The sequence below is a fragment of the Pseudochaenichthys georgianus genome, chromosome 1 (genome assembly GCF_902827115.2).
Source record: "Pseudochaenichthys georgianus chromosome 1, fPseGeo1.2, whole genome shotgun sequence".
Lineage (NCBI taxonomy): Eukaryota > Metazoa > Chordata > Actinopteri > Perciformes > Channichthyidae > Pseudochaenichthys > Pseudochaenichthys georgianus.
The window spans coordinates 49,474,545-49,546,633 of record NC_047503.1 but is presented as its reverse complement, the minus strand read 5'-3'; the positions used below and the strand labels follow the sequence as shown (position 1 = coordinate 49,546,633).

At 43.0% G+C, this 72,089-nt stretch overlaps 1 protein-coding gene across 1 annotated transcript; it reads left to right on the top strand.

The window, feature by feature from the left end:
• Positions 1 to 24,135: 24,135 nt before the first annotated feature.
• Positions 24,136 to 52,873, top strand: LOC117453388 (alpha-tectorin-like). Its single transcript, XM_071204194.1, has 17 exons — positions 24,136 to 24,490; positions 30,898 to 31,035; positions 35,978 to 36,099; positions 40,282 to 40,456; positions 42,673 to 42,802; positions 44,627 to 44,867; positions 45,371 to 45,515; positions 45,601 to 45,697; positions 45,776 to 45,838; positions 45,943 to 46,145; positions 46,432 to 46,554; positions 49,384 to 49,571; positions 49,943 to 50,097; positions 50,381 to 50,626; positions 50,728 to 50,890; positions 51,420 to 51,522; positions 52,823 to 52,873. Exons 1-16 carry the CDS (start codon positions 24,136 to 24,138, stop codon positions 51,507 to 51,509), a joined length of 2,634 nt encoding a protein of 877 aa, XP_071060295.1. The 3' UTR covers positions 51,510 to 51,522; positions 52,823 to 52,873.
• Positions 52,874 to 72,089: the final 19,216 nt, after the last annotated feature.

The following is a 72,089-nucleotide window of genomic DNA, read 5'->3' as shown; positions in this document are numbered from 1 at the left end:
CCAGCCGGGTTCGGTACAAAAGCCTGCGCTATTTAATCTATCGATTAATAAGCGGCGGAGCACAATAATTACACCAACTGCCTCCAATCTGATGATTAGTAGGCGGCATGGTTCGCGACAGATTTCTGATGGTTATGACTCTTCGGTTATTAAACCACAGACCTCGCGGCATTCTTCTGTCCGAGATACGCCACCTATACACGGTCATAATAAGCCCATGAGAGCAGTGGTAACGCCTCATGTGGATATTACTGCACACACCTCCATCCATCCTATCCATCCTCTGAGCGTGTACACGTCTCATGATGCGAGGCGGAGTGATACGCAGTCATGACAAGTGGCTCGTCGTCATGACAACCACAACACATCTCGAATAGGCGCGCCCACTGTCAGAGTGTTTCTCGGCGTGGCAGCGCCTGTGTTTGATGGACGGAGGGATGCACAGGCTGATCAGCAGAGGGTACACCCTGCAGTTCGCCTCCACCCCCCCACAGTTCAAAGGGATACAGGTGACATGCCTAACATCCCGAGAACAGTGTCTTGCGCTCCATGCAGAGCTACGGGAACTCCTGTTGAAAGAGGCTATTTCCAGGGTTCCCCATGGAGGAAGAAAATCAGGGGTTTTACTCCCGCTATTTCTTATCCCGAAAAAGACAGGGGGAATGAGACCCACTTACTTCCATGTGCCATCATTCCGAAACACAGGAAATTCCTGAGGTTTTCATTCCAGGGAATAGGCCGTCTGCCGTTCGGCTATTCCCTGGCTCCTCGTACTTTTTCAAAGTGTGTAGAGACGGCGCTGCAGCCGCTACACAGAGGAGGAATGAGAGTACTTTTTACCTGGACGACCTGCTGCTGCTGGCTCGCTCCAGGGAGGAAGCGGCTTTACAGACGGTATACTCGCATCTGTCAAAGCGGGGTTTCATGATCAACTGGGAAAAGAGCTGTCCTGGTCCAGCCCAGAGTATTGTTTACCTGGGGGTGGAATTGAACTCAGCCCGCATGAGAGCACGACTCTCACGGCAGAGAGTGGAAACGCTGACAGCTCTCCTTCAACGTGTCATACCACGCAGCGTGGTGACGCTGGAAAAGTCCCCACGTCCTGTCAGAGGGGGTTCCCCTGGGCAGAGTTACGTCACACACCTCGGTGTTCACAGACGCATCTCTCTCAGGGTGGGGAGGAACGTGCATGTCACATGTTTTTCCACATAAATGTGCTGGAATTGATCTCCGTACGGAGAGTAATTCAGCACTTTGCCCCGTTGCTGCGGAATCAGCATGTGTTGATTCGCACAGACAACGAAGCCGCGGCGGCCTACAGGGCAGGACACACCGCCACTCATCCCCTGAGCGTGTACACGCCTCATGATGACAGCCGGAGTGAAACGCAGCGTGTGGAGGCTTCTTCGCAGCCCTTTCGCCTCACGGGAGGCTGAGTGCCCCAGCGGCAGCGCCCGCAGCGCCACGGCGTCAGGGCTCGCTGCAGAATTCTGCTAGTTTGAACCTATCGGTTAATAAACTGCAGAGCTCGCAGCATTCCTCTGTCCGAGATACGCCTCGTACACACGGCCTTAATAAACACATGAATGCCGTTATAACGCCTCGGGTGGACAGCATACACATACCTCTCATCCTCTGGGCATGTACATGATGCGCATGATGAGAGACGGAGTGAAATGCAGCGTGTGGAAACTCCCTCGCAGCCCTTTGCCTAAAAGTGTGAGGCGGTGTCGCAGGCGTATGTCTCGGTAGAGCCCCGGAGAACATGCGCACTCCACCAGAGGAATTCCTCCTCCGCGGCTTTGCACGGAGGAATGTCAGTGGAAGATATTTGCACGGCTGCATCTTGGTCTTCCCCCTGTTCATTTATTCAATTATATTTGAGGGATGTTTCCCTTTCCTCGGACGCACCTTGTACTGGGTGTCCTGTCAGAGTGAGTGACGTCAGGGAGCCAGCTGAGCGCCTCTCTCCTGCCTCTCGGCACACAGAGAGCGGCCTTTTCCCCTCGTAGGAGAGGGATGTTCCCCTTCCTCTAATACACTTCGTACGAAGTGTCTGATTAGAGTGAGTAACGTCAGGGATCCAGCTGAGCGCTCTCCTACCTGGCTGGCACGGAGAGAGCGGCTGTTCCCCCTCTATGATCGCAGGATAAGGTGGGACCTTCGTCTCTACTTCTCACGGCGGTCGGTATGTATTGTCCCAGCCTTCACCCCGTCAGGAAAACAGGTATGTTTGCTATGTTCCAGGGACGGTGATGCGCCATTACGCATGGCACAACAGGCAGGGATGTGTTATTGAGGGTGTGTCTGTGCTTCTAGTGCTGGACGGACCCAGTGGGGCGCAGACTACATCATGCTTCGCCCTTAACCCAATAGCGATAGCCTTAGAGGGCGAAGCCATATACGAAATAGAACTGGGGTTACCTACTGTAACCCAGCTTCTATGAGTAATGGCGCAGCCCTCTAAGCGCCGGGCCCCACTGGCTCTACGAATAGCTGAAGAAAAGTTATATTGTATGGGAGCAGATTGCCGGGCCACCTTCCTATTTATACCGGAAGGAGGCCCGAGGGTGGGGCCCACCTAGCGGGTGGGCGTGGACTACAAGTGTTTCAGTGCTGCGCGGGGGCGCAGAGGGATAACCCAATAGCGATAGCCTTAGAGGGCTGCGCCATTACTCATAGAAGCTGGGTTACAGTAGGTAACCCCAGTTGTGTGGATAGAGCGCTCCTCTGTTTTCATTTAAACAGCTCCTTATATCCGTTAGCGCAGCTAGCTAGCACCCGATTCTAACAACAACAACAATGCACGTAAGGTCTCTCTCTCGCTCGGTCGGGCCACACATACACACACCCTCCCGGTCCTCCCGATGGCCAGTTGGTGCCTGCCGGTGAGCGTGGAAGTGTGGTCTGCTGCAAGCAGGCGGCAGGAGCGGGGCTGTCAGCAGCATCAATTTGTAGATGGTATTTTAAACTCGATGCGCTCTGAAACTACGGGGCGGCTGAGGGAAAAAAATACACATGCGTTTATCGCGTTAAAATAATTAGTGGCGTTAATTTTTTTTTGCGTTAACGCGTTATTAACGTTATTATCCTAAGACTTTGGTAACCAAATCTAAAACACCAAAACAATTCGATCACATGAGTACATTTGTGTTTTCACAAGAGTTTTGAAGATTTTCCGAAAATCGGATGTAACATTTTAAGCTACTTATCTCATCAAACAGTGCTCTAAGGTGAGTAATTTGCATATATAGCAATACCAGAGATTGTCCTTTTGATTGAACATTTTGATATTTAACACATGGGGTGCCATGTTAGAAGAAATACATTTAAAAGGGGATTTAGGAAAACATAAAAAATTCGAGAAAATACCCTTAGACTCCAGAGGGTTAAAAAGTGAATAAAGAAGCACATTAAAACTAAAGTATCAATGTATGTCACATTTAACCAACCAGTGCCCACATGTATGGGTAATATTTAAATCAGTACATTAAATGGCATATTATTCAATCCATGTATTTTTAGAAATATATTTATTTTTGGTAGGTTTGCTCTGTCGTAATACATTTGAATTATTATAATAAAGTACATGTGTCTAATAATACTTACATACTTTTACTTAAATAAGATAAACTTAAAGATATGAAATGCTTTAACTTGTAATGGAGGATTTTCACAGTGTGGTGTTTGCACTTTTACTTACCTGCAGCAAGTGCTGATAAAGGGTCTAAAGTGTTATTAATGTGATAATAAAGTGTTACTGAAGAGTGTAAAGTGTTAATTAAGGGTAAAGGGAACAGACCTGCTCTGTGTATCCGAAGCTGAGGCTGTAAAACAGCGTCCAGTAGTTTCTGGAGTCTCTTGTTCTCCTCTTTGGAAAGAGACAGCTCCTCCTCGAGCTCTGCTATCGTTTTTTCCAACAGAGCAAATATCTCTTCAGCAGTGAGTCGCTGCTTCTTCAACGACAGCAGCATTTGTACTTTACTCATGTTTCCTATATCACCTTTTCCTGCAGACTCCGTTAAACACACCGTTTCTCTCTCCATCAAACTCTCAATCTGACTAGCGTTGCTAACGTGTTTCCAGCTAGCATGCTAAGCTAGCTCCTATAGTCCGAGGTAAACGCTCCAGATAAAAGAGCACAGAGTCCATTCAGAGGTTTATCCAAACACAGAGATGATGGATCAGAAGAGCTGGAGCTCACACACACTTTCTCAGGAACACACAGAGAGAACCGTAGCGACGAGACGCTGTCACTACCCGATCCGTCCCCCTCATGGATGTATAATAAGAACTGGATACAGCGTGGGAGGCGGGGCCTCATTCATTCCTATGAGAGTTGCTCATCAGCGCATGATAATAAAATGGCCCAACTTTTGAGAGAGTGAAACGTCACAGATTACCCGGCATGCCTGAGAAGTACCCGTATGTGTGCTCATAGCGCATGCGCAACTTTAACCAACATGCTCGTTCACATCAAGCACGTCAATTTGCGTACACGAGCATGGTAATGGATTGTTATTATGCAGTTAGCAGCTAGCGGCTAGCTAGTAATTATGCTAATGTACACATCAATCGTTATGTACTTCTATTATGCTGTAACAGGATCTAGTGATATCCAACAGAGCTTCATTTAGCATGAAATAAGTATTGCACTGTATATAAGAAGCTACAGGAACGTTAATCTACGTCGGTAATATTAACTTTATTTAATACAACATTTACAGTACAAGATTTACATCATACAGCCCATGTAGTATAATATTTTACAAATGATGAATTACAGCAAACATGTGCAATATATCCATTATTACAGCTCCGTGGGCTGGCAGTAAGGCGATATGGGTCCGTTGTTACTACATTGCTGGTAACATGAACGTGCCGGGCAGCGTGGTCCCGTGGGTTAGATGCGCGTTCATAATGCTGAGGGAAATAACTCTCAGAATAACGTTATTAGCACATTTTTACAACTTGAGGAACGAATGTTTTTAATAAGGGCTATACAAGTGTTCATACTGGGTTGTTTATTTAGTTTAAAAAAAATTATCCAACGGGTTACAGACCATTCTTTGCCCATGTAAGTCAATGGGAAAAAGTGTTTCCGGGCCTGGCAACCAAACGGATGTGCAGTACCGCCGTTTGGCCAGCACGAATATTTCCATCTGAGTCCGGCGCACTTCCTGGGGGCTTGGTCCCCCTGCCCGATCGGTACTGCGCATCTTCTTCTCTTGCTTTTGGCGGATTGCAAACAACTTAAAAGTTGCATACCGCCACCTACTGTACATGAGTATGAATCATCACATCATTCCAACTCTTTAACTGATGCTCTAATCAAAATAAAATAAATCAATAAAACCATGAAATAAATTTAAAAAAAAAAAAATCTATGTTCTTTCCTGACCTAATGTTAAATTATTTTTCCTGCCCCAGTTTCACTCAATAATTTAAACAGTGCCTTTCTGGTAGCTCTTACTCCCTCTCCTTTTGTTCCCAAAACACCAACCACACTCCTTTCCCTCTCTGCCTCTAAGACTTTAGCCTTTAGTTGTTATCTTTCCGCTTTATAGATGTCACAATGTAACAATATATGTTCTACATCTTCTTTTACTGCACAGTTCGCACACTTGTCACTGTCACTTTTCCCCATGATATACAGCGTACTATTCAAAGCCGAGTGATTTATTCTGAGTCTAGCCATCATGATTTCCTCCCTTCTGTTTTTTTGTTTATGAATATTAATTGTAATTGTCTTTTGTACTTTATGAGACTTTTTGCCTTTCTGGTCTTCCTCCCACCTCTTCTGCCAGATCTCCATCCCTTTTTTCTTAATGATCGCTTTTCCTTCTCCTTCTCCAAGTTGAACTGGTAATGCTATTTGCTTTTGAAGTGCATTTTTTGCTAATTTATCAGCGCACTTGTTCCCTTTCACCCCCTCATGCGCAGGCACCCAGCAGAACTGTAGATCTATGCCGCTTCTGTGCAGTCTTAACAGGCTATGATTCAGTTCTATAAGAATGTCTTCTCTGGTAGATGTTGTAGATTGTATGCAATGCAAATGTTGCAAAAAAGGGGCAAATCGTGTTGGTGAACACGAATCAATAGATTAAAAATCGTGTTGGTGAACACGAAATGCCGTGAGACTGGGTTGGATTAAGAATAAAACTATTCTTACCTCTCGTCTCACCTCCCTGCTTTATGTTACAGCCTAGGAGCCGGGTTGTAACATATGGGGGCTCGTGGTTGAACCTGGTCATTTTGGAGGTCTTTTTCGAAAATGGAGTTTGTTCTGTTGTGAAAGGAGAGGAACCCGTTAAGCCCCAAGGACCCCCTCGACGGGTCCTTTTTTTCACAACACTGTGTCTCAGGGGATCTTAATATTTAAGAACCTATTAATGTGTTATACCAGATTAACGGGAATAATCTCAGCTAACTGACGATACAAACCATATGTACCAAAACAAAACACAAGTCTCATAAGAAGCATCTAAATGACCCCTGAGCGAAAAATGCTAACCTATTACTGCCCTGATAATCACTCCTAGCTCCCTTATTACTTATCCTAGGTGCACATCAAACACATCGTTTATGATTGCAAGGAGACACAGAATTTAATGGTGCCCACCTCAACACTGAAAGATACAAACTCGCGACGTTATCAACAAAAACGTACATCAAAACAAGTGGCGCTAGGTAGCCCACAACGCTAACATGGCTTACCTTCGTCTTTGTCTGGTCTAAACTGGTCTTCAATGGCATTAAAACGATCAAAACGATGCTGTAGTTAATTCATAGGTTAAGCCAATGTGTCTGTGTCACTTTGAATGATTTCTGATAATCCATGAGCAATACATCTGATTTTCGTTTTTAAGATGTCAGACCTAGAGACAGCTTCACTCTGGAGCAAAACTGAGTGCGCGAAGCCCCCACCTTTTCGTTTTGCCATGTGTGTGTGTGGGGAGATTCCCCTTCGATTATATTGTCTCTAACGGTCAGAAAGAGATGTCACATGTCAAAATCAAAGAAGGGGGGCCAGAGATATGGAAAATCCACCCAATGGCCCAACCCAGAAAGAGTATTTTTGCTAAATCTGTCTAAAAATGTCAAATATCACTTGTTTTGCATCAATCTTGATACAGGGTACTTATTATATGTTTCCTTTGGATTCCTAAAGCTTTTAGTCTACTAACACATCATCCAAGGTTAGTTTTCACTATAAGTACAACATATATTTTAGACGGACACTATAATTTACAGTTTTTTACCATGTTCAATCTGAATTTTCTTTAAAATAAAAAACATCTATATTGATTCGGACTTTTCTACATCCGGGCTATCAGGAGAGTGAGAGAGAGAGGAAAAGAGATGCCTCGTTTATTTCCCCAGTGTTATTATCAGAAGTTACTTTAAATCTTTGAATAATGTAGTTCATCTACTTTTAGTAGTTTGTTTAAATGTTTTAATTATGTTGTTTTTGTTTGTAGAAGTGCATCATTCTTTGATTTATTGTAAAATGAATCTGAACTTTTTGATCTGTTATGATGAAAAACTGAAGCAATTTCAAAATGAACCCAATTAAGTGAGTTTAAATTGTCTTACTTAGTTTATAAGGAAATTATGAAGAGGAACAAATTAAATGATTTGAAAATGATATCTATGTAGGTGCTGACGCTGTTGGCGGTTCTAGTGTTAACACACATTTAAATTAAATATGTGTAATGGCAAAGGCCATATATGATTTTCTTACCTGGAATTATGCCCTACATTGTCTGCAGTTATAGGGTTAATATTAATCTAATATGATTGTCATTGGTCTAAATTAGATTTCAAATGATTAACTGTGTATGTAATTGTTACGTCCCCACTTGGGATGAGGAAATGCAACACACACCAGTTGGAATTGGTAATAATTACAAATAGTTTTAATGTATAACGGGTAGGAAAAATGGCAGGGAAGCAGCCTGAAACAAACAAAATAACAAACAAAAGTGGCCAAAAGGGCGAAAGTTTAAATGGGCAACCAAACAAAGGGAGGACTCTAATAAATGAGCCTACTTAAATACAAAGGTATTTAACTAAACAAAAATAACCCTCACTATTGCAGTGGAACAAACTAACGAAAAGGAGGCTGTAAGAAAACAAAGCTGAGGTCACTATCACACAATACTAACCACGCAATACTAACCACACAAGTTAACCACTGTTAACACATTTGCACACAAACAAGAGCAACTAGCGAGAGGCATCCGCTCACACAGCCGAGCCTCCAGAGTGATCGTCAGTCACAGACTTTGAAGTCATCTCCAGCAGGTGCGCGCCGGCTGTGTGTTGCGATTGGAGTGCGTCGGGCCCGGCGTGCTCCAATCACAATCTTCGGGAGGCGGACCAGGAGATTGCAGCCAATGACGTCAGGGCACCCGCACAGCTCATTTACGTATAAGACAGAAGACGACCTGAAAGGCAGCAGCCGTAACACTCCTCCCATAAGACACAAACCCACAGGTTTTGTGAACCTAAGCACACTAACGAAACTCCTAATACCTAATAACACATTAACATCACAAAACAAACCTACCTAATAACACACACTAACAACACAAAACTCAAACCTGGACAAAGCATTGGTCAAAACATTCTCTGAGCCTTTAATGACGGTGTGTCTAATGTTGTAGTCCCGCACAATCAGAGCCCATTGCATGAGACGCTGATTGTGCTGGACACGCTAGAGCAGAATATGAAGGGATCGTAACAGGTAAACACCACAATTGGCCAAGGCTGGGGTCCAACATACATTTTAAAATGTTGTAGAGCTAACACAAACACTAGGATCCGATAAACTAACTGACGCTCTCGGGTTACCGGGAGAGTCGAAAAGTCGAGAGGCTTGTCTGGCCTGCGTGTTGCGCTGGTCTCGCGGAATCCTCACGAGGAGGGGAAGCCACAATTTCTGGCTTCTCCTCGGACACAGCTTTATCTGGAAGCACCGGCACAAACACAGGCTCAGACAATGAGACATCAGAGTCACTTTTACTTGCCTGTGCGTGTGTGTGTAATGTTAGAAATGTGTAGGGACAACTGGTCCGCTTTCCAAATCTCTGCGCGTCCCTAACAAGCTGGTTATCATACAGGAAGGAATCCAGAGCATACAAGTATCCGTTTAAAACAATAATCTATTTTAATGGTATATAACAATGCAATACAATCAATACATTACCATACAAAACCATATCATATCATATGCGTAATGTCAGGAGTAGGCCTACTCCTGGCCCTGTTCACGGGCCGCCACGACCTTCCGGTCCGGCGGGCGTCAGAAGAGAGAGGCAGAACAGAAAGCTGAATAGGCTTTCATACCAATAGATACAGGAAGGGGTGGAGTTTTACTCAACCTCCACACACACACACACACACCACACACACACACACACACACACACACCACACACACACACACACACCACACACACACACACACACACACACACACACACACACACACACCACACACACACACACCACACACACCCACATTCCAGAGACCTCAGATGTGTCTTAAAGGATATTTCTTTGCTTCCAAAGATAACACAAAATATTTCACCTCTCATATCTCTAAATTCTGGTTACACAAAATACAAAGTAATTAAACCCACCACATATACTATTAAGAGATGTAGACTTCCCTGAAAAACATGACATGCTAGCGATCTTCCCCCACCTAGCCCCATGTCCTGCATAACACCTCCCCCGCAGAGCAATAAAACCCTTTTACTGCAACTAGCCCTTGTTCATAGCCATTTAGTCCTCACATTTATGAAAGGATAAAACTGAGAAATCAATATAAAACACAAACACAAGTATTGTTTGAACAGTATTCACTAACTGCTACTATTGATAATTACCAGAGAAAATTCAAAGGACCTCTTTTAATATCTGGAAATTGCAACAAGACTTTCTGCCATTTCAAATGTAACACACTTCTTAAATATCAGATGCTGCAGTAACCAGGCCAATGCCTTGAGGCAGGGACATATTTTCTGCCGCTGTGCTTTACGCTTCAGAGCTGCCACAGTTGGTGATGACATGTCCAGATTGGTGACAGTAAAAGCACTCTCTCTCCTATCTTGTTACATCATACACAATTTGATGGCTGAGTAAATGGTGCAGCTGACACACGTGACCTCTCCATAGAAACAGGGAAAAACACAGAATTTATGCGATAACACAATATTCCTCAGCTAACACAGCAGCAGCAGAGAGGGAATTACTTTTTGTTCATTTAAGTAAACAACAATGCGATCAGGTAACATTTCTTAACTCCTCCAACGTGATCAACTCCCTCAGAGCATAATAATCCTCCGCTTTACATGACGTAACCCATTTAGCAAAAAACCTTCCCTTTTCTCTGGCAAACTCAAAATGCGTTTGATCCGGACCCTTCCTATGATTTCTAAACGTATGCCGATAAGCTTCAGGAACTAACTCATACACTCTGAGAATGGCAACCTTCACTGAGTCATACTGTAGGCTGTCCCCTAACGTGAGATCCGCAACTGCTTCCTGAGCTTTTCCATATCATTTACACGTTACCATCAGAGCCCAAACTTCAGCCGGGCAACGCTGTAGCAAGGCGCTCGAAGGCACCAAAATACGCATGGCAACTAAAAAGTTGCCATGCTCAGGTGAACTGCTAACAAACCTTACCAAATAGTTTTTAGCTATACAAACCACCTATAACCCCGGGAAAGTAGTTAAGATCCCAGACGATCCCCCATGTATGTCACATCCCCACTAGGGATGAGGAAATGCAACACACACCAGTTGGAATTGGTAATAATTATGAATAGTTTTAATGTATAACAGGTAGGCAAAATGGCAGCCAACGTAAGAGCCGCAACTGCTCCCTGAGCTTTTCCAAATAATTCGCACGTTACCATCAAAGCCCAAACTTCAGCCGGCCACCCCAACGCTGTAGGAATGCACTCAAATGCGCTCAAATAGGCATCCACCTCAGTCTCAGTGAAGGTTGGCACTAGCGAAATGTTTTTACTCACGTCAAAGGCAGGTGAATGAGGTGGAAATGGCAAGTGTTCTTCCGGCAGGATCAAAAGCAACGGATGCGCGCAGTGAAATCACGTTGCCTAAAAGCATGGAGACGTACATTCAGACATACAGGCGTCATTGTGAGGGTGTCGCACCGACAGTAAAACTGAAAGAAAATTGTCTGTCCAAGGTCTGCCGGATAAAGAACTTCCTCGTTTTCATGGCCCATGGTGTTAACCGGCTGTCAGATTGGCTGTTCCTAAAAGACACGAAGAGGGTCCATGGCTGGAGCGAGTATATTTCAAAGTCGGGCCGGGCAGTCACAACATCGCTGTTGTTGCTGCAGAATGTGAACCATTTCCTGAGGTACTTGTTTGAGTCAAAGCTGGGGGTGCAGGCTCACCCAGTCTGATATGACCCACATCATCAGAGAGGTGACAGCCAACATCAACGACTTGAAAAAGTCTGTCACTGTCCACCAGTTTAAGGTGAAGAGGAACAATCTGGATCGTCTGCCGAGCCAGGCGGAGCTTCTCGCCACCATGGCGGCCGCTGATAAGTGCATCTCTGATCTCCTTGACCTGATGGCTAGCAACCCGACCTCAATCACCCAGTACCTGCTATATGGCTATCTAACCCTCCATTGGAGCCTCCTGTATGGCCACCGTCCGGGTGTGTAGGCAAACGGCGGCGGACAGAAGGGGCACTGCTGAGGGCTACATCATCCACGTGCAGGATCACAAGACTACCAAGACATTTGGCGAAGCACAGCTGGTGCTTACAGTAAAGGAGTTTAGCTGGGTCATGCGGTGGATGTGGATAAAGAAGGCTTGTCAAACAAACAATAAACCTTAAAGATTGAAACTTCGAACAACAACAAGAACAGCTGATATATTTACTGATCATTTTTAAGAGGTTACTCCAGATCAGATGTCACTTACAGGAATTATGTTGGTTGGCATGGCCAGAAAGGACTACACCTTTTCTTTTGTAATTATTTGTCAAACAAACAAGGGTGTTTTAATTAAGAGCGCAATGATGACTTCTGGCAACAAAACATTAATGTGATGCCAAGTCAATCAAAAACACGGATCTTCTTCATGTCTTCAGTTCCTGTTGGAAAACATTCTGCCAGAGCCATCCAAGTTTCAAATGGCTCTCTTGACAGATTAATGGGACCAGTGGCGAACAAGTTGTGTTCTTAATCAGCAGATAAAAGCACTACAAATAAATATAACATATCATACAGTCCTGGCCTCCCCAAATCAACATGTTCCACTGTTGTGTAGATGAACAGCAGTCCTTGTTATTATGTATATATGATAACAAGTTATTATGTATATATAATACAAGTTATTATGTATATAACAATATGATTTGGGGAGGCCAGGACTATATGATATGTTATATTTATTTGTAGTGCTTTTATCCAGCTTAAATCGTATTCATAACTAATGTGCTTTTCATAGTTTATTTCGTTTTTTTTTCACACACACACTAACAGAGAAACAGGTCAAAACGGTGTGTGTTCCAAGATGGCAGCGCGTTGATTTGTTTCTGTCTCTGTTAGTGTTTGTCTCATTCTCATTCTTCTTGTGCATACTGACATTTTATCATTTATAATTAGCATTTTAGACCCGTTTTTAAATTGGTCTGCTGTGTGAATAAACTGCAACTCTGTATCAACAACACAGTTGTGTAACTTTAGTTAAATACTTGTATGTGTGTAGATTAGAAAGAGGTAATATAAAGCATCTGCAGTATTTTATGAAGTATTAATCGTACAAAGGTCAGTTTTATACAAGTAGAAGTGTGTATTTACCTGGCAGTAGGCTGTCAGTAATGGCTACGCCTCTCTATTTGGACTGGTAGATCTCGGCAGACTGGCAACTTTAAAAGTAGCTCTCGGTTCAAAAAAGGTTGGGCACCCCTGGACTAGACCGTCATGTAACTCATGGCCACCCTGAGTTCTCCCGAGATGAGGCACATCAGGTCCTGGCAAGGCTGAAGCATAGTGTGGCCCTGCAGTTGCTCCATGACCTCCGACAGACTAATCCCATCATAGGAATGGCTACATCATTGGATATAGACAATGAGGAGGAATACCCGGTGCACCCTTCACCCTTCTCCCTACATACCGAGTGTGACGAAGAGGACTACAGGCAGGTGACGCTGGAAAATGTATCATTGAGGGCTCAGAAGGATGCTGGAAAATGTGGCATTGAGGGCTCAGAAGGATGCTGGAAAATGTGGCATTGAGGGCTCAGAAGGATGCTGTAAAATGTATCATTGAGGGCTCAGAAGGATGCTGGAAAATGTGGCATTGAGGGCTCAGAAGGATGCTGGAAAATGTGGCATTGAGGGCTCAGAAGGATGCTGGAAAAGGTGGCATTGAGGGCTCAGAAGGATGCCACCTTGATAAGGTGAAGACCCTGCGCTCCAGGCTGAAAAAGGACCTAAAACCCAGGCAGCAGAGTGCCACTGCTGCTGTGCTTGAGGAAGAAGAAGAATGTATAAGATTTAAGGGCCTGGCAATCTCAAGTACCTCCGGCATAAACACAGTAGCCTCCAGCAGCAATACCCCTCTCAAGACCCTGGTCAAGACTGTCATGCCGTCCCCAGAAGCCTCCGGTAGTGAGACCCCTCTCAAGACCCGGTCAAGACTGTCATGCGGTCCCCAGAAACCTCCGGTAGTGAGACCCCTCTCAAGACCCGGTCAAGACTGTCATGCGGTCCCCAGAAGCCTCCGGTAGTGAGACACCTGTATGCCAGAAGACCCGTGCGTCTGTCTACAATAAGCTGAAAGCTAATTTGGCTAAGGACCTCTCCTCACTGGTCCACTGGGAAGGGACGAGGGAATACCATGCGTGAAATCACGTTGCCTAAAAGCATGGAGACGTACATTCAGACATACAAGCATCATTGTGAGGGTGTTGCTCCGACAGTAAAACGGATAGAAAATTGTCTGCCCAAGGTCTGCCGGATAAAGAACTTCCTCGTATTCATGGCCCATGGTGTTAACCGGCTGTCAGATTGGCTGTTCCTAAAATACATGAAGAGGGTCCATGGCTGGAGCGAGTATATTTCAAAGTCGGGCCGGGCAGTCACAACATCGCTGCTGTTCCTGCAGAATGTGAACCATTTCCTGAGGTACTTGTTTGAGTCAAAGCTGGGGGTGGAGGCTCACCCAGTCTGATATGACCCACATCATCAAAGAGGTGACAGCCAACATCAACGACTTGAAAAAGTCTGTCACTGTCCACCAGTTTAAGGTGAAGAGGAACAAGCTGGATCGTCTGCCGAGCCAGGCGGAGCTTCTCGCCGCCATGGTGGCCGCTGAGAAGCGCATCCCTGATCTCCTTGACCTGATGGCTTGCAACCCGACCTCAATCACCCAGTACCTGGGGGGTATACTGCGAAGCAGGATTTTCGCTTAGCCGGCTAAATTCAGGGGAAAACTCCGGCTTTCCGGTCCTACGAAGCTGGTTCTCTTTTTAGCAAGCTAGATCTCCATGGTAATATATGCTAAGCAGCTAACCTGGTCGGGACCAGGTTAGGTTGCAGGCTAAGAGCTCAACTCAGTGAAAGCACCGCCTGCTGACCAATCAGAGCTCAGTGTGCGGAGTTTAAAGCGATCAAGTCATATTACAGGAGAAAGGAAATACAGAAAAACTGCCGTCGCAGGAAAGACGGCCGGCAAAAATCACCGACTGTGTGAACGTGAACATTAATAGAATATCACCTCCATCTTCAGAGCAATCTGACTATTATAACATTAGCGTTAAGAAAGCTTACTTAAATATCGGCCACAACATAAGTAACCGGATCAGAGTACATTAAGTACAGTCCGCGGCATATCACTTCATAATGTATCATATCTCTCCTTATCTGAGTCAGCTGAGCCGTATCTGGCCGTGCAACACTCACAGCGTCACATACTGTATGCAGAAGTATTATTTTAAGCAACACATAAGTTGACGAAACACTCGAGACAAATGTAATTGAAGTCAGATCGTGTTTTAGACGGGGCAGTGATATCATAAACCTGTTAATGTACGCATTCAAACACTTGTTCTGTTACCAGCTGTATTCACCTTGCAGGTGCAGCTATGTGGCTTTTATCCTGGATAAAGTGTTTAAGTCATGGATGTTTAAAGTTTAACTTCTTCATTTTTGACTAGTATTAAAGTTCACTTTTCATTCAGGAAGTATGACGCTGCGCTGTCAGTGCGCTTCTCCATGTTTGTGATTGGTCGAATGCTCCAAATACCACCCCTTTCATGTGAACGCGCACCTAACTAGATAGGACACGGCTGGCTTGAGCGATCCACTTGATAACCAGCGTCGTAGTACAGTTTAGCGAGAGCGCGTATGTTTTGGATTAAGCCAACCGGCTAACTCAAACATATCCAGGTTAGGTTGAACCAGGTTCGCAGTATAGGCCCCTGCTATATGGCTATCTAACCCTCCATTGGAGCCTCCTGTATGGGCACCGTCCAGGTGTGTACGCAAACATGACCAACACTGAGGTCTTTGAGGCTGACAGAAGGGGCACTGCTGAGGGCCACATCATCCACGTGCAGGATCACAAGACTGCCAAGACATTTGGCGAAGCACAGCTGGTGCTTACAGTAAAGGAGTTTAGCTGGGTCATGCGGTGGATGGAGATAAAAGAGGGCTTGTCAAACAAACAATAAACCCTAAAGATTCAAACTTAGAACAACAACAAGAACAGCTGATATATTTACTTCAACAAACAATAAACGCTAAAGATTCAAACTTAGAACAACAACAAGAACAGCTGATATATTTAGTTCAACAAACAATAAACCCTAAAGATTCAAACTCAGGACAACAACAAGAACAGCTGATATATTTACTGATAATTAGTGCGAATGCTGTATACAGCATTCCACTATAGTGCTTCAAAAAAACTTTATTCTTCCTCTTATTATTATTTCAGCCAATACTTTGGCTCTCCATAACTTCAGCTTATTTTCAGCTACAGAAACCATTCAAATATTAAACTATTCAGCCTGTTCAGGAATCGATGGGAAACCTTCAACTTTTTCAAAATATTTTATACTTTTTGAAATATTCAGCTTTTTAAACTCTTTTTTTAACATTGAAGTCAATGGGAAGAGCCTTCAAATCAGCCAATACTTTAGCACTCCATAACTTCAGCTTACTTTCAGCTACAGAAACCATTCAAATATTAAACTATTCAGCCTTTTCAGCAATTGATAAGAAACATTCAACTTTTTCAAAAATATTTCATACTTTTTGAAATATTCAGCTTTTTAAACTATTTTTGTAACATTGAAGTCAATGGGAGATGCCTTCAAATCCACTTTTCCTACACTTTGCGCCAAATGCATCTCCTTCCACATAATTTCAGCCAGACACTTCATTCCAACTTTCAAATGATCACAATACCTTCAGCTATAAAACTTGTATAAAATAATTTTGATATCTTTTCAACTTTTTCAGATATTGGAATTAGTTTGGAGCTTAGCAGAGAGGCTTTTTCCAGATCTTAACATTGGAGTGGATGGAGCAGCTCATTAACTCTAGAGTGCTTTGATCTCAAAACAGAGTGCAGCGGTGCCTGAAATTCTCCCCCAAAAATGTTTTAAACTTGCCATAATTCCCAAACCCTACACTCCTCAGACATATTTTTTCATGGAAAACGTAGGAAAACCTCTCCTAGCTTGGAAAATAAGAAAACATTAAGAAAACATATTAAACAAAATGCCTCTTGAGGGCATTAAGTGAAAAAAACGTTCAACATTCCTCCATTGAAGCCCATTGTAATTTCAGGCAGATATTTCCTCACGGTAGCAGCCGCACACCTTTAGTTAAACTGCCAAAAAGGCCACATTATTAACCCAAAACTACACAAAAATTACACTTCAGATACTGAACTTCCTTGACATGCTTCACGTTTTGAAATTTCACAGATATCTGTTACGGTTCTTCCACAAAACGTTCACATGTAAGGGGTTCATCTCTCATTCAGAACAATGGAAACCTGTGATCTCTACAGAGCTCGTTAGCTCAAATAGAAACACCTGTGTCATGGAACACAATGATGTCATCACTCCAACTGACATGCAGCAGACTTCAACAGTCCAGCTGTGAAGACATCTCAGAGACACACACTCTCTCTCTCACACACTCACACACACACACACACACACACACACACACACACACACACACACACACACACACACACACACACACACACACACACACACACACTCTCTCTCTCTCACACACAGACTCTCACACACACAAACACACACACAGACAGACAAACTCTTTCAAACACAGACACACACACAGACAGACACACACACTCTCAAACACAGACACACACACACCACACACACACACACACACACACACACACACACACACACACACACACTTTCTCTCTCTCAAACACAGAGACACACACACACACACACACACACACACACACACACACACACACTCACTCTCTCAAACACAGACACGCACACAGACAGACACACACACTCTCACACACACACACACACACACACACACACACACACACACACACACACACACACACACACACACACACACACACACACACACACACACTCTCTCTCTCTCTCTCTCTCTCTCTCAAACACAGGCACACACTAGGCTTGGAATTTCGTCATTTTAGGGGCAAGGCAACTCTTTCAAACACAGACAGACAGACAGACAGACACACACACACACACACACACACACACACACACACACACACACACACACACTCTCAAACACAGACACACACTCAAACACACACACACACACACAAACAAACACAGACAGACACACACACACACACACACACACACACTCAAACACACACACACACACACACACACAAACACAGACAGACAGACACACACACACACACACACACACACACTTCCAAACACAGACACACACTCTAGCACACACACACACACACACACACACACACACACACACACACACACACACACACACACACACACACACACACACACACACTCACTCACTCACTCACTCACTCTCTCACATACAGACACACACACACTCACCACACACACACACACACACACACACACACACACACACACACACACACACACACACTCTCTCTCTCTCTCTCTCTCTACCACACACACTGAACAGCTATCTACCACACACACTGAATTTCTCTCTCTCTCTCTGCATTTGGTAAATGGTCTTAAGTCGTCATCATGTTAAACTTTGATCTCTGGGTTTACACACACAGGTGTTTGTAAACATTCATTCACTACTACTTACAGCTAATATCTAACTCCTTCAGCCTCATTTCAGCTATAAACCATTCAACTATTACATTATTCAGCTATTTCAGGACATTGGGGCTATAAGTAGTTGTTTACACCTTTTTTTAAACCTTTTCTTTTAAATATTAAGCTTTATCTGCATTTTTTTAGCTAAAAGCAGCTACTATTCAGCTAATAACATATTCAGCTTTTTCTGCATTTTCAGCTAAATTCAGCCATAAATGTTCACAGTTTCCAGCATTCGCACGCATTTTCTGCAAGAAATGCATTTTCTAGTTTTTAAGAGGTTACTCCAGATCAGATGTCACTTACAGGAATTATGTTGGTTGGCATGGCCAGAAAGGACTACACCTTTTCTTTTGTAATTATTTGTCAAACAAACAAGGGTGTTTTAATTAAGAGCGCACTGACGACTTCTGGCACCAAAACATTAATGTGATGCCAAGTCAATCAAAAACACGGATCTTCTTCATGTCTTCAGTTCCTGTTGGAAAACATTCTGCCAGAGCCATCCATGTTTCAAATGGCTCTATTGACAGATGAATAGGACCAGTGGCGAACAAGTTGTGTTCTTAATCAGCAGATAAAAGCACTACAAATAAATATAACATATCATACAGTCCTGGCCTCCCCAAATCAACATGTTCCACTGTTGTGTAGATGAACAGCAGTCCTTGTTATTATGTATATATGATAGCAAGTTATTATGTATATATAATAACAATATGTTTGGGGGAGGCCAGGACTATATGATATGTTATATTTATTTGTAGTGCTTTTATCCAGCTTAAATTGTATTCATAACTAATGTGCTTTTCATAGTTTATTTCGTTTTTTTTTCACACACACACTAACAGACAAACAGGTCAAAACGGTGTGTGTTCCAAGATGGCAGCACGTTGATTTGTTTCTGTCTCTGTTAGTGTTTGTCTCATTCTCGTTCTTCTTGTGCATACTGACATTTTATCATTTTTAATTAGCTTTTTAGACCCGTTTTTGAATTGGTCTGCTGCGCTTAAAAACGTTTTAAAAGCTTAAGTGTTTGGGCTGTTTTGTGCCGGTGCCTCGCTGTGACTGGATTGTTTGCTCTCTGCCTGAGCTGTCACTCTTTCGGATTCTGGAAAAAAAACTTGTTGAGAGCAAAAACTAGTCTTTGCTGCTGCCTCAAAGAGGAGCAGGACGGAGAGGGGGGAGACGGGTGAGGCTGGTTCAGGAGCCCAGACACACTCACTACTATAAATGAACCAAAAACAAATAAATAAACAAGTTTCAATGTTTTTTCATATTGGATATTGTATGTTATTGGTTATGGCCATGTTCTTATGATCTTATGATTTGTTATGATTATTTAAATGTATACAGTTCTGTTTCATATGGGTGTAGTCTCTTTATTTCCCCCCCAAAGTGCACCAGATTGATGAGTTTAAGTCCAACATTTAAAAAAAAAATCTTACCGGGGGAGCATGCCCCCGGACCCCCCTAGAGGATTTGAGGTCCACCTCCACTTAACATATGTTCACATACATCAGTTCCTAAATAGATTTGCAAAAAAAATTAAATAGTAACCAATGTCCATACGTTTATTCTGGGGTAGTAGATTTAAAGTTTAGGGCTATCACTATGGGCAGCAACGCTGTAAATATTGACAAATACATCCAGGAAAATGGCACAAAAGAAAACTGATAGTGGCCTAGCTGAGTGTATAATTCCCGGCCTGACTTATTGTCCAAGTCCGGCCCTGACCAGGGACATGAGGTTCTGTAGGGTGTGATCATCTGGGTTTAGTCCGTGGGGAAGTGCTTAAGTCCGGGGGCCCGGGGTCTCACGGTGTGCGAGGTTATGGAAGTATGCATGTTAGGGAGACATGCTGGAGCTGCTTAGTCCGTCCTTTGGGGCTCTGTGAGGGGCTACAAATACGTGTGCCATGTGCATCACCCTGGATCTCTGCCTGTGTGACTGTAAGTGTGAGACCCTGCTCACAGCATTGACTCTGCTGTACTTATCTTCTTGTACATTTCATGAGTCAAATGTGGACGAAATGGACAGATTCCTGTCCATATGACCGGCTGTTTATGCAGTCAAATGCGCATTTGAATTAAACCAGTTTAAGGCACTTTTAACACTGACATACCCACGTTTCAAGCTGCTTTCCTGGGTTACATAGTGCTGTGAAACAGCCTGTCCTCTGGGTGCGCTCTGTGGCTCTCACAGGCCGCTAACTCTCTGGCTGCTCTCTCCCTCTGTTCACATCACTTTTACCCAGCTTTCACACACTTATTCCTGGGTAAGAAAGCCATGTGCATCACCCTGGATCTCTGCCTGTGTGCCTGTGAGTGTGAGGCCCTGCTTACAGCAGTGAACCTGCTGCCAGCATTACAAACACTTTTTTCCATGAAAATTATTTGTATTCACTACCATGGGGTTATATAAATCAAATTCCGGGTAATTAGGAGCACAATTGTACCTTTTACTATTTAAATGTATTTGTATTATATATTTTTGGGCTATTAAAGTGACATTTCTGGGTGACTTTGTCAGTTTATGGAGCTTAGCCCACAATTCCCGGAGGTTACAGGCCGAATTTTGGAGCTCCTAGGCGGCCTGCCATGCGCCCCCACCCGTGGAAAGCAGAAAAAAGTAAAGAAAACGGTCAATTATATCTTAAAATAATCAAAAATGAACGGCTGTTTCACATCATGGAGGAATGTGTCCGCTACATGGGGGCTTTGGCTCGGATACAATTGTTGCCTGGAGACCCCCAATCATGGTTCTTACCAAACTTTACATTTTTGAACTGGCCTCTGGAGGAATGCAAGGGGAGTTTGATGGGACTCTACCTGCATTATGATGCACTATTTTCGGATACATTTGGCCCGGTTTCATGATTCTCCCAAAAGTTAACAGAGTTTTCCTGACTCTGGAGGAATGCAAGGGGAGTTGACAGGAGACTCTTGCGGGCTCATGATGCTCTATTTTCAGATACTTTTTTTCATTTTCAGCCCTTTTCCATGGATGAATTGAAACTTATTTGTTTTACATTTTGCTCAATTTGACCCAATTCTGGTACCGTATTGCCTGGAGGATAGGGCCAAGAGATGACAGACTCTCTGGCCGCCTCACAAGTCACTATTGTCTGACACTTTCTTTGCTTTACCCCGGTTCTATCACTCTTTCCTCCTTTGACCATAAAACATGTTTCCTGCTGGGGTACTGCCTGGTTCCGGGGCACCCCAAACCCTCTCATGGTCGGGGCACCATGAATTGATGCATCGGACCCAATGTTGCCATAACCAGCCCCGCGTTGGTGCGGAGGTGGGACCATTTAACCCGGTGGTAATCCAAGTCCCCCCTTGGTCCGTGTACCAGGCATTGAAGCATCAGACCCATTGTTGCAATCACCGGTAACGCTAACGCATATAAACAGAGAAACATAAAATAATTTAAATACAATTGACTGTCTGTTTCAGTAAGGATGTCGTCCGAATACCCGGTGTGCAGACTCTTCTATCTGGCTTTGAACAAGCACCTTAAGCACAAACATGCAGTGCGGAACTTGGAGGAAAGAGACATCATTCTTAAAATGGCCAGTGGCAGAATGAATGTTCCGAACAAACCCTGTTGTTAAGATTGGGTGAAGCAGGTAGGACTCAAATGCAGAATAACGAAAAGCGAGCTTTATTAAATAATATAAAGCTGTGGCAAAAAAGGCAGTATCCAAGATATCCAAAACCAACGAGCAGCACAAGGAACACAGACCGTGGAATAACATGGAGGAGAAACAATGAACTGACATGGAGCACAGGGGAAGACTAGACTAAATACACAGAAGGGTAATCACAGAACAAGACACAGCTGGGCAGGGGAGGAGAAACACAAGGACAACAGGTGAACACAATCAGGTAATCAGGGAGGGAAACAGACAGAAAGCAGACAGGCAGGAAACGGGGGTGAACACTTTACACAATAAGACAGGAAACCCGAAGACAAGAAAAACACCAACACAGACAAAACTACAAACGTGACATAACATGAGAATCGTGACACCTGTCCCATCACAGGGTGTTCGTATGCTGGGAAGAGACTAGACCAGGGGTGCCCAACCAGTTGATCTGGGAGGATTCCCAGTCGATCGCAAGATGTGTCTAAAAATAGAACAACAATATTCTGTTTTATCGTTAATGTCCTATAACATAATCTTCCCGTGCCAGAATAATGCACTTGAACGCACCAAAGCTTTGTGATTGGCCGTGTGTGGGTGCGTGGCTGGTGGGCAGTGGGCACTATTTAGCTGACGTTGTCCTTGTCAACAGGAGTGACAGTCCGCACACACACAAGACCGCAATTATGACAGAAGCAAAAAAGCCCAAAATATAGAATTTTCACTCCGAGTGGGAGGATGATTATTTTTGCATCTATTCCAATTCAAAGTCCATCTGTCTCATCTGCAATGCGAGCATGGCTTTATCGAAGAAGGGTAATTTAGGAGCGGCATTTCAAAACAGTGCACAAACGCTACGATACAGAATTCCCTCCTAATTCTGCCCTACGCTCCAAAAGGGGAGGGGCCTGAAGGGACAGCAGTCCATTTTCACCAGGCCCAAAAACAAGAGCAAGGCTGCTACCAGAGCATCTCATCGTGTCAGTCACGTTCTTGAGAAACACGTGAAGTCTTTCAAAGACGGCGAAGTTGTGTAAGAAGCATTCCTGGAGGCTGCCGACGTGCTTTTGGGGGACAGTAAAAATAACAGTAGCATTTCAACAGGTTTTTGATATAGTAAAAACTCAAGTTAGATACCGTTATTAATCAGCTGTACGTTTTAGTTTGTTTGAACTTATTCATTATAATTATTGTACAAAATGGTATAAGAATGCAAACTTAAATTGATTATAGTCTATCATCAATTCAGGTTAAGAAACTAGTTTTGCTTGTATCCTATTTTAAAAGGCATTTATTTTTATATTCTACTAAAATGCAACAAAAAAAGGGTTTGATTCTATTAATGTTGTCTTTTTTATTGCACTTTGGCAGCAGATTCCTGAGTAGCTTCAGATCTGAGTTGTCTTATTAGTAAGCCTAATTTTAATGGCAAGTAAAGGAATCAGTCTTTTCTTTTTGTCCTGTGTCATATGTGGCAGCACTGTTCAATGTTTCTTGAAAACATTACCCACTGTATGTGACGTGTGAATAAACTCCAACTCTGTATCAACAACACTGTTGTGTAACTTTAGTTAAATACTTGTATGTGTGTAGATTAGAAAAAGATAAGATAAAGCATCTGCAGTATTTTATGAAGTATTAATCGTACAAAGGTCAGTTTTATACGAAGTAGAAGTGTGTATTTACCTGGCAGTAGGCTGTCAGTAATGGCTACGCCTCTCTATTTGGACTGGTAGATCTCGGCAGACTGGCAACTTTAAAAGTAGCTCTCGGTTCAAAAAAAGTTGGGCACCCCTGGACTAGACCGTCATGTAACTCATGACCACCCTGAGTTCTCCCGAGATGAGGCACATTAGGTCATGGCAAGGCTGAAGCATAGTGTGGCCCTGCAGTTGCTCCATGACCTCCGAGAGACTAATCCCATCATTGGAATGGCTACATCATTGGATATAGACAATGAGGAGGAATACCCGGTGCACCCTCCACCCTTCTCCCTACATACCGAGTGTGAAGAAGAGGACTAAAGGCAGGTGATGCTGGAAAATGTGGCATTGAGGGCTCAGAAGGATGCTGGAAAAGGTGGCTTTGAGGGCTCAGAAGGATGCTGGAAAATGTGGCATTGAGGGCTCAGAAGGATGCTGGAAAATGTATCATTGAGGGCTCAGAAGGATGCCACCTTGATAAGGTGAAGACCCTGCGCTCCAGGCTGAAAAAGGGGCTAAGACCCAGGAAGCAGAGTGCCACTGCTGCTGTGCTTGAGGAAGAGGAAGAATGTATACGATTTAAGGGCCTGGCAATCTCAAGTACCTCCGGCATAAACACAGAAGACTCCAGCAGCAATACCCCTCTCAAGACCCCAGTCAAGACTGTCATGCCGTCCCCAGAAGCCTCCGGTAGTGAGACCCCTCTCAAGACCCCGATCAAGACTGTCATGCGGTCCCCAGAAGCCTCCGGTAGTGAGACACCTGTATGCCAGAAGACCCGTGCGTCTGTCTACAATAAGCTGAAAGCTAATTTGGCTAAGGACCTCTCCTCACTGGTCCACTGGGAAGGGACGGGGGAATACCATGCGTGAAATCACGTTGCCTCAAAGCATGGAGACGTACATTCAGACATACAGGCATCATTGTGAGGGTGTCGCTCCGACAGTAAAACGGAAAGAAAATTGTCTGTCCAAGGTCTGCCGGATAAAGAACTTCCTCGTTTTCATGGCCCATGGTGTTAAACCGGCTGTCAGACCGGCTGTTCCGAAAAGACACGAAGAGGGTCATGGCTGGAGCGAGTATATTTTCAAAGTCGGGCGGGCAGTCACAACATCGCTGTGTTCCTGCAGAATGTGAACCATTTTCCTGCGGTACTTGTCTGAGTCAAAGCTCCGGGAGTGCAGGCTCACCCAGTCTGATATGACCCACATCATCAGAGAGGTGACAGCCAACATGAACGACTTGAAAAAGTCTGTCACTGGTCCACCAGTTTAAGGTGAAGAGGAACAAGCTGGATCGTCTGCGAGCCAGGCGGAGCTTCTCGCCGCCATGGCGGCCGCTGATAAGCGCATCCCTGATCTCCTTGACCTGATGGCTGCAACCAACCTCAATCACCCAGTTACCTGCTATATGGCTATCTAACCCTCCATTGGAGCCTCCTGTATGGCCACCGTCCGGGTGTGTATGCAAACGGAGGCAGACAGAAGGGGCACTGCTGAGGGCCACATCATCCACGTGCAGGATCACAAGACTGCCAAGACATTTGGCGAAGCACAGCTGGTGCTTACAGTGAAGGAGTTTAGCTGGGTCATGCGGTGGATGGAGATAAAAGAGGGCTTGTCAAACAAACAATAAACCCTAAAGATTGAAACTTAGAACAACAACAAGAACAGCTGATATATTTACTTCAACAAACAATAAACCCTAAAGATTGAAACTTAGAACAACAACAAGAACAGCTGATATATTTACTTCAACAAACAATAAACCCTAAAGATTCAAACTCAGGACAACAACAAGAACAGCTGATATATTTACTGATAATTTTTAAGAGGTTACTCCAGATCAGATGTTCCTTACAGGAATTATGTTGGTTGGCATGGCCAGAAAGGACTACACCTTTTCTTTTTGTATTATTTGTCAAACAAACAAGGGTGTTTTAATTAAGAGCGCACTGATGACTTCTGCACCAAAACATTAATGTGATGCCAAGTCAATCAAAAACACGGATCTTCTTCATGTCTTCAGTTCCTGTTGGAAACATTCTGCCAGAGCCATCCAAGTTTCAAATGGCTCTATTGACAGATGAATGGGACCAGTGGCTAGCAAGTTTGTGTTCTTAATCAGCAGATAAAAGCACTACAAATAAATATAACATATCATACAGTCCTGGCCTCCCCAAATCAACATGTTCCACTGTTGTGTAGATGAACAGCAGTCCTTGTTATTATGTATATATGATAACAAGTTATTATGTATATATAATACAAGTTATTATGTATATACACAATATGATGGGGGAGGCCAGGACTATATGATATGTTATAATTTATTTGTAGTGCTTTTATTCCAGCTTAAATTGTATTCATAACTAATGTGCTTTTCATAGTTTATTTCGTTTTTTTTTTCACACACACACTAACAGACAAACAGGTCAAAACGGTGTGTGTTCCAAGATGGCAGCACGTTGATTTGTGTCTGTCTCTGTTAGTGTTTGTCTCATTCTCGTTCTTCTTGTGCATACTGACATTTTATAATTTTTAATTAGCATTTTAAACGCGTTTTTAAATTGGTCTGCTGCGCTTTAAAAACGTTTTAAAAGGCTTAAGTGGTTTGGGCTGTTTTGTGCCGGATGGCATCGCTGTGACTGGATTGTTTGCTCTTCTGACCTGAGCTGTCGTCTTTCGGACTCTGGATTGCTGTCTGTCCTGCCGCGCTGTCGGGGGCTGGTGACCTGAGCTGCTGATCCACCTGAGCTGCTGATCCTGAATTGGGCGTGTCAAGGCACAATGTCGCCTAAAGCTTCCCTTGTGTTCGCTCTTCTCCTGGGATTAACTGTCAGCCCGCATGTCGGCAAAACTGACAGATTGCCTCCCAGCAATATCTCTGACATTCGGATGGTGGAACCTCTGGAGTGCTGACTCCATCGGATAGTTTTTACACAAAGCTGACGTTTCATGCACGAATGCGCTCTCCCGCCCTTTTTACTCTGGAGGATCGGAGCAGCCCCGCCCCCCTGAGTGAGCGACACGTCCAGAGCCCATGTGAAAAATCATCTTTCAGACTGTTAATATTGTTACTGACTTTTACTCTCTGCGTAACTTGTAACATGAACCCTGGTCCTGAGTGTTTCTCTGCTTCCCTGCATCATTTGCGATGGATATAATGTATTCAGAGCAAGATCGTAAGGGCAGAGCGGGTGGTGTTGCAATATACACTGCTGAGAAACTACAGTGCTCAGTCCTTCGGTTCAATTTCAATTCCAAGGCACTTTGAATTTCTAGCCAGTCCAACTAACTATAGCAAAAGCTCCTCTCACTGTTATTGGCTGTTATAGGCCTCCATCGGCCATCATGGATGCAACTACTAGCCTTATTGAATTGTTGTCTACGTTTTCTTCTGAAATCATATTATTGGTGATTTAAATTGGGGACTGGTTGAGTGATACATCTTCACAGTTTAAGCAGGTTTGTGATTCTTTGAACTTAACTCAGCTTATTGATAGTCCCACTAGAATAAACTCTGCCAAACCCCAATAACGATACCCTTATAGATGCCATTCTAACAGATGCAGCTCATAAGTATGTGTCTGTTGGTGTTTTTCCTAATGATATCAGCGACCATTACATTATTGCTTGCGTTAGGAGCACTAAGTTGCCCAAAGCCAAGGGCCTTATTGTGCTCAGGCGCTGCTCCAAACACTTCTCTGAGCAGGCTTTCCTACACGATCTGGAGGAGGTTAAATGGCACTTCATAGAGTTAATTCCATCTGTCAATGTTGCCGTCCAATTTGTTATTGATCACTTTTTATCAATTTTTAATAGACATGCCCCCCTTAGAAAATTCAGAGTTAAGAATAGGAACACTCCATGGTTTACTAGAGAACTATCGGATCTAATTCATGATCGAAATAAGCAATGGTCCTTAGCTAGAAAGTCTAACACTAGTGATGACTGGCTTCTTTTTCGTGTCCTCAGAAATAAATGTTCAGCCCTTATTCAAAAAGCTAAAGCTGATTACTATCGGAGCTTAACCACTGATTGTTTTAATGACCATTCTAAGTTCTGGAAAACAATTAAATCACTTCAGAACAAGAAGGTTTCTAGTTTCCCAAAAAAACTGAAGGTCAGTGATTCTTTTATTTCAGATTCAGATGGTACGGCTAATGCTTTCAATGCTCACTTCAAAAAGGCTGGTCACATTTTTGATGAGCAAAGTCATGACTCTCTAAATCAGGGGTGTCAAACTCAATTTCATCATGGGCCACATCAGCATTATGGTTGCACTCAAAGGGCCGGTTGTAACTTTAAGACTATATAAAATACGTATACAAATATATAATATATATAAAGTAATGTATTACATTATTGCCTCTGAATTGGATTATTATCGGATAGGGTAATAACTTCATAATTAACTACGTCTGAAAGCAGAAGTCTAGGGCAAATAATTGCAAGTCTCTTCAGTAAGAATGTCACAAAATGATTTAAAAAGAAAAGCCAAATTGAGACATTTTGAAAAAAAAATCTAATTCTGAGAAAAAGGCAAATTCGAAGAAAAAATGCATATTTTGAAGAAAAAAAGGCAAATTCTGTAAAAAAAGTCAAATTTCAAATGCATTTGAGATGCATAAACATGTAGTTTATTGGCAACGTGCTTCTGTAAAGTAGCATGTAACCGTATAATAAAGTAGCATGTAATCGTATAATAAAGTAGCATGTAACCGTATAATAAACATATTATATTCTTTGCAAGCTCTTGTGGGGCCACATAAAATGAAGTCGCGGGCCGGATTTGGCCCCCGGGCCTTGAGTTTGATACCCCTGCTCTAAATGGTCGTACTCACAGCCCTAGTCAAGAGATGAACTCCCCTGTTTTTGATTTAGCTTATTTCTCAGTCTCTGAAGTCTTACAGGGTTTGCACTCTATTGATCCTAAAAAGTCTGCCGGGCCTGACGGCCTGGACCCGTTCTTTTAAAAAATTGCAGCTCAGATTATAGCACAACCAGTAACTGACATTTTTAATCTCTCCCTGTCCACTCACACACTGCCAGCTGTGTGGAAGCAAGCTCTGGTCTCGCCCCTCTTGAAAGCTGGTGATCCCACGGAGTTAAATAACTATCGTCCTATCTCAAATCTTTCTGCGTTATCAAAGATTCTTGAGTCCCTAGTTTCTACTCAGCTAAAACTTTTTTTAAATTCACACAACATCCTTAAACCTATGCAATCTGGATTCAGATCAAAGCACAGTACTGTGACTGCCGGTCTGAAAGTCTTAGACGATATTAAGGCTGCTTTGGATAACAAATCTGTTTGTGTTGCATTGTTTATTGACCTAGCCAAAGCATTTGACTCTGTAGATCACCACATCATGTCTAATGTTATGTTGGTGTCTCGTTTCGGTCATAATGCCATTTGCTGGTTTCAGAGTTATCTAACCGACCGTACTCAATGCGTCAGGTTGGGTAGTACTGTCTCTGCCCCTGTCACCTTGAAGAAGGGAGTTCCACAGGGCTCTATTTTGGGGCCTTTGCTCTTTTTATTATATGTAAACAATATTTGTAATCAGATGCCATTTTCTACCTATCATATGTGCTGATGACACTATTGTATACTCATATGCTCCTTCTCTGGATATGGCCGTTTCCAATTTAAAATCTGATTTTATCACGCTGCAGCATGCACTTCTTGATTCCAAACTGCTTTTGAACAGTAAGAAAAACCAAAGCAATGCTTTTTGCTCCCAAGTCAGCGTCCTCTTGCCTCTCCATTGACACCCTTGATGGCGTCTCTGTTGAGTTGTGTCGATACCTACAAATATCTGGGCTTTTGGTTGGACAGTAATCTCAACTTCAAACACCATATTGAAGTTCTATCAAAGAAATTGAAATTCACTCTTTGGCTTCCTTTACATACTTAAATGTTGTTTATCAACCTCATCCCGTAAAAGGTTGGGTCTCTGGCTTATTCCTGTCCCAGCTGGACTACGGTGATATCATTTATAGATTTGCCTGTTCCCACTGTTTTGGCCAAACTTGACCCACTCTACCCTGCTGCACTGCGTTATAATATCAAATGCACCCTATAGGACTCATCATTGCAAACTGTATAGCCTAAATGGATGGTCCACACTTACTATGTGTAGGATCCAGCATTGGTTTTTATTAATGTATAAAGCCATTTTAGGTAAGCTTCCACTGTACATATGTGCCAGATTTGCTCCAGTTTGTGACTCTTACAACCTCAGATCCAGTGCCTGGATACAGGTCCAGGTTCATGCTGTGTGGACTGAGGCTGGGAAAGGAGTCTTTTTTATTATAGTCCTTGGTCTTGGAATGACCTCCAATCACGCCTCAAACTGACGGCACTTGTCTCAATAGCATGTTTTAAATTGAAGTTGTCTGAAGTCCTTACCACCAGATGCTCTTGCAGTAATAAGTAGTGCACCTTTCTTACTGTCCTAATGTGCACAATGTAGTGACTGCTTTTTTGTCTTTTGTTTTCTTAGTTATGTTCTCTGTATTGTATATGTTTGTGTTATGTGTTATGTGTAACATTGCTGCCATCTTGGCCAGGTCAGCATTGCAAATTAGATTCTATCTCAATGCTTTTATCTGGTTAAATAAAGGTTAAATAAAATAAAAATAAAGACACTTTCTCACAGACACTCACAGACACACACACACTCAACACACACACACACTCACACAGACTCTCACACACACACACTCTCACACACACTCACAGATGCACACTGACAAACACACACCAGCTCTCTCACACACACAAACACACAATAACAGACACACACACACACACACACACTTTCTCATAGACACACACACTCTCTCACACTCATAGACAGACAGACACAAGCACACAAACACACACACACTCACACCACACACACACACACCCACACACACACACACACACACACACACACACACACACAGAGAGACTCTCTCACAAACACACACGCACACACAAACTCACAAACACACGACGATATTAAACGGTTGAGTTTGATACCTGTGCTTTAGAGATTTGGTAGAAACCTGTTTACGAGGGCCACACAGCAAAGTATTTGATCTGGGCGTTCTGAAATTTTAATTACACGTATAACCAGACTGAGAAGTTTTCAGGATTGTTTGCATTAGTCTTTGGCTGGAAGAGCAGCAACAGTATAAAAACAGACGGAGCGAGACACAGCGCCACATCTAAGCTGCACCTGAAGGACCAAGACTTCCAGGACCAGGACCTCAAGAGAAGCATCAGCTGCCCCAGACCTCCAGACGGTGAGTCTCCACTTATTTCTCCTCACGGTCCTGCAGCTCCGAGAGACACAGAGAATCCTGAAGAGAGGACCGTGTGAATGCTGAATGCTGAGCTTTCTGAGTAAGGTACGAGGAGCAGTTAACAGCTGAAGTCTTAACAGTTTCTCCATTGACTTCTGTTTTGAAATGTGGATGAATTTAGTGAATATTATTCATAGCATTCCTAACTGAGATTAACGTTTTGATGTTTGAACCGAGTTTGTGGGTTGAAGATGTGGAAGTAGTTAAAGTACAGAAAAGTGCAGAGAATACTAATAGAGGTAAATACTTTTTGTTGTAGAAGAGCGTACCTTGTAAAGCTTAATAATTTGTGGTAACTTTAAAAAAAATACGCAAACTCATTGCCTCACAATCACTAAGTTAAGTTAGTATGGTGAGTAGGAACAACTTGTTTATTAAGTACAACTAACACAACACTTTTAAGTTGTAAAAAAACATTCATTGCATTAACTTAGTTAACGCAGTTCCGGTACGTTTTGAAGCTACTGACCCAGAATCAGCTCTTTAGTCGCAGGCCTGACATAGAGGGGGCTGAGGCTGCAATGATCTGTTTGGGCTTTGGAGCAAAGCACTTCAAAGACATGTTTGTTATATCTCTGAAAGCTATAATATATGCCTAAGAATAGTATAACAGGAGACCTTTAACATATCCCAAACAGTTGGCTCTGTTGCTCGGTTCATCTCAATAAATGAACAACATGCACTTTAAACATTTCATGCGGGAGTAAGACAGTGATTGAAGTACCTCCATGTGAGTATTGTGAATACGTGATTAAAGGGCTTAGCCTGTCTGAAACATGATGTCACTCATCACTTGTGTATTGTTATATTTGATAAATCTAAAAGTGTTCATTTATCTGAAGCACTTTGAGAGCATTATCAATAGGATATCCATGTCGTGTGCTCTCGTAACAAGTGTGTGCATTTGTAAAGCATTGAAAGAGAGACACACTGAGTGTTTAACTATTAACGCTAACGACACAGAAAGAAAGTTCCCTCGACACCTCACGGTGGAGTTGGCATTCCTCCTGAAGTTACTCGTGCACAGAGTCGGGCCTTCTCTACACAACGTGAGAACGTGTGTTCATTGGATGACAAAGCTGAGGAAAATGATTTCCAGATATGAGTTTCAGTTAAAAACTACCGGTCCGTCTTCTCACCTCAATGTCTCAGTTCTGCTCACAGCCTCTTTGCGTCACTAAACCGGTGGCATCAGGGAACCAGTCAGGGAGCCTTTGACGGGTTTAGAGAACTTTCAGGAAGTGTATGAACCACCTCCTGCCGAGGACCCCTTCATTGTGTACGCTGTTATTGTGTGTTATCGTGCGTTAACGGGTTGTGTGTGCCTCTTCCTCTGCAGAGTCATGAAGCTGCTCCTCCTGCTGGCAGGTAAGCAGCATCGCAGGCTTCACTGTGACAAACAACATGTGTTTGAAAGGCATTATGAATGTGTTTCAAAGTCAAGTCCTCTGTGCAGAGTCACTGCGAGTGTGTAATAGCCCCGCACTACTCTACTGTCTTCTTGTGCAAGTAAAAAAAGATAAGGCTTGAATGATAGACTTTTAAACACGAGCTCATCCATGAAATCAATATAAATGTGAAGGGGTAGCTCTTATTCAACATGTTGATGGCTTCAGTTAATGCAACCGAGTCTCACGGCATTTCGTGTTCACCAACATGATTTTTAATCTATTGATTCGTGTTCACCATCACGATTTGCCCCTTTTTTTCGTGTTGCACAGCACGATTATAAAAGCAATGTATTTCTACTGGTAACGTGTTTCGTGCCTGCAGGCTGCAGCACGTCTTTTTCTCCGGTCGGGTCGTGGGAGACCGGAAGCTGTGTGGTTCATAAAAACATGTTCTTACTCAATATCAAGCCACAATTATTGCTTTTATTTTAAATCGTATAATTTCTGACTTTTGTTGCCGTCTGTGAGGACAATAAATGGGGAGCCTCAGGATACTGAAATCTGTATTTTTTTTAATCTTTTTCTCCTTCTAATTTGTTATTCTTTTCAAAATAACACACTGTTATTTACTCACCAATAACACACAATTATCCTTGCTTTTATGTATTGGTTTAATTCCATAATCTCGGGCTTTTTTGGTGTCCGTCAGGAACTGAATTTCAAAATAAAAATAACCTGAAACAGACGTAGGCCTATAAGGGAAATTTCGAGCATCATTGCGATTGACAACCTTTCTGAGTTTAGGATGGCCGAAGACACTACACTACCCATAATCCCCAGCTATCGTTTAGGACTACAGTCCCCGTAAGGTTACGCAGAGCGTCAAACAGCTGTGTGAAAGGGAACGAAACCATGCCAGACTATCCAAAACTGGAATCGAACACCCCTCCAGAACTACACATGCTGGCTATTGTGTTTCGCAAAATGTTCTATGGGACGTCTCTACTGAACGTTTTCGTTTTTCCCACAATTAGAAGTTGCCAGTATTAAACACATTGGTGTTATCAAATGTAAAACATATAATTAATAAATGGGTGAAAATCACTTGTGTCCATAATGTGCAGCATTAATATATACCCACATGACAGCTCATTGATACTTTGTAATTCTACTCCACGACAATTCAGAGGTTAACCTGGTATTTTTACTCCACTGCATTTATTTGAGTTACTTTGCAGATTCTGATTAATTATGTGAAATATAAACAACCCTTAAATCAGACTTTAGTTACACCTGAGTCAAATTCAGGTAAGGTGATTGTCAAGTGCCAACAATCAGGAGAGATATTTGATAGTTGGTGCTTGAGAAGACTAAACATGTATCTGCAATTGACATGAATGGAAACGAGTAATAAAGTATATTCATTACTCATTATTCTCTACTAATGGTTAATTAAAGACTGTATATTATGGCTATTTTGCACATCCCTTTCAAGATTTCAAGATTTCAAAGGTTTATTGACATATCATACACAACCACGGTGTAGTTATGCAATGAATGAAACACTTGGGTCACAGGTTCCTCAACAGTGCATTACAAGACATCTATCAATATGTGTGTACCTCCAGCATTAAACTGTCATATTCTGCACATTTCTTATCCTATCTACATAAAAGTATAATTAATGTGTATAATATCAGTTAAAATAAGTGCTTCAACATAGTTAACATTGCAGGAAAGCGATATATTAGACGTTAAGTACTTTGTCAGGCTTAATATTTATCTGTAGATAGATACCCCCAAAGTTTTTTTCTTATTTAAAAGAAGACCTTAATCTGTTATAAAGGTTAATTCGTTTTTCTGTTTTGCACCTCCTCCTATTAATATCTGTGTACATCCTGCACTAAACTGTTTTATTGTAGAGATCACTTATAGTATCTTCTTGATTTTTTATATTCTATATTTCTATCACAGACCTTCTACTTTCCCCCTATGAAAGTATGTACTCTTCATATTTGTATTAAAATATTAAAATAATATTTAATGAAAAAAATATTAAAAGTACATTATTGTTTTTATGTGTTATATTATAACACATAAAAACAATAATTCAATAACGTGCTTTAACCACTAGGCGGTGCACACAAGGTACACACAGCCATAATCACTTTGTATTATTAGTGCAGGACACGTTTTATTCATACTTTCACATAATTTTACAGCATATTGCTAAACTATTTCAGACTCAGTATTTACATTCTTACATTCAAAGAAAATCAGTAATATCTTTAAAAACTACAGTCCTTTTCTATCAGCTGTGCACCGTTATGGTGTAAATATAACCTGTGAATTAGATCAAATGTAAAAGTCAGCCGAATTAGTGTTGATACTGCAAGGAGACGTATTGTGTGAAAAGAAATTGAAGATGTTGTTTAATTGTTGAATATATTTATGATCCACGTCAAGTATTCAGTTTCGGCGGCATTTTCTCAGTTTTTCCAAAGGTCTTCTCATCAGGGCTCTCTAAATAAAGAACTACGGCAGATCTGTAATATGTAATGCAGCCGAACCGTTTATTACAATGCCGTTATGTGATGACTTTCAAAGAGAAAAGCAAGAACACTCGGAATTAAGTATTATTTTATTCTTTTAAAATGTTTTCCGGATTTCATATCATATAAACACCAAATCCCAGCATGCATTGCGGCTAAAACATCCAATAAGCGAGCTTAAAACCATAGCTGAGGATCTCGGGTAATCGCTCGAAATGCCTACGTCTGTTTCCGGTTATTTTTATTTTGAAATTCAGTTCCTGAAGGACACCAAAAAAGCCCAAGATTATGGAATTAAACCAATAAATAAAAGCAAGGATAATTGAGTGTTATTGGTGAGTAAATAACAGTGTGTTATTTTGAAAAGAATAACAAATTAGAAGGAAAAAAATATTTAAAAAATACAGATTTCAGTATCCTGAGGCTCTGAGCCCCATTTATTTTCCTCACAGACGGCAACAAAAGTCCGAAATTATACGATTTAAAATAAAAGCAATAACTGTGGCTTGATATTGAGTAAAAACATGTTTTTATGAACCACACAGCTTCCTCGACCCGACCGGAGAAAAAGACGTGCTGCAGGCAGTAGAAATACATTGCTTTTAAAATGGTGCTGTGCAACACGAAAAAAAGGGGCAAATCGTGATGGTGAACACGAATCAATAGATTAAAAATCGTGTTGGTGAACACGAAATGCCGTGAGACTGGGTTGGTCAATGAGGGGGTTAGCCTTCAACCACTTGTATTTATGAATGGCACAGAACCCAGATACCCTGTATACATTCACCCTGAAGGAGCACATGTTTACAGAACAAATAAGGATATCATTATTCACTCATTGCACTGATGCGTGTCACTTCAAGTCAGAGGAGAGGCTTCAGGGAGCGGTGAGTGTTCAGGTTGTTCCTGATGGATGTGTTTCTCCTGGAACTCCTGCAGTCGCTGCCAGCCAGATGAAGCTCTCTGCCTCTCAGACTGGTACTCTGAATGCTCCTGGTGGACACATCGACATCAGCGCCGTTCCCATCACTTTCTATGGAAAAACCTACACATGGTTACACGTGAGTACACTGAACCCCTGCCTGACTGCGTGGCCTCTAAAACGGCCCGTCGTATCCCTATTTTAGGCACTCCAGCTTCGGATGTCCGACCGCTAGGAGAGCAACACGGAGTGTGTAGTGCAGTAGATGTTGGTGGGCTGGGAGAACCCCAGAGCAGTATCTGCCCCTGCAGGAGAATCAATCAATCAATCAATCAATCAATGTTTATTTATATAGCCCAATATCACAAATGTTACATTTGTCTCAGTGGTCTTCACAGTGTGTACAGAATATCAGTATGACAATACGACACCCTCTGTCCTTAGACCCTCACATCGTACAAGGAAAAACTTCCAAAGAAAACCCAGTTTAAAGGGAAAAATGGGAGAAACCTCAGGGACAGCAACAGAGGAGGGATCCCTCTCCCAGGACGGACAGACGTGCAATAGATGCCGTGTGTAAATTGAAAAGATAATACATTTGCAACATAGGTAGTCCAAATGTTTGGAAATGCATGTGTGTATAATAGGAAGATGAATCCACGAGGATATCCATCCAGGACCTATGATCCAGGACCACAGCCACGACTCAAGATCCAGCGCTCGCGATCCAGGACACAGGACCGCAGGATCATCCATGACTCCGGATCCCAGCGTATATAGACACCAAAAAGAAAGACATTTGGGGAAGCTGGGTTAATCGGAACATGAGTGTACACGGGTATAGACAGAGAGAAGGAAGAAGTAAGATGTCCCCCGACAAACTAAGCCTATATCAGCAAAACTAGGGGCTGAATCTAATCAGCCCTAACTATAAGCTTTATCAAAAAGGAAGGTCTTAAGCGCACTCTTAAAAACGGATAGGGTGTCTGCCGCCCGAACACAAACTGGAAGCTGATTCCACAAATGTGGAGCTTGATAAGAAAAGGCTCTGGCTCCCATTGTACTTTTAAAGATTCTAGGAACAACCAACAACCCTGCATTCTTGGAACGCAATGCCCTAGTAGGACAGTAGGGTATAATGAGTTCTTTAAGGTAAGATGGCGCCTGCCCATTAAGGGCTTTGTAGCGAGAAGAAGAATTTTAAATTCTATCCTGTGTTCTATAGGGAGCCAGTGTAAGGCAGCCAGAACAGGAGTAATGTGGTCTCTTTTCCTAACTCTGGTTAGTACACGAGCCGCAGCATTTTGAATCAGCTGAAGCGACTTGATTGACTTCTTGGTACTCCCTGATAATAAAGAGTTACAATAATCCAGCCTAGAAGTAACAAATGCATGGACTAGTTTCTCTGCATCGTTTTGAGGCAAGATATGCCTGATTTTTGCAATGTTACGTAGATGGAAGTAGGCGGTCCTTGAAATTGATTTTATGTGGGCGTTAAAGGATAAATCCTGATCAAATATAACACCAAGATTCCTTACAGTCTCACTGGAGGCCAAATTAATGCCATCCATAGTTAGTATGTCTTTAGATAATTTGTTTCGTAGATTCTTCGGGCCAAGTACAATAACTTCAGTTTTGGTCGTGTTTAACATCAAAAAGTTTAAAGTCATCCACGTTTTTAAGTCCTTAAGGCAGTCTTGAATTTTATTTAGATGATTAATTTCATCAGGCTTGATTGATAAATATAGTTGAGTATCATCCGCATAACAATGAAAGTTTACAGAATGATTCCTTATAATATTGCCTAACGGAAGCATATATAATGTGAACAAAATAGGTCCGAGCACTGAGCCCTGTGGCACTCCATGGCTAACTTTGGTTTGCGTGGAAGATTCATCGTTAACACGTACAAACTGAGAGCGTTCAGATAGATAGGACCTAAACCAGCCTAAAGCAGTTCCCTGTATGCCAACTAAGTGCTCTAGTCTTTGCAATAGGATATCATGGTCGATAGTATCAAATGCAGCACTAAGATCCAGCAAAACAAGAATAGAGACAAGTCCCTTGTCTGAGGCTATTAGAATATCATTTGTGACTTTAACCAGAGCTGTCTCTGTGCTATGATGTGTTCTAAAGCCAGACTGAAAATCTTCAAATAAATCATTGTTTTTTAAGTAATCACACAACTGTTTTGCGACCGCTTTCTCAAGAATTTTTGAGAGGAACGGAAGATTAGAAATAGGTCTATAGTTGGCTAAAACCTCTGGATCGAGGTTGTGCTTTTTAAGAAGCGGTTTTATCACTGCTACTTTGAATGATTGTGGAACATAGCCTGATAATAAAGACATATTCATAATATTTAATAAAGAAGTGCTAATTAATGGAAAAACTTCCTTCAACAGCTTAGTTGGAATTGGGTCTATCCCTCTGTCCTTGGGAGACCCCTTGGTAATTAGGGCAGCTTCAGGACCCACCATCCCTCACCCCCAATGTTGATCCCCTTATACCAATTAAAACAATGCAAATGTAATATCAAACACTGCCAGAGTCAAACATTAACATCACAGCAGTGACATCACTACGTCAACAGAGCTCATATCATATCTCAGCATCAATCCACACCACATCAACCACAGTGACCAATGCCAAACTATGGTTGAACTTAAGCAGGGTTTCTATTCGATACTAATGTCTGCCTTTTCCAAGGAAGGGAGTTCTTACCTCACTCCAAGACCAAGCCGATACCTTCAGAAACCACGAGAGAGACCAGGAGTCGGGTCGAAGGTTACAAAGTACAATCCGGTTTTATTAAGGTTTTAACAAAAATAGAGCATTACAAGAATCCTAAACAATAACAAAGATACCAAGTCAAAATACAAATGCAACAGGCTCACAAGTCAAATGTTCTCAAGCCGTCTCATTCCTTCTCCTCCATCTTCTCTACTGCTTCTTCCTCCTCCCTCTCTGCGTCAGGTGGTCTCCCCCTCCTCTCTCTGAGTCAGAAGGAGGTCACAACGGTTTGAATTATTGAACATTAAAACATGTAAGGTTTAAAAATGAAACAAATAAAGACTTATAGTAATGCCATGTCATTTTAAAGAGAGGGAATATGAAACAAAGTTACGAAAGCAGAACACTTTGTCAATGTCATGTTTAGAATCAGGTGTTTTTCTTTAAACGTTTCAATTTGAAATATACAAACGTTATACTTGAATTAATTAACAGATGCAAAGTTCCGAATGCTCTATCTAGTTTCACATGTTTGGTTTCACATGTCTGAACAGACATGATGGAAACTACGTCCTTTCTATTTACAGCCCATTTAGCATCTTGTTATCAATGGTGAGCTTAATAGAGGTCGTGAGGTGAAGGTCAGTCACGGCCACTTACACAGCAGAACTGTCAACGCTGCACATAATAAAGCTATTATAGATATGACACATAACTCACTGTTTAATATGCTATCACTCACAGTCCTCAGAATCAGTCCCTAGTGTTTTTGTCTTGATCGTATTTATATATAGATGTAAGCGGTTCGTTACCTCTCAGCGTGTCAGCCTGTAAATATGGGAGCACATGAATAATGACATGTTGCTAGAGGCGGAGAATCAATTGAGTTCTACACACAAAGTTTAAAGTGTGCTTTTTGTGCCAGCTGTTATTTTGGGTATTATAAAAGTTCCCCCTCATATTATTCAATATCAGACGCTCTGAGACAGGCTTGGTCCCACAATGCATCACTGTGAGTCTGGTCCTGAGCTGGAAAGTGAGCGTAACATTCCCCTCTGGGGTCTATGGGGTCGGGCACTGATCAGATCAGATCAATGGAGTGGGGACAGATCATTACTAGAGCCAACAGGAAGTGGTTTGGAGCAGCTGGACGCGTCTCTTTGATTCCTCATGTGTCTCTGTATGAAAGGACACATAAAGACTTGTTGGACAGTGGCTTGTAGAAAGGTTTTTTCCAAAGTGAGAGAAATGTTTTGATCTCATCATTGATCCTATCTTTTTTCTCCGTAGCTAAAAGCACACCTTGCAGCTCAAGCATTTGAGGAGAGGAAACGATGCTGTTTTGGAGCGAAAGCCTTGATTTGATATACTTTATTAATCCCCGTGGGGAAATTGTTTCTCTGCATTTGACCCATCCTAGTGTTAGGAGCAGTGTGCTGCCATTTTGTAGGGAACGGTGCATTGCTCAGGGACACCTCGGTAGCACTTGGTCTTGCCGGGACTTGAACTGGTGACCTTCCAGTTGGAAAGCCAAGTCCCTATCGACTTCGCTGCCCCCTTCATATTGTTGTTCCCTTTTTTGTTTTTGCAGGCGAAGCTCGGCGAAGATCAGGTTCAACTTTGTTTCAAAAAGGACCCATCTGAGGACGACATTGACTGTGTGGTGACCAACTACGGGGTGGCTTTAGAAAAACTGACGTACTTTGTGACTGCTACGTCATTTCAGCCTGGACATGGTCTTGTTAACATCAATACCCAGCTACTGGGTATCGTTTCTCTCAAGTTCTTCATTAGTGCTACAGCTGAAGACAATGATGTGAGTCCTGATCCGATCCCTGTTACACACCGACTGGCTGTCCAGCTGTTTGTACAAAATGAACATTTCAAAGACATTGTGTGGCAAAGACAACTTCAATGTTGGAAGCATTTCCTAATATTTCTCTTCTGTTCCTGCTTTCAGATGAAGTTCACATTCTACAATTATGGTTTACAAGCTGCTTGCGATACATATCCTCTTGCTGGCCGTCCGTTTTCTGCTAGTTTAGTAAGTATGACATGAGGCTCTTACCTAACCCTCACCCTTCAGCCTCACCGATGTTGAGAGTTACACTGTGTCAGGTCCCGATACCAATGCAATGTGTTCCTGTTTGTTTCTGTGTGCCAGGGAAACTCATATCCTAAATCCTCTATGTTAGAAAGCTGCTGTCTTCCAGCCTTCCTCACACGCACTCTGAAAGAGAACTGATCCCTGAGAAGACTTCTGTGCCCTAACCACCCTGAGAGATGAGAACTGATCCCTGAGAAGACTTCTGTGCCCTAACCACCCTGAGAGATGAGAACTGATCCCTGAGAAGACTTCTGTGCCCTAACCACCCTGAGAGATGAGAACTGATCCCTGAGAAGACTTCTGTACCCTAACCACCCTGAGAGATGAGAACTGATCCCTGAGAAGACTTCTGTGCCCTAACCACCCTGAGAGATGAGAACTGATCCCTGAGAAGACTTCTGTACCCTAACCACCCTGAGAGATGAGAACTGAGGCTGTGTGTGATCCATTATTCCTTTGTATCACCATCAGACATCATTCATATGAATACAGAACAAGCTTTCCGTTCAGCATGGATAGGTGAATGGAGAAGACAACGTGCAGCAGTCTGTTTGCTCCTCGAAGCCTCTCCTTTTAAAACCCTCTTCTTATGTTCACTTCTAAACAGAGATAGGTGTCAGACATAATGTCATACTCAGCCTTAGAGTTTCAGGAAGCAGAAGTCACTCAGCGTCACGTGTTAGCATGAAGACAAAGAGAGTTAGTATCAGTGACACCACATGTAGCTGCTAGCATGCAGAGCTAACGGGTGTGTTAGCATGAAGACACAGAGAGTTAGTATCAGTGACACCACATGTAGCTGCTAGCATGCAGAGCTAACAGGTGTGTTAGCATGAAGACACAGAGAGTTAGTATCAGTGACACCACATGTAGCTGCTAGCATGCAGAGCTAACGGGTGTGTTAGCATGAAGACAAAGGGAGTTAGTATCAGTGACACCACATGTAGCTGCTAGCATGCAGAGCTAACGGGTGTGTTAGCATGAAGACACAGAGAGTTAGTATCAGTGACACCACATGTAGCTGCTAGCATGCAGAGCTAACGGGTGTGTTAGCATGAAGACACAGAGAGTTAGTATCAGTGACACCACATGTAGCTGCTAGCATGCAGAGCTAACGGGTGTGTTAGCATGAAGACACAGAGAGTTAGTATCAGTGACACCACATGTAGCTGCTAGCATGTAGAGCTAACGGGTGTGTTAGCATGAAGACACAGAGAGTTAGCATCAGTGACACCACATGTAGCTGCTAGCATGCAGAGCTAACGGGGCAGGCTGCACTCACAGCACCAGGGGCTGGTGGTTCTGCTCCTTGCTGCCCTCAAGTGGACAAAGGAGTGCATTAGAAACATCAATCTGGAATAATGAAGGCGCTCCCCACTGCTCTCACTGTCACTGCATGCCCTAACATCGGAGGAGATATATCACAAGTGGCCTCGAGAGAACACTTTCATTCATGTTCACAGTTTGAGGTTACCTTTGTTTTTAATGATTGTGTTTACTAGTTATTTTAAACGTGTTTTTAAGGTTCAAACATCTGTCCAGGGACTACAGACGTAACTCTGGCACATTTACAGAAATGGTTCTTAGTGTGCAATGTCCCAGTTAAATAAATAATATACATACAAATATATTCTGTTTAATCCTTTACTAGGAACTGTCTGCAAAAGTCGGTGACAGAGTGATGGATACCTGGATGCCTCCTGCAGGTTATTATTCCTTTCGAGACCTGAGTGGATGCAGAGGCTCAGGTAAGCTGGTCTGGGGGTTCCCAGAGAAAGGGATCCTCTAAGTGAAATGTGATATTAAAACATGTCTATCTTAATATCTGCCTGTAGTCACTGAAGTGTAATAGCATTACCTCAATTCTCCTCCAAGGTGGCGTTGTAAAGCCGGGTACAGAGATGCCCAACGCAGAGCCCTGCTCTGTTGAACTGTGTTCTCTGTCTGCAGTCCTCGCTAATGTCACAGCATGTGGGCCCCAGGAGTTTTGCCAAGCGGACAACACGTAAATATGTGCTCTTTCTATCAGGAGTAAAGGTCTGACTGATTTGAATAAAGTGTCCCATGTGATCGAACCCTCCATGAGAGAGTGAGGATATTATCCACCTGAGGATTATTGCAGTTATTGATGAATCTGTTCATATTTCTATCACCCCTTTCCACCAAAGCAGTTCAGGGTCAGTTCAGAGCTAGTGCCCGATAGCTCTCCAGTCCTTTCATGGTTTCCATGAGCAGAACTGGTTCGTATTAGGAACCAGAGCACTGCTGGACTGGAACCAAGAACCAGGTCTGTGTGGAGGCTGGGTCAGATCACTCGAGCCGAGCAAAGTGACCAAAACGAGACTCACACTTTGGTTTATGTCCCGCCACTTTCCCCGGGCAAACGTGGAGATACGCTCGCTCTCATGGCCCGCTTTGAGGAGCAGCACGACCCGTTCTCCTGTTGTTTTTCAACCAGCTTTCAGGCGTGATCACTTCATACCGTAGGCTACACAAGTTGTCATATCAGATCACAAGTGAATCCTATTGAAAGAACGCCGGTAGAAAGGCCAAATGACACAGTGATAGCAACATGTGCATTCATGGAGAATAATTAAAACGCCGTAACCATCGAATGTTCATCATGTGTTATATTTTAAATACGTTTAATTTAGTTTGATGGCTCTAATCTGGTTGCTGCTTCATCGGACTGGCTATGCTAACATCATCCATATGATACAGGGAAACGTTTGCAGGTAACGCCAAACATTGCACATTAAAACTGAACAAAATATGAATCACTGGGGAGATCTGCATCTGTTGCTTTGGAGACAGTCAGCAGTGAATCACTGACTGTCTCTAAAGCAACGGTGAATGCCTCTGAATCCTAGTGGGAACAGTTCAACCTGGATCTGAAGAAGAGCAACGAGAGCACAGCTCCAATGCAGCCCGCCATTGCTGTAGTTTTTGCCTGAGCTGGCTTTGCTGGAAAATGCAGGGACGTAAACCGTGCTGTCGAATGAACAGGTAGCTGGTCCAACACGGAGAACCAACCGTCCCAACTAACACGCTCTCCTTTCCGTGGAAAGGGGTTTCAAGTCCGTCCATTACTGTTTCTGATCAGCTGGGGAACGGTTCAGTCTATACATCCTAAAAACCTTCTCCACTTATCTCCCATTGCCCTTCTTTGCCAAGGTGGGCCTCGTGAGGGACACTTTATGAAAAGAGATCCCGATGGAGGCACAGCGTCTCGGTGTATGTGCAGTGTTCCTATAACGTGATCCTTTGACCTCTCCTCCGTGCTTTACACATGTTTCAATCCTCCGAGGCCAGCTCCATCAGTGTTGTAGTGCTGCGTCCGTAAATCAGACCGCAGATATCCGGGTTGTCCCAAGTAGAGTTGAGCATTACCCATAATGCAACACAATATCACTGTATGGCCTGTTGTATAAAATACTTCAAGATGTTTAGTATTCCACACGTATTTAGGAGAGAGATATTATTATATTTGTACGTGTTTCACAGGCTGAATGTAACTCTCCTGACCTTTATGCGTCATATTGTGAACTTTGAGAAGGGTTCATTTCCTTTGAGTTTAGGATGAGTGTAAAGTATGTCTGTCTTAAAAAGACCCAGACTGCGATTCCTCTCCATGTCTTCTTTTACATATCATATTCTATTCACACGTATATAGACTTTTTGCACTACTTTTTATGTTTGTATTTTATTATATATGTTGCATCGTTGCAGGAGCTCAGGTCAGAAGCATGTCATTGCCATCTCTACACTGCAGCTCTGTGCATATGACAATGCAACCTTTGAATTGAATGTTGAATGGAATGTCCATCAGGTGCGCTATTCTTCCGGTGGTGTGCACGGTGACGGGCTCCACGGTGATTGGTTTCCACGGAGCAGTGCACTCTGTCCAGGATCGCTGTGCCTACAGTCTGATGCAGCCTGAAGGCAGCGCCAGCTTCAACCTCACGGCTGCCTTCAGGGAGCGCCGGCGTACAGATGTTCCTCTTCTGGACCACCTGATCCTGTCGCTGCCAGGCGTGACCATGTATCTGGAGCGAGGAGGAAGAGTTCGGGTACGTCAGCACGTTGTAGTTATGGGTGCTCAAGCAACGCTGATCATTTCCTGCTAGGAGTTACTTTGTGGTGGTGTATCACAAACCCTCTGTGTGTGTGTGTGTGTGTGTGTGTGTGTGTGTGTGTGTGTGTGTGTGTGTGTGTGTGTGTGTGTGTGTGTGCTCCTTGTGTCCTTCTTGTGTGTGTGTGTGTGTGTGTGTGTGTGTGTGTGTGTGTGTGTGTGTGTGTGTGTGTGTGTGTGTGTGTGTGTGTGTGTGTGTGTGTGTGTGTGTGTGTGTGTGTGTGTGTGTGTGTGTGTGTGTGTGTGTGTGTGTGTGTGGGTGGGTGTGTGGGTGTGTGTGTGAGTGTGTTGATGTGCGTGTTTGTGTGTTTCTGAGTGTGTGGATGTGTGTGTGTGTGTGTGTGTGTGTGTGTGTGTGTGTGTGTGTGTGTGTGTGTGTGTGTGTGTGTGTGTGTGTGTGTGTGTGTGTGTGTGTGTGTGTGTGTGTGTGTGTGTGTGTAGGTTGATGGAGAAGCCCTGGTGCTCAACAGCACAGCTCAGCTGATGCACGGTGTGGAGCTCTCCAAGGACCACACTGGAGTCACTGCTAAGCTCCCGTCCTCCAGCATGACTCTCTTTTTCGATGGCAACAGCGCACATGTGGCAGGTACAGAACAGAACTTCCAATCTGGACTGAATATTACATATTTATTTCTGAAGCATCGCTTTAATTCTACCCTCACTTCCACCAGCACCCCCTGAAGCTGTAGAGGGTTTGTGTGGCAACCCCTCCAACTCCAGCTGGACCACCACCCTGACTGCCGAGAAGTCCTCGTTCAGCCTCCCTGGGTACCGCTCAGTCTGACTGATATTACCTATTTGTCATGATTAGGGTTCAGATGTGATGTGATCTTTGTCTCCCTCTAGCTGTGAGATTCAATCCCAGGACTCAGTCGACAGCACCATCAACTGCACTCGCTCCACCGACCAGTAAGCGCTGAGCCATGAAGACCCTCGTCTTGTCATGTCATAGAAGCAACGTTGTTTCTTCAAGATCGACCAATGTAACACGGAAAACTCTTCCCTCTGAACAGCTGTAATCTCATGAGGCAGCCTCCCTTCTCCGCCTGTCTCAACCACACCGACCCAGAGCCGTACATCAGCGCCTGCACACACACTCTGTGCAGTTACCCGTCAGTGGATGGGGTCGACTGCCACTTTTTGGAGGCTTACGCCAAGGCCTGCAGCCTGGAAGCCAACGTGACCCTAGAGGACTGGAGGTCGACTTCTGGCTGCTGTAAGATGCTCTATTTCCATTAATGGATACTGCACTGGAACTCGTGCAGTCAAGCAGACATATTTGATCAAATGTATCCTAAAAGCAACCAGAAGCCAAGGCTCGCTAATAAATGGGAAACAAAGTGAAGAAGCAGATACATGAATTAAGTTGTGTGTGTGTGTGTGTGTGTGTGTGTGTGTGTGTGTGTGTGTGTGTGTGTGTGTGTGTGTGTGTGTGTGTGTGTGTGTGTGTGTGTGTGTGTGTGTGTGTGTGTGTGTGTGTGTGTGTGTGTGTGTGTGTGTAGCCCCCCCCCCTCTCTGTCAGCAGCCCTGCAGTGATCATGAGTTCTGTGGAGAGGAGGTTGGTTCGACCCGCTGCTTCTGCCGGGCTCTGTTCGCCTCCAAGTACAACGCCACCAAGTCTTTAGGTACGGAGCATATCACACCGTTTCCTCTGCTTGCACTGGTCTGAATTAGGGATGTGGTTATTTACCAACAGCCTGCTGCTAACAGCTGTTTTGATGCTGAGCTCTGTCAGAAAAAATATATTGTTTAGTGTGGAATTAGAAACAGCTTTCATTATAGTGTCAAATACATTCTGTCAGTAACTCCACTGCCCGTTATAGTCCACGCTGAAGTGTCGGTGTGTGGTTGAAGTGTCGGTGTGTGGTTGAAGTGTCAGTGTGTGGTTGAAGTATCGGTGTGTGGTTGAAGGGTCGGTGTGTGGTTGAAGTGTCGGTGTGTCGGCGAAGTGTCGGTGTGTGGTTGAAGTGTCGGCGTGTGGTTGAAGTGTCGGTGTGTCAGCGAAGTGTCGGTGTGTGGTTGAAGTGTCGGTGTGTGGTTGAAGTGTCGGTGTGTGGTTGAAGTGTCGGTGTGTCGTTGAAGTGTCGGTGTGTGGTTGAAGTGTGGGTGTGTGGTTGAAGTGTGGGTGTGTGGTTGAAGTGTCGGTGTGTGGTTGAAGTGTTGGCATGTCGTTGAAGTGTGGGTGTGTGGTTGAAGTGTCGGTGTGTGGATGAAGTGTCGGTGTGTGGATGAAGTGTCGGTGTGTGGTTGAAGTGTCGGTGTGTGGTTGAAGTGTCGGTGTGTGGTTGAAGTGTCGGTGTGTCGTTGAAGTGTCGGTGTGTGGTTGAAGTGTCGGTGTGTGGTTGAAGTGTCGGTGTGTGGATGAAGTGTCGGTGTGTGGATGAAGTGTCGGTGTGTGGATGAAGTGTCGGTGTGTCGTTGAAGTGTCTGTGTGTGGTTGAAGTGTCGGCGTGTGGTCGAAGTGTCGGTGTGTCGGCGAAGTGTCGGCGTGTGGTTGAAGTGTCGGTGTGTCGTTGAAGTGTGGGTGTGTGGTTAAAGTGTCGGTGTGTGGTTGAAGTGTCGGCGTGTGGTTGAAGTGTCGACGTGTGGTTGAAGTGTCGGCGTGTGGTTGAAGTGTCGGCGTGTGGTTGAAGTGTCGGTGTGTGGTTGAAGTGTCGGTGTGTGGTTAAAGTGTCGGTGTGTGGTTGAAGTGTCGGCGTGTGGTTGAAGTGTCGGCGTGTGGTTGAAGTGTCGGTGTGTGGATGAAGTGTGGGTGTGTGGTTGAAGTGTGGGTGTGTGGTTGAAGTGTCGGTGTGTGGTTGAAGTGTTGGCATGTCGTTGAAGTGTGGGTGTGTGGTTGAAGTGTCGGTGTGTGGATGAAGTGTCGGTGTGTGGATGAAGTGTCGGTGTGTGGTTGAAGTGTCGGTGTGTGGTTGAAGTGTCGGTGTGTGGTTGAAGTGTCGGTGTGTCGTTGAAGTGTCGGTGTGTGGTTGAAGTGTCGGTGTGTGGTTGAAGTGTCGGTGTGTGGATGAAGTGTCGGTGTGTGGATGAAGTGTCGGTGTGTGGATGAAGTGTCGGTGTGTCGTTGAAGTGTCTGTGTGTGGTTGAAGTGTCGGCGTGTGGTCGAAGTGTCGGTGTGTGGTTGAAGTGTCGGTGTGTGGTTGAAGTGTCGGTGTGTCGTTGAAGTGTCGGTGTGTGGTTGAAGTGTCGGTGTGTGGTTGAAGTGTCGGTGTGTGGTTGAAGTGTCGGTGTGTGGTTGAAGTGTCGGTGTGTCGTTGAAGTGTCGGTGTGTGGTTGAAGTGTGGGTGTGTGGTTGAAGTGTGGGTGTGTGGTTGAAGTGTCGGTGTGTGGTTGAAGTGTTGGCATGTCGTTGAAGTGTGGGTGTGTGGTTGAAGTGTCGGTGTGTGGATGAAGTGTCGGTGTGTGGATGAAGTGTCGGTGTGTGGTTGAAGTGTCGGTGTGTGGTTGAAGTGTCGGTGTGTGGTTGAAGTGTCGGTGTGTCGTTGAAGTGTCGGTGTGTGGTTGAAGTGTCGGTGTGTGGTTGAAGTGTCGGTGTGTGGATGAAGTGTCGGTGTGTGGATGAAGTGTCGGTGTGTGGATGAAGTGTCGGTGTGTCGTTGAAGTGTCTGTGTGTGGTTGAAGTGTCGGCGTGTGGTCGAAGTGTCGGTGTGTCGGCGAAGTGTCGGCGTGTGGTTGAAGTGTCGGTGTGTCGTTGAAGTGTGGGTGTGTGGTTAAAGTGTCGGTGTGTGGTTGAAGTGTCGGCGTGTGGTTGAAGTGTCGACGTGTGGTTGAAGTGTCGGCGTGTGGTTGAAGTGTCGGCGTGTGGTTGAAGTGTCGGTGTGTGGTTGAAGTGTCGGTGTGTGGTTAAAGTGTCGGTGTGTGGTTGAAGTGTCGGCGTGTGGTTGAAGTGTCGGTGTGTGGTTGAAGTGTCGGTGTGTCGTTGAAGTGTCGGTGTGTGGTTGAAGTGTCGGTGTGTGGTTGAAGTGTCGGTGTGTGGTTGAAGTGTCGGTGTGTGGTTGAAGTGTCGGTGTGTGGTTGAAGTGTCGGTGTGTGGATGAAGTGTTGGTGTGTGGATGAAGTGTCGGTGTGTGGTTGAAGTGTCGGTGTGTGGTTGAAGTGTCGGTGTGTGGTTGAAGTGTCGGTGTGTGGTTGAAGTGTCGGTGTGTGGTTGAAGTGTCGGTGTGTGGTTGAAGTGTCGGTGTGTGGTTGAAGTGTCGGTGTGTGGATGAAGTGTCGGTGTGTGGATGAAGTGTCGGTGTGTCGTTGAAGTGTCGGTGTGTGGTTGAAGTGTCGGTGTGTGGTTGAAGTGTCGGTGTGTGGTTGAAGTGTCGGTGTGTGGTTGAAGTGTCGGTGTGTGGTTGAAGTGTCGGTGTGTGGATGAAGTGTCGGTGTGTGGATGAAGTGTCGGTGTGTGGTTGAAGTGTCGGTGTGTGGTTGAAGTGTCGGTGTGTGATTGAAGTGTCGGTGTGTTGCAGGCGATCCCACGGTCTGCAGGCAGGACTCGGCCTCTGCGGTTCTGGCTGGATGTCTGCTGGATGACAAAGGCATCGACTTCTCCACCTTACACCTCAAAGACCCCAGCTGCAAGGGCCACATGGACCCCAAGAGCCACCTGGTGACCTTCAGCTTCAACAGCAGCGCCCCCTGCGGGACGGAGGTCATGGTGCGTAGTTATCACTTCCTCTAGACTCAAGGCGGGTTATTTTCAGAGCGTCTTTGGGCAAACGAGAAGCATGTAAAGCTGCTTTAACTGAGTCCTGTTCAGTTGGTTATTGACACCTGCAGCCCTCAGAAGAGCTTAATGATCGATGGAAGGGAAGGAACAGGCTTCAGTCACCCTGTTTAACTTTAATTAAATACCGGGAGAGCATCTCCTCTAGTTCCCTTTATTGATTAGAGACCATGTGATTTATGACCTCGATGGTTTGGACTGTGAACTCCAACACTGACCGTTCTCTGTCAGGATGGAACCGTCAGCAGTGAGCACTGGAATAATGTGGCCGTTAAATGAACTCATTTTCTGTCACATTGCAGAGAAACAACAGCCAGATCGTCTACGAGAACTCCATCATGTCCTCGAACAGCTCATCAGGCGGAGTCATCACCCGCAGCGACCAGATCCAGATCGACTTCTCCTGCAAGTACACACAGCCAGAGGTCGGGAGTGAGTCCTTCAGGATCAAAGACAGGTGAGCGTCACCTGGTCCTTAATGTACCACCGCTCCAAGCGTCACACCGCTAAACTGTGTGTGTGTGTCTGTCTGTGTGTCTGTGTGTGTGTGTGTGTGTGTGTGTTGTGTGTGTGTGTGTGTGTGTGTGTGTGTGTGTGTGTGTGTGTGTGTGTGTGTGTGTGTGTGTGTGTGTGTGTGTGTGTGTGTGTGTGTGTGTGTGTGTGTGTGTGTGTGTGTGTGTGTGTGTGTGTGTGTGTGTGTGTGTGTGTGTGTGTGTGTGTGTGTGTGTGTGTGTGTGCAGCTCTGTGGTGCAGCAGCTTGTATCTGGAGAGTGGAACTACACTCTGACGATGAGCTCCTTCATCGACGCCGGCCTCCTGCAGCCGGTCGGCACGGACACGGAGATCCTGCTGAACCAGAAGGTCTGGCTGCAGCTGGAGGCGGTGGGGCTGGATGCCAACATGGTCGCCATGGTGACAGACTCCTGCTGGGAAACCAATCAGGCATCACCTGACAGTAATCTGCGATATGACCTCATCCTCAACGGGTGAGAAAATAAACTCTGAATGTCAGAACAGAATAAACTCTGACTGTTAGAACAGAATGAACTCTGAGACTTCACCGTGTGTATTTCCTGTCTCCGGGCAGATGTCCAAACCCTGCTGATGATACGGTGCAGATGCAGGTAAACGGACAGGGAACGTCCAGCGTGTTCTCCTTCAACATGTTCGAGTTCTCTGGAGCAAGCAGTGAAATCTACCTGCACTGCAAACTGGAGCTGTGCCCCACACAGGGCCAGACCTGCACTCCGGTACACACCGAGTACTAATACACAGACTACACAGAGTATGAATACACAGAGTACTAATACGCAGAGTACTAATACACAGAGTACACAGAGTACACAGAGTGCTAATACACCGAGTACTAATACACAGAGTACACAGAGTACTAATACACAGAGTGCTAATACACAGAGTACTAATACACAGAGTACACAGAGTACTAACACACAGAGTGCTAATACACAGAGTGCTAATACACAGAGTGCTAATACACAGAGTACTAATACACAGAGTGCTAATACACCGAGTACTAATACACAGAGTACACAGAGTACACAGAGTACACAGAGTACACAGAGTACTAATACACAGAGTACTAACACACAGAGTACACATATTACTAATACACAGAGTACTAATACACAGAGTGAAGCTAACTTCCTGTCTGTGAAGCTAACTTCTTGTCTGTGAAGCTAACTTCCTGTCTGTGAAACTAACTTCCTGTCTGCGGAGCTAACTTCCTGTCTGTGAAACTAACTTCCTGTCTGCGTACAGAGCTGTGGGGGGGCAGCTCGCAGGAGGCGCAGATCTGCTATATACGCTGATGGGAACGCGGCCCTCATCACTATGGGATGGAGAAACTGAAGAGCTTTGCATGGTAGGCAGCACCTTCATTTGTTCTTCCTGACGAGTTCCTTAATTAACACAATGCTTAATGAGTTCCTTAATTAACACAATGCTTAACGAGTTCCTTAATTAACACAATGTTTAACGATTTCCTTGATTAATACAATGTTTAACGAGTTCCTTGATTAATACAATGTTTAAAGAGTTCCTTGATTAATACAATGTTTAACGAGTTCCTTGATTAATACAATGTTTAACGAGTTCCTTGATTAATACAATGTTTAAAGAGTTCCTTAATTAACACAATGTTTAACGAGTTCCTTGATTAACACAATGTTTAACGAGTTCCTTGATTAACACAATGTTTAAAGAGTTCCTTGATTAACACAATGTTTAAAGAGTTCCTTGATTAACACAATGTTTAAAGAGTTCCTTGATTAACACAATGTTTAAAGAGTTCCTTGATTAACACAAAAGCAGCAGTGTATAAACCATGACTTCCTTAACCAACCTGTTAAACCCCATCCCCCGAAAAACGCATCATCTTCAGCAAGCAGCGTCTGAGGGCATCTTAATATTTAATAAACTATGAATGTTTTATATCCATGTAAGGGAAAGAAACTCAGCTAACTGATCATTTTATTTCTTTTTTGCAAAAAACCCCACAAAGCTAACGCTCAGCCTCTGAATTAGGCACGAGCGAAAAAATGGTAACGGCAGTTGCACAGAAACTCACTCATAACACCCTTATTACTTATCGTAGCTGCACATCCAACATATATATTACCATCGTGAGATGACACAGAATCGATCGGTACCTACATCATCACTCTACGATAAGAACTTGCGACTTTATAAACAAAAACAGACATCACCACACTTGGCGCTAGGTAGCTAAAACGGCAATATTGCTTCCCTTTGTCGTTGTCTGAACACAAGTTGATTTCAATGGCATTAAAACGTTAAAACGCTGCTGAAGGTTAATCCATAGGTTAATCCAATGTGTCTGTGTCCCTTTGAATGATTTCTGATCATCCATAAGCAATAAACCTACTTTCCCGTTTTCAGATTTCAGAGCGTGAGACAGGTTCGCTCATTGCGGCCCCCGAGCCAAAAAGTTTGCCCACCCCTGGGTTAACACAATGTTTAAAGAGTTCCTAGATTAACACAATGTTTAAAGAGTTCCTTGATTAACACAATGTTTAAAGAGTTCCTTGATTAACACAATGTTTAACGAGTTCCTTGATTAACACAATGTTTAAAGAGTTCCTTGATTAACACAAAAGCAGCAGTGTATAAACCATGACTCAGCAGTTTCTCTGTGTTCTCAGCTGATTCCTGACGGTGGAAATGAAGGTCTTGTTGCTGTGAAACTGAGCCGGCACATTATCTGAGATTATCCCTGAGGTCTCCAGTTATTCTGAGCTTTAACTTCTCTGGGGGTAATAATCAAAAGGGGTTATTTTACTATGTGCACTGGTATATATATATAATTTCTTCTTTAATATATTATATATATATGTTCTATTATTATCACTGCTGGCAACCTCAGGACATATTCGAGTACTGCTCACATCAGATGACGGTATAGCCAAACATCGATGTATTATTCAATGATCCCAATCCACAGCAACATGGTCTAAAACTCTACGCTCATTTCATATATTTGTTTTTCCAAGAATAAAATGAAGCGCAGATCAAAAATGAAAACACGAAGAAGCACAAAACTTGAGACGTTGTGAGTTTTAAATAAGTGAATTATTATCAGACTGAAGTCATTCCCAATGGAGAGGTTGTTGCACGCTGTTGTACCTTTACTAGGGTGTTATTACTATGAGCCAAACATATATTACAGAAGTGTCTAATGAAGGGTTTAGTGGGGTTATTTTACTATGTGCACTGGTATATATATATATATATATATATATATATAATTTCTTCTTTAATATACTGTCTGTTTTTAAATGTGCACAGCCTGAAAGCTACCTGAGTGTTAAAGAAGGGAAACAGGAAGTGAATGAGAACTGAAATGTGGATTACTACCCAGGAAGACAATCAGATCAGATGTAATTCCTCAGAGCATGCTGTTGTACCTTTTTATTGTGATTTTATTACTAATGGAACCAAAAACAATGAATAAAGTGAGTGGGAAAAAGAAACATGAGTCTCAGTCGTTCATTCATTGAGTGTGTGTGTGTGTGTGTGTGTGTGTGTGTGTGTGTGTGTGTGTGTGTGTGTGTGTGTGTGTGTGTGTGTGTGTGTGTGTGTGTGTGTGTGTGTGTGTGTGTGTGTGTGTGTGTGTGTGTGTGTGTGTGTGTGTGTGTGTGTGTGTGTGTGTTGATAGAGATTTGTATGGACAACTGGTCCGCATTCCAAATCTCTGTGCGTCGCTAACAAGCTGGTTATCATACAGGAAGGAATCCAGAACATACAATTAACCGTTTAACAATAATCTATGTAATGGTAATATAACAATGCAATACAATCAATACATTACCATACAAAACCATATCATATCATATGCATAATGTCAGGAGCAGGCCTACTCCTGGCCCTTGTTCACAGGCCGGCACGACCTTCCGGTCCGAGCGGCGCGAGAAGAGAGAGGCAGAACAGAAAGCTGAATAGGCTTTCATACCAATGATACAGGAAGGGGTGGAGTTTAAGGACAACTGGTCGTCTTTTCCAGTCATCTCAAACAAACACCTCTGACATTCACTGTCTCCTATTTCTGCAGCCTCCACACATGCACACATCCCCCCACATTCCAGAGACCACAGTGGGGTCCTCCCCCACAGAGTAATAAAACCCTGTTTACTCTAAACAGTTCTTGTTTATAGCCATTTTAGTCCTCACCTTTATGTAAGGATAAAACAGAGAAATCAATATAAAACACAAACACAGGTATTGTTTGAACAGTATTCACTTAACTGCTACTATTGATAATTACCAGAGGAACTCAAAGGACCTCTTTTAATATCTGGAAATTGCAACAAGACTTTCTGCCATTTCAAATGTAACACACTTCTTAAATATCAGATGCTGCAATCCCCCTTTTGCACTCTTCTAACAGAGTGCAACTTACACAAGGCACTTGAAACATAACTATTGTCATTCCTCTCCAATATCATCAGAAACTGAGATCCAAAGTATTTGAAATCGTGAAGGAACAAAACATCACTTCCCATGGCAGTGAAGGAACCATGAGGGGGCAGCTGAGTGCTAAGAAGCAGTCTCCTGGTGGTGAATCATCAGCCCGCCTGCCCGCCCCCCCCCCCCCCAAAGGAATAGCCCACACGACAGCTGATAGGGAGGGGGAGATGCGGCTTTCCCTTCACGGGTGGAACTGATCAGAGAGAAGTAGACTCCTCTGCTGCCTCGACAAGTCCCCCAGCCCACTGCCAGCCGCTTCCAAGTCGTCTGCTGCATGGATGTCCTCGAGGTCCTTCTCCGGTCCAATGATGATGCCTCCCGACTGCTGGATGGATGTCCTCCCGATCCTCCTTCCCCGGTCCGATGATGATGCCTCCTGGGATGACTGCTGGATGGATGTCCTCGAGGTCCTTCTCCTCCAGTCCGCTGATGACAGCATCCGAGTCGACCTCCATGACGAAAGCCAGATCCATCCTGATGTCGTCTAGGGTCCTCGCAGGTGTTTTCCCGACCGCACACTGGCTCCAGTGGTACCAGTTGTCCCCCTTTCCTTGTAGGCGGACGGCATGGGATGTCCTCTGGGTCACTCGGTCGGGGCCGGAGAGCCTGGGGTTGACAGTCCGCCTCCTGCGTCTCGGGTCCCCCTTTTGGCGTCAACAACCTGTGTGGAGAAATCTGATACAAATCCCTCAAGCCTACGCTCCGGGCTCTGGGGCCCTCGGCTGTTTGACCCACCAATGCGTGGCCACTTGGAGCCTGTTGGTGGGGTGTCTTAAAACAACAGACGTCTGTGCACAGGTTTTCTAAATTAATTGTGCAGCTTCAGAATCTTAATACTTGGACTGTGCCAACTAAATAAGAACCCCAACATCTTTAGGTAAACTAAATAACATATTTCAATAGCTCTGAATTTCTGACAAGCATCTGTGTTTATTTTTAAATGAAATCCCTGAGATCCCATTAAAAATCTAAATATGATTTGAACTGCTAATGTTTCTGGTAAAGAAACACACTAATGTTATGGATTCAAAAACAACCAAAATCACAATACTAACAAAGTGAATGGCTTCCTGGTGAAACTGCTTTTACCCGTCAGTTCTTAGATATTATCCCGCTGAAAAAATGAATACAGAATTCCAACAAACTGTCATCAAATGTCTTTCTATTATGAATTTAGATGAAATGTATATCCCCATAATGACCTAAACAATAAAGTCTATGGCTTTTACTTCTTTACCAGGCTAGTTACATGATGTTGTCTGTTGAAACATTACTCACAGGTCAGCTTCTTCAGTATTCCATTCTGGACTTACATCTCTCACAGCAGCCCCTTGGCCACTGATTATTTATCTGTGTTACCTGCTATAACTCAATCAATATTAGAGACATGTCAACATTCATCAAACAGTATGTTATCCCCAAATATGGAGCAGGTCAATTCTAAAACTGTCAATCAATGGTCAGATTGAACAATGGAGTTGGAGCAGCCGGTTCCTTTCAGTCCCTAAATGAAAAATGTACATTGTGAAGTTTACACTCCCCCCTTTTTTACACATTATCTCATGTGTAAACAAAATCCTGTATGGGAAGAAAACCTTCAGGTCATAATGGATTATAAGACAATACCAAACATTTTTCCCAAATGTACATCCATTATTTCCACAGTAAACACTTGAGAGTGTTTCTCTCCATCATTCAGTCCTAAAAGAAACAGAATCCTCATGTTTTAGTTTGAGTTTCACATTCTGCAAACAGCCACCTCCTGTGGGAGTGAAATATCATCAAGCAGATTAGATACGGTTTCCCCTTTTGTGAATGTTAGGAAACCTCTCATTTCACACATTATTATCACACAAAAATAATGTGTTAGTCCAAAACATGCTTGATTAGTCATCGTTTTAAATCATGCAGTTGCACTGATCAGGTGCAGACATACACTCACTCACACTCACACTGTCAGGTTGTAAAGTCAGGTTTGGTCAGGTACACCTCAGAGTCAGTCATTGACAGTGCCTTCCCAAGTTACCCTGTCTGGTGTTAGCCAACAAATGTCACTTCCTTATTGCACTACTACTATTACTGCAATTCATTTACACCTAATTAGTATTAAAATGACTAATAGATCTATTTCAGAAACTTGTGTACATCACTATTATCTTGTGTCAAAACATTACTAGGATCTGTAAAGGTCTGCTATGTATTCCATAACTCATTCTATCAATTTATCTTCAATTCTGGTGCACTTAAAGAACAATGTTACCTTCTTTAACAGTGCGTGGAACTCTGGGTGTCCGAACATGCAACAATTACTCCCTATTTCATCAAGGATTTAAAAACAGAAGTCATTTTGTATGTCCATCCGGACAAACTAGCCCTCCTATGGTAGTAACTATGCCACAATGGTGAAACCAGTACCTCAAATTGAAATACTATATTTGTTTAGAACCAGCTTTCCCTTCAACATGACCTATATAAATAAATATTTATCTGATCTTATAGAGCTGTTACTAAAACTCTCCCTTTGAACTGATCAATACTGTAACAAATTAAAACACTACCAAATTCACACACGAAGAAAAAGTCCAGTGCATACTTCCTTCATGCCCCCCCCCTTTCCTATCCGTGTGTTTTAGAATGATTTTCCACTTCACTGTAATACTTCTCCTCTTTTCCGCTATTTTTTATTTACCAATTGACTAATTTATGGTCAATACATCTTCTTATCTTCACTTATTTATCAAGTCAATTCAAGTTCTTTACAATACATTAGTAGATACCTTGTTGAAGTATTCACAATAACTAATCCCCTCTAGGATATGAAATCCATTCATCTTTACGCAGATACTATTTCCTTATTTATCTTTTGTTCATGATAACCATGGTATAACAACCACACGTTTTACCCATAGCTAGTTTCTATAACAAGATTATTATGTGTGACATAATAATCAGATGTGTTGTTTGCTAACCAAGAATATTAAACTTTAATCTTTTCAGCATTCCAGACCATCGTTTAAACAATCAGCCTCCCCTCTCAAACACTAATGTTATTGTTGTACACCACCCTCTAGAAAACTCTTGCACAGTTATGCTGTCAAATCATCGCATAATTTCCTCAGAGTCTGAACCGTCTGAGACCAGCCTGTCTCAAGATCTTGTCACAATGTGAACAGTCAGTAATGCGTTGTCCTCTGCAGCTGTTTCCAATAGGATCAATGAAACTCTTGCACTGGGATGTCCTGAGGGGGAAGGCACCTCTGGATCAATGTGCTACAATCCGCAGACACACGTTGTCCTCTGCACAGCAGGAATCCCCCAAAACTGCTGTTCCTCTTCCCACCACTGTTGCCTTGGCAACGAGGTACACGCAAAATGTCAAACCCTCCTCAGATGCGTTCTTTGCACAGTTCTTCTGTTTCTGTAGTGAGCAACTCTTCACCAACACACTGATTCAGAGTACAACCCAAAGGTGGCGCACAACTTTCCAGTGCCGCTGTAATCACAATAAATCAGCAACTGGAGATAAACTCAATTTAAATCTCTCCCCCAAAGGGTTACAAAATAAAACGGCTGAGTGTCTATATGGTCAGGAATGCTGAAACATGTGAATGTTAAAACAATCAATGGCAGTAGTCTACCCGGATTCTTTACTCCATTAAAAGTAGTAAAACCACCTTGTAAAATCTCTTTTGTCTAGTTGAAGTCCTGCTTACTTCATCTTAAAATCTTCTTTAATTTGAAACCAAAAAAGGTCTTCCTTCCCACCATGATCCTATCTCTACATCAAAATCCATAAAAACTGATGATTTATCTTTAGAAACCATGAGGAATGACAGTCCTCATAAAACACTATTCTTCCTTACTTCAGTTCTAAATCAAATGAGCCAAACAGGAAAACCCCTTTACCACTTGCTTATTCTATCTACTTGGTTAAATCTATTCATTTTCAAATTGTTTATCTAAGTTGTGTTACAAGCATGGTGGAGGTTACAGAATACACAAATAACTGTATTCAATCCGCGCCGTATTTGAAAACTGTAATGAATTGAAATCAATATTTAAGGATGTAATATAAGTTAAATATATTGTTAAGCTAATTACTGTTTTATTGTGAAGGCATCTCTGGCGAACAGCGGCCTTTTGCTTTTATTGTGAAAGGCCGTTCCGGAAGAGTGAGTTCGTTATCTAATGTTTAACAAATTCTCATCTTTCTATGTGTAGTAAAATGATCAGTTAATGACGAATAGTTTGAAATTCACAATGCAATGTTTCTTATTTATTTAAATGTACAAGCCTTTTCTTTAGCTCCCTGTTTGATTCCACTTCAAATCAATCTCTTAATCTGTTCCCATTGCTTCCGGTAACTCCCTGGAATTTCAGAATTGTCTTAACCATTCTGACGTTCCATATTCACTTCGCTTTTATTTATCTGACTGGGCTATTGTCGTCGTTAACGTGCTTCCCCCCCTTTCAGCCACTAGATGGCAGCAGCAGAGCACAATGAGCTTCACTCTTCTGAGCGATTGTCTGAGTTCCACAGACAATCGCTCACACAGGTTTTTTAGGTAAAAATCACACAGATTTATTCTCCGTACAGTTTGTCCAGCTTGATAATGTGATGTGTATTTCAACAGACAAGCAAGACTGTGAATGATGAACCCAGGTCTTAGCGAGCCCTTTATCACATGTTAGCTTTTCAAATTAAGTTTACAGACAAAGGGAAATGAGAGCCGGTCCCGTCACAATTTCGGTGAGGTTTGCATTCTCTTTCCCCTCGATTCAACATATACCAAACCGCTGGCACTTAGCTTTTAGCCTTAGTCTGATATTTAACCCCAGTTTTAAACGGCGACCCGATCTGAAATATCGAGTTTCCAGGTTTTGTCGTGCAGGAATATCACCTCGCAACCCACAAACTGCACCGTTTCCACGCCACTCAGGAATAAGTATAGCTGAAGTCCACGCCAAACCGCTCTATTTTACGTTACGCTGGACTTTCTGTCTACCTTGCGATCAACGTTCACGTGTTTTATATAACTTTCCTAACATAGTAAAATATGCATTGTATATTCCATTTAAACTTCAAAAACACTGTGAAACGCCTACAGACAATCCTAAAGTTTTACCTTATTGTAGTTGCAGGGCCCTGCTGATTGTCTAAGATGTTTGAAAGCGTTTGTTCCCGACCCATTCCGGTCGTCTGGATTCTTCCACAGCTCTGTTTATCTGGCACGTCGGATCACCATTTGATAGAGATTTGTATGGAAACTGGTCCGCATTCCAAATCTCTGCGCGTCGCTAACAAGCTGGTTATCATACAGGAAGGAATCCAGAACATACAATTAACCGTTTAACAATAATCTATTTAATGGTAATATAACAATGCAATACAATCAATACATTACCATACAAAACCATATCATATCATATGCATAATGTCAGGAGCAGGCCTACTCCTGGCCCTTGTTCACAGGCCGGCACGACCTTCCGGTCCGAGCGGCGCGAGAAGAGAGAGGCAGAACAGAAAGCTGAATAGGCTTTCATACCAATGATACAGGAAGGGGTGGAGTTTAAGGACAACTGGTCGTCTTTTCCAGTCATCTCAAACAAACACCTCTGACATTCACTGTCTCCTATTTCTACAGCCTCCACACATGCACACATCCCCCCACATTCCAGAGACCACAGTGGGGTCCTCCCCCACAGAGTAATACAACCCTGTTTACTCTAAACAGTTCTTGTTTATAGCCATTTTAGTCCTCACCTTTATGTAAGGATAAAACAGAGAAATCAATATAAAACACAAACACAGGTATTGTTGAACAGTATTCACTTAACTGCTACTATTGATAATTACCAGAGGAACTCAAAGGACCTCTTTTAATATCTGGAAATTGCAACAAGACTTTCTGCCATTTCAAATGTAACACACTTCTTAAATAGCAGATGCTGCAGTGTGTGTGTGTGTGTGTGTGGTGTGTGTGTGTGTGGTGTGTGTGTGTGTGTGTGTGTGTGTGTGTGTGGTGTGTGTGTGTGTGTGTGTGTGTGTGTGTGTGTGTGTGTGTGTGTGTGTGTGTGTGTGTGTGTGTGTGTGTCTGTGTGTTAATGTTTGATCAGCACTGCCTATTTTAAAAATTTATCCGAGTTTGGGAAGATTCCGCTTGAAGTTAAGCACAAAATGGCTTCCGTCTGTTTTAAGGCGAGAAATAAACAGTACAGTAACAGACTCTTGATTTGTGTTTGATCAAGACTGCTTATTTTACCAGTTAAAATACATTTTTTTCAGCCTTGGTTGAGAAAAAGGACACAATATGATGGCTGTATGTTCAGAAACTTTCAAAACCAGAAGCACATACATTTTGTGTCAGTTATTTATAATTTGTAACATTGTAAGCATGTTTTTAATAAGCAGAAAAGCTCTTATAACATGAATGGCATGGTGGTTTTAGTTAACGTTAGCTAACTTTGCTATTAGCTAACATTAAGATTAGCCTGCCAGGCGTTTTAGCTATATTGACCTTATAAACCAACACATTCTCACTCCCAACTCGGCCTACCAGGATAATTATGTGTTTTTGTTGAGTAGATAACAGTGTGTGGTTTAGAAAAGAATACAATATTAGAAGGAAAAAACGATGAAACAACACAGATTTCAGTTTTCTGAGCCCCTACTCTCCCCATAACTGACGGCAACAAAAGTCCTACATTATTCAATTAAAATAAAGAAGTAAAAACAATAAGTGTGGCTTGATATTGAGTTAGAAAAAGGTTGATAAACATTGTGAGAATGGATCTGCGGTGGTGGTGAAGTCGATAGGGTCTTGGCTTGGCAACTGGAAGGTCACTAGTTCAAGTCCGGCAAGACCAAGTGCTACCGAGGTGTCCCTGAGCAAGGCACCGTTCCCCACACTGCTACCCGGGCGCCGTTCAAAATGGCAGCCCACTGCTCCTGACATACTCTAGGGACTTGTGGGTACACTGGGTGGACATTAACTACCGGTCGCGGTCTGCCAAGTGTACAGAATAGTATGTACATATCATGGACTTTAATACATAGAGGGATGTCCATGAAATTGACATTGCAAATAAGTTTTAACGGTGATTTAAAACTGTTTATGCGACTCAGCAGTTTCTCTGTGTTCTCAGCTGATTCCTGACGGTGGAAATGAAGGTCTTGTTGCTGTGAAACTGAGCCGGCACATTATCTGAGATTATCCCTGAGGTCTCCAGTTATTCTGAGCTTTAACTTCTCTGGGGGTAATAATCAAAAGGGGTTATTTTACTATGTGCACTGGTATATATATATAATTTCTTCTTTAATATATTATATATATGTTCTATTATTATCACTGCTGGCAACCTCAGGACATATTCGAGTACTGCTCACATCAGATGACGGTATAGCCAAACATCGATGTATTATTCAATGATCCCAATCCACAGCAACATGGTCTAAAACTCTACGCTCATTTCATATATTTGTTTTTCCAAGAATAAAATGAAGCGCAGATCAAAAATGAAAACACGAAGAAGCACAAAACTTGAGACGTTGTGAGTTTTAAATAAGTGAATTATTATCAGACTGAAGTCATTCCCAATGGAGAGGTTGTTGCACGCTGTTGTACCTTTACTAGGGTGTTATTACTATGAGCCAAACATATATTACAGAAGTGTCTAATGAAGGGTTTAGTGGGGTTATTTTACTATGTGCACTGGTATATATATATATATATATAATATATAATTTCTTCTTTAATATACTGTCTGTTTTTAAATGTGCACAGCCTGAAAGCTACCTGAGTGTTAAAGAAGGGAAACAGGAAGTGAATGAGAACTGAAATGTGGATTACTACCCAGGAAGACAATCAGATCAGATGTAATTCCTCAGAGCATGCTGTTGTACCTTTTTATTGTGATTTTATTACTAATGGAAAAAAACAATGAATAAAGTGAGTGGGAAAAAAGAAACATGAGTCTCAGTCGTTCATTCATTGAGTGTGTGTGTGTGTGTGTGTGTGTGTGTGTGTGTGTGTGTGTGTGTGTGTGTGTGTGTGTGTGTGTGTGTGTGTGTGTGTGTGTGTGTGTGTGTGTGTGTGTGGTGTGTGTGGTGTGTGTGTGTGTGTGTGTGTGTGTGTGTGTGTGTGTGTTGATAGAGATTTGTATGGACAACTGGTCCGCATTCCAAATCTCTGTGCGTCGCTAACAAGCTGGTTATCATACAGGAAGGAATCCAGAGCATACAATTAACCGTTTAACAATAATCTATTAATGGTAATATAACAATGCAATACAATCAATACATTACCATACAAAACCATATCATATCATATGCATAATGTCAGGAGAGGCCTACTCCTGGCCCTTGTTCACAGGCCGGCACGACCTTCCGGTCCGAGCGGCGCGAGAAGAGAGAGGCAGAACAGAAGCTGAATAGCTTTCATACCAATGATACAGGAAGGGGTGGAGTTTAAGGACAACTGGTCGTCTTTTCCAGTCATCTCAAACAAACACCTCTGACATTCACTGTCTCCTATTTCTGCAGCCTCCACACATGCACACATCCCCCCACATTCCAGAGACCACAGTGGGGTCCTCCCCCACAAGTAATAAAACCCTGTTTACTCTAAACAGTTCTTGTTATAGCCATTTTAGTCCTCACATTTATGAAGGATAAACAGATAAATCAATATAAAACACAAACAGGTATTGTTTGAACAGTATTCACTTAACTGCTACTATTGATAATTACCAGAGGAACTCAAAGGACCTCTTTTAATATCTGGAAATTGCAACAAGACTTTCTGCCATTTCAAATGTAACACACTTCTTAAATATCAGATGCTGCAATCCCCCTTTTGCACTCTCCTAAAAGAGTGCAACTTACACAAGGCACTTGAAACATAACTATTGTCATTCCTCTCCAATATCATCAGAAACTGAGATCCAAAGTATTTGAAATCGTGAAGGAACAAACATCACTTCCCATGGCAGTGAAGGAACCATGAGGGGGCAGCTGAGTGCTAAGAAGCGTCTCCTGGTGGTGAATCATCAGCCCGCCTGCCCGCCCCCCCCCCAAAGGAATAGCCCACACAGCTGATAGGGAGGGGGAGATGCGGCTTTCCCTTCACGGGTGGAACTGATCAGAGAGAAGTAGACTCCTCTGCTGCCTCGACAAGTCCCCCAGCCCACTGCCAGCCGCTTCCAAGTCGTCTGCTGCCTGGATGTCCTCGAGGTCCTTCCCGGTCCGATGATGATGCCTCCCGACTGCTGGATGGATGTCCTCGATCCTCCTCCCCGGTCCGATGATGATGCCTCCTGGGACGACTGCTGGATGGATGTCCTCGAGGTCCTTCTCCTCCAGTCCGCTGATGACAGCATCCGAGTCGACCTCCATGACGAGCCAGATCCGTCCTGATGTCGTCTAGGGTCCTCGCAGGTGTTTTCCCGACCGCACACTGGCTCCAGTGGTACCAGTTGTCCCCCTTTCCTTGTAGGCGGACGGCATGGGATGTCCTCTGGGTCACTCGGTCGGGGCCGGAGAGCCTGGGGTTGACAGTCAGCCTCCTGCGTCTCGGGTCCCCCTTTTGGCATCCACAACCTGTGTGGAGAAATCTGATACAAATCCCTCAAGCCTACGCTCCGGGCTCTGGGGCCCTCGGCTGTTTGACCCACCAGTGCGTGGCCACTTGGAGCCTGTTGGTGGGGTGTCTTAAAACAACAGACGTCTGTGCACAGGTTTTCTAAATTAATTGTGCAGCTTCAGAATCTTAATACTTGGACTGTGCCAACTAAATAAGAACCCCAACATCTTTAGGTAAACTAAATAACATATTGCAATAGCTCTGAATTTCTGACAAGCATCTGTATTTATTTTTTAAAGAAATCCTTGAGATCCATTAAAAATCTAAATATGATTTGAACTGCTAATGTTTCTGGTAAAGAAACACACTAATGTTATGGATTCAAAAACACCAAAATCACAATACTAACAAAGTGAATGGCTTCCTGGTGATACTGTTTTTACCCGTCAGTGCTTAGATATTATCCCGCTGAAAAATGAATACAGAATTCCAACAAACTGTCATCAAATGTCTTTCTATTATGAACTTAGATGAAATGTATATCCCATAATGACCTAAAACATAAAGTCTATGGCTTTTACTCTTTACCAGGCTAGTTACATGATGTTGTCTGTTGAAACATTACTCACAGGTCAGCTTCTTCAGTATTCCATTCTGGACTTACATCTCTCACAGCAGCCCCTTGGCCACTGATTATTTATCTGTGTTACCTGCTATAACTCAATCAATATTAGAGACATGTCAACATTCATCAAACAGTATGTTATCCCCAGATATGGAGCAGGTCAATTCTAAAACTGTCAATCAATGGTCAGATTGAACAATGGACTTCGGAGCAAGCCGGTTCCTTTCAGTCCCTAAATGAAAAATGTACATTGTGAAGTTTACACTCCCCCTTTTTTACACATTATCTCATGTGTAAACAAAAATCCCTGTATGGAAGAAAACCTTCAGGTCATAATGGATTATAAGACAATACCAAACATTTTTCCCAAATGTACATCCATTATTTCCACAGTAAACACTTGAGAGTGTTTCTCTCCATCATTCAGTCCTAAAGAAACAGAATCCTCATGTTTTAGTGTGAGTTTCACATTCTGCAAACAGCCACCTCCTGTGGGAGTGAAATATCATCAAGCAGATTAGATACGGTTTCCCCTTTTGTGAATGTTAGGAAACCTCTCATTTCACACATTATTATCACACAAAAAATAATGTGTTAGTCCAAAACATGCTTGATTAGTCATCGTTTTAAATCATGCAGTTGCACTGATCAGGTGCAGACATACACTCACTCACACTCACACTGTCAGGTTGTAAAGTCAGGTTTGGTCAGGTACACCTCAGAGTCAGTCATTGACAGTGCCTTCCCAAGTTACCCTGTCTGGTGTTTAGCCAACAAATGTCACTTCCTTATTGCACTTACTACTATTACTGCAATTCATTTACACCTAATTAGTATTAAAATGACTAATAGATCTATTTCAGAAACTTGTGTACATCACTATTATCTTGTGTCAAAACATTACTAGGATCTGTAAAGGGTCTGCTAATTATTCCATAACTCATTCTAATCAATTTATCTTCAATTCTGGTGCACTTAAAGAACAATGTTACCTCTTTAACAGTGCGTGAACTCTGGGTGTCCGAACATGCAACAATTACTCCCTATTTCATCAAGGATTTAAAAACAGAAGTCATTTTGTATGTCCATCCGGACAAACTAGCCCTCCTATGGTAGTAACTATGCCACAATGGTGAAACCAGTACCTCAAATTGAAATACTATATTTTGTTTAGAACCAGCTTTCCCTTCAACATGACCTATATAAATAAATATTTATCTGATCTTATAGAGCTGTTACTAAAACTCTCCCTTTGAACTGATCAATACTGTAACAAATTAAAACACTACCAAATTCACACACGAAGAAAAAGTCCAGTGCATACTTCCTTCATGCCCCCCCCCCTTTCCTATCCGTGTGTTTTAGAATGATTTTCCACTTCACTGTAATACTTCTCCTCTTTTCCGCTATTTTTTATTTACCAATTGACTAATTTATGGTCAATACATCTTCTTATCTTCACTTATTTATCAAGTCAATTCAAGTTCTTTACAATACATTAGTAGATACCTTGTGAAGTATTCACAATAACTAATCCCCTCTAGGATATGAAATCCATTCATCTTTACGCAGATACTATTTCCTTATTTATCTTTTGTTCATGATAACCATGGTATAACAACCACACGTTTTACCCATAGCTAGTTTCTATAACAAGATTATTATGTGTGACATAATAATCAGATGTGTTGTTTGCTAACCAAGAATATTAAACTTTAATCTTTTCAGCATTCCAGACCATCGTTTAAACAATCAGCCTCCCCTCTCAAACACTAATGTTATTGTTGTACACCACCCTCTAGAAAACTCTTGCACAGTTATGCTGTCAAATCATCGCATAATTTCCTCAGAGTCTGAACCGTCTGAGACCAGCCTGTCTCAAGATCTTGTCACAATGTGAACAGTCAGTAATGCGTTGTCCTCTGCAGCTGTTTCCAATAGGATCAATGAAACTCTTGCACTGGGATGTCCTGAGGGGGAAGGCACCTCTGGATCAATGTGCTACAATCCGCAGACACACGTTGTCCTCTGCACAGCAGGAATCCCCCAAAACTGCTGTTCCTCTTCCCACCACTGTTGCCTTGGCAACGAGGTACACGCAAAATGTCAAACCCTCCTCAGATGCGTTCTTTGCACAGTTCTTCTGTTTCTGTAGTGAGCAACTCTTCACCAACACACTGATTCAGAGTACAACCCAAAGGTGGCGCACAACTTTCCAGTGCCGCTGTAATCACAATAAATCAGCAACTGGAGATAAACTCAATTTAAATCTCTCCCCCAAAGGGTTACAAAATAAAACGGCTGAGTGTCTATATGGTCAGGAATGCTGAAACATGTGAATGTTAAAACAAATCAATGGCAGTAGTCTACCCGGATTCTTTACTCCATTAAAAGTAGTAAAACCACCTTGTAAAATCTCTTTTGTCTAGTTGAAGTCCTGCTTACTTCATCTTTAAAATCTTCTTTAATTTGAAACCAAAAAAGGTCTTCCTTCCCCACCATGATCCTATCTCTACATCAAAATCCATAAAAACTGATGATTTATCTTTAGAAACCATGAGGAATGACAGTCCTCATAAAACACTATTCTTCCTTACTTCAGTTCTAAATCAAATGAGCCAAACAGGAAAACCCCTTTACCACTTGCTTATTCTATCTACTTGGTTAAATCTATTCATTTTCAAATTGTTTATCTAAGTTGTGTTACAAGCATGGTGAGGTTACAGAATACACAAATAACTGTATTCAATCCGCGCCGTATTTGAAAACTGTAATGAATTGAAATCAATATTTAAGGATGTAATATAAGTTAAATATATTGTTAAGCTAATTACTGTTTTATTGTGAAGGCATCTCTGGCGAACAGCGGCCTTTTGCTTTTATTGTGAAAGGCCGTTCCGGAAGAGTGAGTTCGTTATCTAATGTTTAACAAATTCTCATCTTTCTATGTGTAGTAAAATGATCAGTTAATGACGAATAGTTTGAAATTCACAATGCAATGTTTCTTATTTATTTAAATGTACAAGCCTTTTCTTTAGCTCCCTGTTTGATTCCACTTCAAATCAATCTCTTAATCTGTTCCCATTGCTTCCGGTAACTCCCTGGAATTTCAGAATTGTCTTAACCATTCTGACGTTCCATATTCACTTCGCTTTTATTTATCTGACTGGGCTATTGTCGTCGTTAACGTGCTTCCCCCCCTTTCAGCCACTAGATGGCAGCAGCAGAGCACAAATGAGCTTCACTCTTCTGAGCGATTGTCTGAGTTCCACAGACAATCGCTCACACAGGTTTTTTAGGTAAAAATCACACAGATTTATTCTCCGTACAGTTTGTCCAGCTTGATAATGTGATGTGTATTTCAACAGACAAGCAAGACTGTGAATGATGAACCCAGGTCTTAGCGAGCCCTTTATCACATGTTAGCTTTTCAAATTAAGTTTACAGACAAAGGGAAATGAGAGCCGGTCCCGTCACAATTTCGGTGAGGTTTGCATTCTCTTTCCCCTCGATTCAACATATACCAAACCGCTGGCACTTAGCTTTTAGCCTTAGTCTGATATTTAACCCCAGTTTTAAACGGCGACCCGATCTGAAATATCGAGTTTCCAGGTTTTGTCGTGCAGGAATATCACCTCGCAACCCACAAACTGCACCGTTTCCACGCCACTCAGGAATAAGTATAGCTGAAGTCCACGCCAAACCGCTCTATTTTACGTTACGCTGGACTTTCTGTCTACCTTGCGATCAACGTTCACGTGTTTTATATAACTTTCCTAACATAGTAAAATATGCATTGTATATTCCATTTAAACTTCAAAAACACTGTGAAACGCCTACAGACAATCCTAAAGTTTTACCTTATCTGTAGTTGCAGGGCCCTGCTGATTGTCTAAGATGTTTGAAAGCGTTTGTTCCCGACCCATTCCGGTCGTCTGGATTCTTCCACAGCTCTGTTTATCTGGCACGTCGGATCACCATTTGATAGAGATTTGTATGGACAACTGGTCCGCATTCCAAATCTCTGCGCGTCGCTAACAAGCTGGTTATCATACAGGAAGGAATCCAGAACATACAATTAACCGTTTAACAATAATCTATTTAATGGTAATATAACAATGCAATACAATCAATACATTACCATACAAAACCATATCATATCATATGCATAATGTCAGGAGCAGGCCTACTCCTGGCCCTTGTTCACAGGCCGGCACGACCTTCCGGTCCGAGCGGCGCGAGAAGAGAGAGGCAGAACAGAAAGCTGAATAGGCTTTCATACCAATGATACAGGAAGGGGTGGAGTTTAAGGACAACTGGTCGTCTTTTCCAGTCATCTCAAACAAACACCTCTGACATTCACTGTCTCCTATTTCTACAGCCTCCACACATGCACACATCCCCCCACATTCCAGAGACCACAGTGGGGTCCTCCCCCACAGAGTAATACAACCCTGTTTACTCTAAACAGTTCTTGTTTATAGCCATTTTAGTCCTCACCTTTATGTAAGGATAAAACAGAGAAATCAATATAAAACACAAACACAGGTATTGTTTGAACAGTATTCACTTAACTGCTACTATTGATAATTACCAGAGGAACTCAAAGGACCTCTTTTAATATCTGGAAATTGCAACAAGACTTTCTGCCATTTCAAATGTAACACACTTCTTAAATAGCAGATGCTGCAGTGTGTGTGTGTGTGTGTGTGTGTGTGTGTGTGTGTGTGTGTGTGTGTGTGTGTGTGTGTGTGTGTGTGTGTGTGTGTGTGTGTGTGTGTGTGTGTGTGTGTGTGTGTGTGTGTGTGTGTGTGTGTGTGTGTGTGTGTGTGTGTGTGTCTGTGTGTTAATGTTTGATCAGCACTGCCTATTTTAAAAATTTTATCCGAGTTTGGGAAGATTCCGCTTGAAGTTAAGCACAAAATGGCTTCCGTCTGTTTTAAGGCGAGAAATAAACAGTACAGTAACAGACTCTTGATTTGTGTTTGATCAAGACTGCTTATTTTACCAGTTAAAATACATTTTTTTCAGCCTTGGTTGAGAAAAAGGACACAATATGATGGCTGTATGTTCAGAAACTTTCAAAACCAGAAGCACATACATTTTGTGTCAGTTATTTATAATTTGTAACATTGTAAGCATGTTTTTAATAAGCAGAAAAGCTCTTATAACATGAATGGCATGGTGGTTTTAGTTAACGTTAGCTAACTTTGCTATTAGCTAACATTAAGATTAGCCTGCCAGGCGTTTTAGCTATATTGACCTTATAAACCAACACATTCTCACTCCCAACTCGGCCTACCAGGATAATTATGTGTTTTTGTTGAGTAGATAACAGTGTGTGGTTTAGAAAAGAATACAATATTAGAAGGAAAAAACGATGAAACAACACAGATTTCAGTTTTCTGAGCCCCTACTCTCCCCATAACTGACGGCAACAAAAGTCCTACATTATTCAATTAAAATAAAGAAGTAAAAACAATAAGTGTGGCTTGATATTGAGTTAGAAAAAGGTTGATAAACATTGTGAGAATGGATCTGCGGTGGTGGTGAAGTCGATAGGGTCTTGGCTTGGCAACTGGAAGGTCACTAGTTCAAGTCCCGGCAAGACCAAGTGCTACCGAGGTGTCCCTGAGCAAGGCACCGTTCCCCACACTGCTACCCGGGCGCCGTTCAAAATGGCAGCCCACTGCTCCTGACATACTCTAGGGACTTGTGGGTACACTGGGTGGACATTAACTACCGGTCGCGGTCTGCCAAGTGTACAGAATAGTATGTACATATCATGGACTTTAATACATAGAGGGATGTCCATGAAATTGACATTGCAAATAAGTGTTTAACGGTGATTTAAACTAGTTTATGCGGGGAAAAGGGTGCTCAAAATCGGATTAAACAGGCTATTTCACACTTACATTTAATCCTCCCATTAAAAGTGCATGAAATGTACAGGAATCGGTCCATTTCATCCACATTTGATGACGCGTCCAGGGTGGCTTTCTTACCCAGGAATTAGTGTCTGAAACATGGGTAAAATTGATGTGAATACAGGGTGCACATAGCTTTATTACCCAGGAATTAGTGTGTGAACGCTGGGTAAGTTTGCTGTGAATTTAGGGAGGATATGGCCATTTCATCCACACGTGACGACTCCCATTAAAAGTGCATGAAATGTACAGGAATCTGTCCATTTCATCCACATTTGACGACCCGTCCAGGGTGGCTTTCTTACCCAGGAATTAGTTTCTGAAAGCTGGGTAAGATTACTGTGAATACAGGGGTGCACATGGCCATTTCATCCAGGGAGATGTACAGGGCCCGGGCCCCCGAATTTAAGCACTCCCCCACGGATTAAACCCAGATGATCACACCCTCAAGAAACTCGTGCCCCTGGGAACCTTAAAGGGGGGTGTATTTTGCGGTGCTTTATCGTCCGCTCATCGGCATCCATATTCGGCCTTCTTCACAGCAGCAGCACCCACCCTCCGGTGGAGGATGTTCTCGTGCCCCTAGGAACCTTAAAGGGGGGTGTATTTTGCGGTGCTTTATCGTCCGCCCATCGGCATCCATATTCGGCCTTCATCACAGCAGCAGCACCCACCCTCCGGTGGAGGATGTTCTCGTGCCCCTGGCAACACTTAAAGGTGGTGTATTTTGTGGTGCTTTATCGTCCGCCCATCGGCATCCATATTCGGCCTTCTTCACAGCACCACCTGCCCTGCTGGAGGTTCACACTTTAACTGTTTCGACCCTCTTCTACCTTACACATCATCCCACACTTGAGCACTCCTCACTCGGACTAAACACCTCCATGCTACCACCAGAACATCGTGCCCCTGGGGATCTTAAAGGGAAAAAACCCATATTGGGCTTTAAAAACAGAGGACAAAGTAAGTAATTTTAACAAACTTTATTTACAGTAATAAATACGTAATAAATACAAAATAAATACATTCACACAGGATATACATTATTCACTCACCCAGCACAAGGGGACTGAGTACAACAAAACATTGCATATTTACAAGTTGATCACTGGCAACAGTGTCCGTATCGGGTGAAGTTGGTGCAGAGTATGGCACCCTCTCTTCACTCATGTCTGAGGGGCTGTGTTCGGCCAGTGACTGGTCCCTCTTCGCTCTCCAAGCGTTGACATTTTTGGAGAATTCTTCATCTGACGTCTCGGCATCGCTGGAGTCTTGGTAGGGAGCGGGGCTGTGCTCCTCTCCAGAGCCGTCA

Excerpts from the sequence above, each read along its gene's own strand:
- LOC117453388 (XM_071204194.1), top strand. The coding sequence starts at position 24,136 with ATGCTGGAAAATGTGGCATTGAGGGCTCAGAAGGATGCTGGAAAATGT. Across the intron at positions 42,803-44,626 it reads TTTTGCCAAGCGGACAACAC|GTGCGCTATTCTTCCGGTGG; the intron begins GTAAATATGTGC and ends AATGTCCATCAG. Across the intron at positions 44,868-45,370 it reads AGCGAGGAGGAAGAGTTCGG|GTTGATGGAGAAGCCCTGGT; the intron begins GTACGTCAGCAC and ends GTGTGTGTGTAG.